The sequence below is a fragment of the Mytilus galloprovincialis genome, chromosome 10, assembly GCF_965363235.1.
Source record: "Mytilus galloprovincialis chromosome 10, xbMytGall1.hap1.1, whole genome shotgun sequence".
Lineage (NCBI taxonomy): Eukaryota > Metazoa > Mollusca > Bivalvia > Mytilida > Mytilidae > Mytilus > Mytilus galloprovincialis.
Window position 1 is genome coordinate 61725538 of NC_134847.1, and position 72089 is coordinate 61797626.

The 72089-nt window shown below is 31.5% G+C and overlaps 3 protein-coding genes and 4 long non-coding RNA genes across 7 annotated transcripts in view; 3 read left to right on the top strand and 4 right to left on the bottom strand.

Annotated features, from left to right (window-relative positions):
* Positions 1-2658, bottom strand: part of LOC143049271 (uncharacterized) — a 3094-nt gene extending 436 nt beyond the window's left edge. Inside the window, exons 1-4 of the mRNA XM_076222966.1 lie at positions 2632-2658; positions 2256-2413; positions 1065-1163; positions 433-621 (exon numbers count right to left, since the gene is read on the bottom strand). Coding sequence (XP_076079081.1) covers positions 433-621; positions 1065-1163; positions 2256-2413; positions 2632-2634 — 449 coding nt within the window. The 5' untranslated portion in view covers positions 2635-2658. The remainder of the gene's footprint in view (positions 1-432; positions 622-1064; positions 1164-2255; positions 2414-2631) is intronic.
* Positions 2659-3536: 878 nt separating this feature from the next.
* Positions 3537-6069, top strand: LOC143049274 (uncharacterized). Its single transcript, XR_012970155.1, has 4 exons — positions 3537-3711; positions 4071-4196; positions 4625-4804; positions 5714-6069. It is a non-coding gene; the product is annotated as an uncharacterized LOC143049274 (long non-coding RNA).
* An 11415-nt stretch (positions 6070-17484) lies between these two features.
* On the bottom strand, positions 17485-19609 carry LOC143049272 (uncharacterized). The gene is made up of 4 exons (XM_076222967.1): positions 19460-19609; positions 19065-19163; positions 18467-18655; positions 17485-17963 (listed from the first exon to the last, which is right to left on the bottom strand). The coding sequence occupies exons 1-4, from the start codon at positions 19561-19563 to the stop codon at positions 17735-17737; spliced, it is 621 nt and encodes a 206-aa protein (XP_076079082.1). The 5' UTR covers positions 19564-19609; the 3' UTR covers positions 17485-17734.
* A 1854-nt stretch (positions 19610-21463) lies between these two features.
* On the top strand, positions 21464-24401 carry LOC143049275 (uncharacterized). The gene is made up of 4 exons (XR_012970156.1): positions 21464-21626; positions 21992-22117; positions 22927-23106; positions 24105-24401. It is a non-coding gene; the product is annotated as an uncharacterized LOC143049275 (long non-coding RNA).
* Positions 24402-33772: 9371 nt separating this feature from the next.
* Positions 33773-36330, bottom strand: LOC143048058 (uncharacterized). Its single transcript, XM_076221492.1, has 5 exons — positions 36218-36330; positions 35830-35966; positions 35230-35331; positions 34620-34796; positions 33773-34136 (listed from the first exon to the last, which is right to left on the bottom strand). Exons 2-5 carry the CDS (start codon positions 35964-35966, stop codon positions 33911-33913), a joined length of 642 nt encoding a protein of 213 aa, XP_076077607.1. The 5' UTR covers positions 36218-36330; the 3' UTR covers positions 33773-33910.
* Positions 36331-36409: 79 nt separating this feature from the next.
* Positions 36410-43142, top strand: LOC143048059 (uncharacterized). The gene is made up of 5 exons (XR_012969730.1): positions 36410-36511; positions 36819-36967; positions 37439-37534; positions 38610-38792; positions 42735-43142. It is a non-coding gene; the product is annotated as an uncharacterized LOC143048059 (long non-coding RNA).
* Positions 43143-44644: 1502 nt separating this feature from the next.
* Positions 44645-48209, bottom strand: LOC143048061 (uncharacterized). Its single transcript, XR_012969731.1, has 5 exons — positions 48137-48209; positions 47420-47604; positions 46742-46867; positions 45935-46111; positions 44645-44993 (listed from the first exon to the last, which is right to left on the bottom strand). It is a non-coding gene; the product is annotated as an uncharacterized LOC143048061 (long non-coding RNA).
* Positions 48210-72089: the final 23880 nt, after the last annotated feature.

Genomic DNA, 72089 nt, shown 5'->3' on the forward strand with positions numbered 1-72089 from the left:
ATAAAAAAAAACATCAATAGCTTTTGTTGGATTTTAATAAGCAAGCTTTTAATCATAAATTTTTATCATACATACAATCAAATTTAAAAAAGATGAGCCTGAACCTCTTCATTTATCTTTAAGTTAATTTGAAAAGTAAATTAGGATAAAGGTTTATAAAATAACAAATAAAGTATAGACACTGTACACTAGCTGTTCGGTGTGAGCCAAGGCTCCGTGTTCACGACCGTACTTTTACCAATAATGGTTGACTTTTATAAATTGTGACTTGGATGGAGAGTTGTCTCATTGGCACTCATCTAACAACTTCTTATATCTATGTGAACAAGTTTGTCTTTTGGTACTACCACTACTACATTGTTGATAATAATGGAAAAAAATTTTAAAAGGCGCATGAGAAAGAAAACAGATGTGTGAAACATAACTACTTACTTGCAGTTCATGTAGTAAACTTTCTGTTCCCATGGACGTATAACATAACACTTGCTCCAACGTGACACCCTAGTTCTTTCGTCTACCATTTGCACATTTACAGCTGTAACATTAACATATTCGCCATCACAAACCTTCTCACATCTCCCTAATGTTTTTCCAAGCTCACCGCCATCGATTGGACATTGTCTTTAAATAAAGGAGAGCAATAATATAAATTTTATTTAAAGGAAACGAATAAACTGAAATGTAACCTCATAGCAGTATTAATTACTTTGCTGCATTAAACACATTGCGGTTAATGTTATGACACAATGTGGTCGAATATTCGGACCTTTTTGTATTAACATTAAGTTGTTGAATATTCGGACTTTGGTGTAACAACACTTCGTGGATTAATACTTGGACTGATTTCTAATGACACACTGATGATTGATGCTTTGACGTTGATGCAATGACACATTAAATAAAATTGAAGTTTAAACTTTTAAAAAAAAATGTAATTAAAAGACAACCAGATAGTAATAAATACATCCAGTGTCTTCTAAAACATACCCGTTTAGAAAAGCTTTTATCCCCTCGATAGTGACGGAGGTAATAACAATTATTTTCTAATTTATACATAAACTTACTCATATTCAAGGGGAAGTTCTGGAGAGTATATTTTACATGAATCCTCAACGAAGGATAGGAGGTCTCTGTCAGCTTGAAGGGCGCTTTCTATATGATCACTAGAATAAAAATTACAATACAATGAAAAAAGATATACATTTTACTGATAACAATATTCATCAAAGTATAATACTCCAGTAATTTGAAATATAAAAATAAAGTCGTGGTGTGATTGCCAGAAAGACGACTCTTCATAAGAGAAATTGCACAGAAATTAGCATTTATAGGTGAAAAATGATTTTATAACTACACATTTAATGTTCTAGATTTTTGTATGGGTAACGTATGCTCAATAGAATATGTGTCAATCAATCTTTAACAAATCTGTTCTCTGGAGTGAGTTGCTTACTTTACAATCACAGAGGCCGTTGTGTTAAAATGTTATTTCAATAAAATTATTCGGTGTATAAATAACAACATAGATGCCATAGATCAGTAAAAAGCTATCATCTATATGTTAAGGATGTACTTAGGTAAGGTTTTAGAATTTGTGTCAAATGTTCGTACTCCTTGGTGTTTTCCATACATTACAATTTAAATAGTTTGCTCCATAACACCCATTTATTTTTTCATATAAGACTTAATAGTTCATGAAATGTCATTTACCAAAATTTTAGAAGATTCTTGATTTTCTTTCTTTTGTTTTGAGACTTAAATAATACCAAAGCAAATATAAGGTAAAAGTCTGAGTCAGCCTTTTCCCGCCACATTTTAAATCTCAAATATCTCGAAAAAGAGGTCCATGACCTATCAATATTTTGAGCTTATCTTTATCCTTAATTGATGCTCTACCAGCAATATTAATTTTAATTTACTTAATTTTTACCTAACCTCACCTAAGTACTTCCTTTATATGTCTATAATAATATTTCCTAGAATTTCTTTTCCATGAGAAATTCTCGTCGTGTAATTGTTTGAGAATATCCTTAATCTTGACAAGTACGTGTATACAATGTAATGCTCAATCATCGTTTGAAACACATATACAATGCCAGTTGACAATTAACGAGAAAAAAAGTTGAATAGCAAAATGACCGATTTCTTAATATCTCAATTAGAAATTCAATCAGGAACAATTTTTAAATAAATTTGATGATTTAGAAAGATGTTTAGAACTCGCCAGAACAAAACTGGTTAAAGAATGTACTTACTGGTTATACGGAAATCTTTTATCATCACATCCAAGATTATTTTTAAAGTTTCCGTCACATATTCTGACCCTATCAGGCCAATGCATTTCTGGAGGATCCATACATTTGTAAGCGCAAGATACTCCTAACATCGCAAACCAAACAACAAAAATATGCATCTAGATAAAAGAAATGTTTAGAATTACAGTAACAACAAATTGACTATATTTGTGGGTACAATCTTCGGATATAAAAGTCATTATATTAATAACTAGATATTTATACTGTATTTATATATAACCAATCATCAAAGATTGATTTCAATTCAACTTATTGTCATACTTTGTGCAGCTTTACTGAACTAAGATATAATAAGTGAATGATAGTCTTTGCTTACCATGTTTAAATCGTTAGAACAACTGTATATTCTGAATACCTCACAATTTTGTTTCTTTTATGTATTTTAATGCCATGAGGAAAAGAATTTAAGAGCCAATCGCAGCTCGTTAGACACTATTACGTCAAATAGTCAAAACCATAAACATGCACTTTCGTAGAAAACAAAAGATTATTTTGCAATTCGAATGTTGTCAAAACATTTATATGATAATCATTGTTGTGACGTAACTTTTATTTAGTTAACATAGCCTTCAGACTTTTAAGTAATACATCAGTGTATAACGTACAAATAAAAGGACGAATCAAAAAACGATGTAACAAAACCGAAGAAGTTAATTTCCTCGTTTATTCATATAAATATCTGTATTTTCTATTTGAGAAATCAGATTTAATTTTGACTCAGAACAAGAATTAACAATGGTAAGACTAAATCGTAATTAATTTAAAAAGAAATTCTTAAAATGAGTAAAAGTTTTTGAACAACATTTACAATATGACCAATTTGTCTGAATCTAAAGATAAGGTCGCAAAACAAATTTCATATTTGGATACAACTATTTTCTAAGGAAATATTATGAATGTATTGCTTTTTCAAAAGAAATCTATATGAAAGTCTACAAGTAGTAAGATTATTTAGATTTTTTAAGAAGAACTTATATTTAGTAGACATTTGTGAACACGTTTTAAAATTTAAAGTTTTCTACTTTTCAATTCAAGATCACAGTCTTAAGAAACTCATATTTTCATTTTTGGAAATATTATTAGAACAATATTAGAAGTAATGCATGATAATCTTTACGCATATTATTCCTGTGACGATAAATTATCATTAATTAGATAAAACCAAAGATAGCTGTAAGACATTCATTCAAAAACACGTATCAATTTTCTCTCAGGTTTCACTTCAACTTTATATTGCTGTCATAGCTGTGACGCTTGCTACTGCTCTCCCTAATCCGAAGAGTAACAAATGGCAGCTCTGTCAGAAATACGACTTGTTGTATAGACAATGTCTACCACCACAGGAATGGATTTGTGATAAGAGTCAGGTTCCAGAAAACTACGTTAGATATAACATGTAAGTACTCTTACCATACAAAATGTTATTAATAAGTAAGCTCATCATATATACCATGATTATGCAATAATTAAAAATATAATAGCAGCACTTCTGAGAAAATAAATAAGATTTCGAGGTAATCGTTGAGGTTTATCCAATTACATCTTTGGTGATATGTTACAACATCAAATGGCAAAATGTAAAGATCAAGGATCATAATTCACACTCACTCTTCTCTTAATAAAGAAACAAATACAAATTTAAAAAAAAAACAACTGCTATCTCTTATATTTCATAATTTTTGTATATTGAACCGCCTTAAAATTAAAGATATGATTGACTATTTGATAAAATGTGAATAAAACTCTCTCCCACAGCCGTCAAGCAATGACAGACTCGGATGGAAGTTTTGTGAATTACTTAAAGCACAGCCAAGAATGCGATGGTATCTCTAAACACGTTTTCTCTAAACAAAATGCAGTAGAGGATATAACAGGAACTGGGTAAATAAATTTTAAAAATAGAAAATTTCAAGAAAGCACTGACGACTTTATTATGTTGTCTGCAGGAATGTCTTTAGACGGAACGGTTAGAGAGCATATTATTTGTTTTTGTTTCATTCTAAACCTAAAGCATCTAAATGAGTTGTCTTTTTTGGAAAAATTAACTCTTATTTAAGTTGGAGCTGAAACGAAACTATTATGTTTGCTATCTGGTTGTTTTTAGAATGAAATAAATGCTAACAATCACAAAAGAGAGCTCAATCACTGAGTTCAACTGTTTACAGTAATATAAGTAACATTTCACAGTGATTTAAAATTGACTATCTTTTAAGACGTATTAAAATACTTTTCTAACTCGTGATAAAAACTACAGTAGAATAACGTCACATTGTCACAAAATGAGATAAATATTTCCATGCTTTTTTCAGAATGACTAAGATGGCAAAAATCCATAAATTTCCTATGTGCAGAGAAGTGCGTACACCTGTGACCCATATTTACAGATCCATCAACCAAATAATGACTGGTAAAAAACTGGGCGATGAAATTTGTGAGGTCGTTTTAAGCGAACAAGGAGTCCAAACTATTCATAAAGTAGAGTGTATAGGGTGAGTTCATTTTTAGTCTCAAATATTTCATTTAGTTATGAAAAATGAATATTATGATCAACCACAAATGAAGTAAAAATAGAAGAAAAGTTTGTCTTGTTTCGAGTTCGGTTGCTGTCGTTTGGAGGTATAAGCAGTGATATTGTTGGCTTTTTTTTAAACTACCTCTACCCTTTTTTATTTGGAAAATATGCGTCATTTTTATCAAATTGGGAAATTGATAATAAAGCATAAATTTGACTGGAACTTCAATTTGCAGACCCCATTTCAAGAGGTAAACCCTCATTTGAAATAAGACCCCTTATTGTCAGTGGTGATACATAAATACATTTGTAGACCCTCAAATCTGCACATATAGTCCTTTTAGGCATGAAAAATGTTTAAATGAAGGTTTTTCAGTTTGAATTCATGCACAATTACTACTGATACTGCACTGTTTGGGGGAAAAAAATGTCTTTTTGCGAATAATTTTAAGCCATTTGTTTTTCAAATTGGGATTCTTCTCCAGGGGAAAAGCCTTTATTCTCCGGTTATTTAAGGCAAACAATATCACTGATAAGCCACACCTCCTCTTATCTCTTCAAGATTTAAAATAAATTATAAGGTTTGATAGGATGTTGAAAAATTAGGATGAATGAATAATGGACACATACCAGATAGAATAGGGAAAAGTGACTTCGAATTAAAAAAAAAATACAGACATAAAGGACCCCCATCTAGACGATCACACGATCTGTCTTTAAAGACTTTTGTTTACTTTCATTATATGTCTTAGTTTATTAGTGTTATTTGTAGACTGTTCATTGATGTGTACTCCACATCTTGTTTAATTCATTCCAAGCGGAATACATAATGTCTAATATGACGTTATTTTTCTTTTTTAATGTGTTGTTTTTATTTATTTTACAGTCATAAGAAAACAACAAAATGCAAATTTCATTATGCACCACAAAAAGATTATTACTGTCGACCAACCAATTACGTCACCAGAACCATGGCAGTGTTATGCCCCAGTGATAATGGAAGACTAACTCTGCATGCCGAAAAAATTCCAACAGCCTGTAGTTGTGTAAAGGTTGGATGTGACGATATGTTCACATCAAAAAAACTTCTCTAAAGTGAAAGAACAGTATTAAGTCACTTACAAGGGCATGTGCAATATATTTCATCTTCATCATTTATGTGTATTGTCTTTAATGTTTATGTCTACTTACAAATCCTAACAGAAGTATTTGATAAAAATGGTATTAAAGTTTGTACTTCTATTATTTATTATAAATGACAACAACTTATTTATAAAAATTATTTTTATTGATGATCCGCAATGCCCTTCATTTTTGTACGTGTTTGACTTTATAAATATTTTGATATGAGCGTCACAGACGAGTCTTATGAGGACGAAACGCGCGTCTATCGTACTCAATTATAATCCTGAGACCTTTGAAAACTATTATGATAATGTAGTAAAATAGATTTTACGAATCTTGTAGGTTTTTTCATTGTTCAGGGGTGTATCGGCATTAATAAACATTCACGGGTGCCACATGGGGAGCAGACTATGCCTACCGTTCTGGAGCACAAACGATCACATCCAGTTTGTACCCGTCACCTCTTTTGTACATACAACCTATTATACTGTTAGTATATTACACCTCTGTCCTACATACAATTATAATAGTTATATAACACCAATCAAATGAATGTTTGTTCTATTTTTGTCAAATAGACAGGGCTTATATAACAATTATAGAATTTGCATGAGGTCGATATGAGAATATTTTTCCTAAAAAAGTACATGAAAAACAGACTTTGTCATCATCCGATTATAACGTATATAGTGATATTATATATTATTATATTAGTATCTGACACCCTGTTCTACATACATTTTTCAGTTTTAGAATGAACTGCCTTCTTTCTTATCAGTCATTTTTATACATTTCGTACTTGTCAATATACATGTGAAAATTTGAATACAAAATATGAAAATCTCCTACATCTCAACAATGAACAGTTGCTCCTTTTCATTATGTTCCTGGTTTGGAACTCAACTGCAGTACAGGCTGCTTATTTGAACAGGTGCATACATAATGTAGTGTGGTTTAACATGAATGTGAGCGCGCAACCCTCCCCTAACCTGGGACAGTGATGTTACAGCAAACCACTAGAATCAAACTATGCGCTAGGACTTAAGATTTTCAACACTCAACGCGGAATTCAATAGACTAGTTTCATAATGATATGAAATAAGTATTTTTAGTAAACAGAACTTCGAAAATATCTCAATACTATGTATGAACAGTTGTGACTGATTAAATCTGGAGTAGACTTTAAAATTTAAGAGACAAAATAATTTGTTTTCAAATTTTCTTCTGTAGATATTGTTTCGTCAGTTAAAGTAGTCGCATGTAGAAAATTTTTTAATGTGTTTTTATCTTTGAAAGGTGTTTCACGTTATGGCTGTTGATTAGTTTGTTTGAATTGTTTCATATTGGAGCCTTATAAATATAGTACGGTATAGGGTTTGATCAATATTGACAGCGTAATGGTCACCTTAAATTATAGAAATCCACGTCATTTTGGTTATACAAAACGTTTTCTCATTGTCAATAATACCAAACCCTTGGATCGTTTTGGACATACACAGCTGCCCTCGGTTTTTTCAAATTCATACGATTTTTTAGTCTTTTTTTTTGTTTCCTGCTTTTTTGTCTTCTTAATCGGTATATTTTGAGGTGTTTTAATAACTACTAGAACACACCCGTGATATCGCGGGTCCGTGCCTGAGTTAAAATATATAACCATGTCTCTTTTTAGTCTGGATTTTTAGTATTGTTATTGTGATCTTATAACATGCACAGTCTTCTCTGCTTTTAAAATCTTTTCTTGAACCCGTCGAACTTATTAATTATTTGGAAAACAAAAGAGTCTGGAATGGAGTGATTTTTAATCAACAGCATTATCCTATATTATATATATATTATATTAGTAAATAAAATTCTTTGATTCGCTGTTTTACGTCATGCTAGCTAACAAATTGGAAACTGTACATATACGCCATTATCTATAATCTAGATTTTTGGTATTCGAATTGTCATCTTATAAAGTCATACTGATTAAAATATTACAATATGAAACAATGTGACAATGATTGAATTTAGTAGTGTTAACCCTGTGATTATGACCCGTATATTTAGCAATTCCTACTTGCACCGTTTGTTGGTGCGCCTGTCAGACGTAGAACGTTCATATAAGGTAATAACATCTTATAAAGTCATACTGATTAAAATACTACAAAAAGAAACAATGTGGCAATGATTGAATCTAGTAGGGTCAACCCTGTGATAATGACCCGTGTATATAGCAAATCCTAAATACACCGTTTGGAGGTGCGTCTGTCAGATGCGGAACGTACAGATAAGGTAATATGTAACAGGTGAATAAACTTTTGATATCGGTATCCGATTCGACCCGGAACTTGTTAATATTAATTATGTGGTAAACAAAAGGGTCTTGAAGTGATGTTATTTATAAATATCTTGGAATGGTGTAATTTTTAATCAACATCATTGTCCTATATAAGCTACAAATGTATATTTAAAGTTGAATTCTTTGATTTGCCGTTTTTACCCCATGACTGCTAACACATTGGACCTCGTTCTTTTAGTATTAAAGAAATGTAGTTATCTACACGACGTGGCTTATGCCTTGGGTTGACTTTTCTTTTTTCAAACAATTTGTTTGCGAGTTATCCAATCAACCAATTAGATTTTATCCTAAACTGTTCCGTTACTTTTCTCTTACTTTTGGCGGGTATCGTTCGGGTTTAGTTTGTTATCCATATTTGTTTTTGCTAAATCGATTTATGACTTTTGATCAGACGCTTACTACTGTTGCCTTTATTCATCACAGTGTAAAACACAGAACGTAAAACAAAAGTATCGTATATAATGAAATGTTCTAAACCATAAAAATATTACAGTTAAAACTATCTTGCAGTTTGCATGATAGGATACCTTACTCTCCTTTCATAATGAATAATGATTTCAACTCACATATCAATGTATGTTAAATATTAAGGACAGAATGTCACTATGAATACATGGGATCCATGAAAAGTACAATAGTAAGACGATTCTCAGGTTTGACTTCGTTAAACTTATTATATTGAATGATTAATTATAGAGATTTATAAATATCTTGAATTGTTAATACTGTAAAGTGATATTATGCTTTCGTATATAATCACATCATCAGTATTCCTGTTCTTGGTTAATTTACATTGCAGGATTTTTTTGTATAATGACCCAATTCACCAAACTTTAGAACATAAGCACAGCTGATATATTTTCCCATTCAATTTGAAATTAAACTCATCTTGCATTTTACATGACAGGTCACCTTACTCTCCTTTCACAAAAGATTATAATTTCAACTACCCTATCAACTAACCTATCAAAGTATGTTACATAATAAGGACAGAATGTCACTATGAATACATGGGATCCATAAAAGTACAATAGTAAGACGATTCTCAGGTTTGACTTTGTTAAACTTATGATATTGAATGATCAGTTTTATGGTGATTCATGGTTCTTTTGTTGTCCATTTGTATAGATATTTATAAATATATTAATACTGTAAAGTGATATTAAGTTTTCTTATAATCACACGATCAGTTTCATATACTAGTCCTTGGATAATGACATGGCATAATTTTTTCTTGTACAATGAACCACTTTTAAATGACATTTGAAATGGAAAATCTGTGTTTTATTCAGTTGCACTTTGTTCAATGAAATTGCTATGTACGATAACGTTCTTTAAACGAGATTTGGTGCGATTACCGATCAGACTCTTATGCAAGTGTGTTTTAAACTCAAAGTTTTAAATTCCAGTACACACTTTTTAACATGCATTCAGGTACCATGTCAAAACATAATTTTCTTTGATTGAAATATACTTTGGGTATTTAGAAAAAACATAACAGTCATCTTGGAAAGATATGTTTCATAATATATTCTGAGATTTTATATGTACCTTTTTATGTTTTTAATTGCTCTCAGTTGTCAATGTTCTCATTGCTGACATCCTTCGCTAGATCCTGGTTATGAGCTTCTAAAAATAAATTTGCAGTCATTTGCAGTTGATGGAGATTAAACGTGTAGTCCATGTTTTGTAATATGTTTGGTAATAGTCTATTGGCGTGTCTATGTACTTATACATTTTGCCATTGTGTTATTGTCGAATGGTCATTTGTTGTCTTCTTGTCTGTCATTTTAGATTAACTTTTTATGTTGAATCAGAATGTATCATGAGATATTCCATAGAATTATGATTTTGTCTTCATGATAGATACTTGTTTAAAAAAACAAACTCTTTTTATATCTAATGTGTTCGAAGAGCTTTTTACCTTAACCAGTAATGCTCAAAGTCACAAATCCAGAAGGAAATGATGTTATCGCAAAATAAGACCAACGTTATCACCAATATATTCAAAATACACTTAATAATTACTAGTATGATTTGTTCACGATTTGCTTTTAATATTTTGTACTTTTAATTAATGATTACACCTCTGCAATCATAAATACTTCACACATACTGCATAGTAAAATCACCAACAAAAATATTATAGATAATACTCAACCACAAAATATGCAATAACATTAATAAAAGTAGATTTCATAATGTGGTATATATTTGTACAATACATATTATGTTCATGAAAACTTCACTTAAACAGCTTTGTAGACAATTATAAGCCAATAAGCTTTTTTAATAGCGTGAGCTCCAGGATGTTCAACATAAAAAGTTAATCCACAATGAAAAACAAGAATACAAAAAAAGACCATTGCAAAATAACACAACGACAAAATTTATAAGTACAGAGCAACGTCAAATAAACTATTACAAAACATGTTATACACGTAAAATCTCCATTTACTGCAAACGACAGCATATCTAAGTTAGGAAGCTCATAATTAGGGTCCTGATAGGAATTACCACAGTGAGAACTTATAAAAAGTACATATAACATCTCAGAAAAAATCACTAAATATATTATAAAACAAATTATTTCACAGATAATTGTTATGTTATTTTAAATTTTACCCAAACTATGTTTCAATATTGTTGATTCATTTATTTTCGTTGTCACAATTTTCGTAAATGAGTAAAAACTTGCACGTTCGTGGAAATTTAATTTCGTTGTTCTGCCGAAGTCTTTATACAAGCCTTACGAAAATTTGTCATTCGTTCAATATTTAATTTCGTGGTTACACTATACCACCGATATCCACGAAAATTGGTTTCAAACGAATAAACAGTAAAAGAAAATTGTTTTCAGAAATTGCACATTAAGACATGTTAACGAATGGGTACTGGAAAGTCAAAACTTCGAGATCAAACACACTTCTATATGTGTCTGGTCGGTAATTTCACCAAATTGTTTTGTAATAATGAAATTGAAAGATTGCAAATTGTAGTGTTAGTTTGAGTTTTGTTTAAGGGGGAGGGGGAGAATGTAATGCAAGAAAACAAGAAGTAGAATCACAAAAATAATGAACTCCGATGAAAATTGCAAACGGAAAGTCCTTAATCAAATAGCAAAATCAAAACACCTCGCACGAAGCTTATATAACAGTCAAATTTCATTTAACATAGTGCAGCTGCATTAATTACGGATTTTCCATTTCAAATGAATGTGAAAATATATCAGTTGTGCTTAGGTTCAAAATTGTGTCCAAAATATTTGTCAAGTGGGTCATTATACAAAATAATCCTGCAAGGTACATTATCCAAGGACGAGTATATGATACTGATGGTGTGATTATTCACAAAATCATAATAACAATAATAAACGTTACATTGGCACTCACAGCATATTTTCCTATATCTATTTATAGTATTACCAATTCAATATATTTATAAATCTCTATAAATGGACAAATAAACCATGAATCACCATAAAACTGATCATTCAATATCACAAGTTTAACAAAGTCAAACCTGAAAATCGTCTTACTATTGTACTTTCAAGGATCCCAAGCATTCAAAGTGACATTCTGATCTTATAAGGTAACATACTTTGATAAGTTAGTTGAAATTATCATTCATTGTGAAAGGAGAGTAAGGTAGTCTGTCATGCAAAATTCAAGATAATTTTAATTATAATATTCTTCTGGTTTAAACACCTTTTATTATATACTAAGTATGCTCTTTTAGCTAATACATTATGAAACTTCTGTTTAGCCGTCTGATTCAGGTTTTGTTTTTCTACATAATGACAAATAAAGGCAAGAGTAGTTAATGTGTGTTCACAAGTCATAAATCGATTCTGCGAAAACAAATATGGATAACAGACTAAACCCGATGGAAACACACAAAAAGTATGAAAAAAAACAACGGAATAATATGGGATAAAATCTTATCGTTCGCATTGTTGGGTAGCTCGTGAGTTACTGGTAGTTGGATCAAAATTATTCCATATTTTCACAATATATAGTATGAATTACTTCTCAGTTATTCGTAGTTTACATCTAGAGAGAGTAAGTATCTTAATTGCATATGCTGTATCCACTAATATTATATGTAATGTGAGGTAGACATCATAAGAATAGTACGTCTATTCTGGCTTTCTCATGAAGTTTACCGTTCATTTCTTTTCTAAAATTGAGAATGGAAATGGGGAATATGCCAAAGAGACAACAACCCGACCATAGAAAAAAACAACATCAGAAGGTCACCAACAGGTCTTCAATGTAGCGAGAAATTCCCGCACCCGGAGGCGTCCTTCAGCTGGCCCCTAAACAAATATATGCTAGTTCAGTGATAATGAACGCCATACTAATTTCCAAATAGTACACAAGAAACTAAAATTAAAAATAATACAAGACTAACAAAGGCCAGAGGCTCCTGACTTGGGACAGGCGCAAAAATGCGGCGGGGTTAAACATGTTTGTGAGATCTCAACCCTCCCCCTATACCTCTAGCCAATGTAGAAAAGTAAACGCATAACAATACGCACATTAAAATTCAGTTCAAGAGAAGTCCGAGTCTGATGTCAGAAGATGTAACCAAAGAAAATAAACAAAATGACAATAATACATAAATAACAACAGACTACTAGCAGTTAACTGACATGCCAGCTCCAGACTTCAATTAAACTGACTGAAAGATTATGATTTCATCATATGAACATCAGGCACAATCCTTCCCTAGCATTTTAGTTTAAATAACTAGTATAAATGAATACATTTTATAAATGCCTAGGAAAAAAGTAAAATCACAAAAATACTGAACTTAGAGGAAAATCAATTCGGAAAGTCCTTAATCACATGGCAAAATAAAATAACAAAACGCATCAAAAACGAATGGACAAGAACTGTCATATTCCTGACTTGGTACAGGCATTTTCAAATGCAGAAAATGGTGGATTAAACCTAGTTTTATAGCGCTAACCCTCTCACTTTGATGACAGTCTCATAAAATTCCGTTATATTTACATTTCTGCGTTAATTTAACAGACACAATAAATAAAATAGTCAAATTATGGGTACATCAGTCATCATCGTAGCATTTTTAACAATTTACAATTTTAAAAGGAACAATTTAACAGAACACAAAAACACCTATCTACAAACACATTCATTGATACAAACAATTTCAAAACTTACATAGGCAATGTTAGCGTATAGGGTTAAAAAATCAAAAGTATTTAAGAATAAATTTCAGAAATAGACCGAGATTGAAAATAGTCCAAAAGTTATATATAGAATTTATAAGAATCCACAAATAGTTAATTCCACTACGCGATTGAATGATTTTGACGTTTATGGTTCAACGTATTTTGTACAAATGTTGTAATTCATAATAGAAATATATCATAATGACATAAACTAGAACAATATCATATTGACGGGATCTTTTAAAGTACAGAGTCACGTTATAACAACCAAAGAAATACAAAAAGTCGCACATATAAAGCACGCCACCAAAAAATGAAAGATAATACAAACACATGGACGAGATGTATAAGTACCGAGCCACGTCAAACGGATATAACATAAAATCATTCAACAGTAAAAGTAATATTAATAATAGAACAAAAACAAATGAAAAAAAACTATAAAACACGTTGTTAAGATGATAAACAACATCAGTACGCAGAATCCATACATCAAGACCATCGTGTATTATTTGTGAAGTTGATACGGAATATTTATCAACAAGGTCTTGGTACCTTCCGATGAACTTTTTTTAGAAAAAGGACAAGAGACGTTCTTTGACATACCCCTGGTTCATCAACTTTCTACTCAGACACTGATGACGTTTTACAAAGTCTGAGTAGGAGCTGCAAGCTCTTGAATATCGAATAAGTTGGGAAATATATATCCCATATGCAGGTGAAGTTGGTATATTGCTACTAAGGGGGAAATTGAAAATTAGGTCAAGGTCAGGTGAACCATGCCTGGCAGGCATGTACAGCTAACAGGTTTTCCATACAACAATATAGTTGACCTATTGCTTTTAGTTTAAGAAATACAGACCAAAACACAAACATAATACTGAGCAATGAACCGTGAAAAGGAGGGCAAGGTCAAATAAAACCTGCGCACCTGACATATAGATCATAAAGTATTTTCATACACCAAATATAGTTGACCTATTGCATATAGTATTAGAACAAAAAGACCGAAACTCAAAAACTTAACTATAACCACTGAACCATGAAAATGAGGTCAAGGTCAGATGACACCTGCCAGTTGTACATGTACACCTTACAGTGCTTCCATACACTGAATATACAAGACCTATTGCTTATAGTATCTCAGATATGGACTTGACCACCAAAACTTAACCTTGTTCACTGATCCATGAAATGAGGTCGAGGTCAAGTGAAAATTGCCTGACCATTATGAGGACCTTGCAAGGTACGCACATACCAAATATAGTTATCCTATTACTTATAATGAGAGAGACATTAACATTACAAAAAATCTTAACTTTTTTCAAGTAGTCAATGAACCATGAAAATGAGGTCAAGGACATTGGAGAGGTGACTGACGGAAACTTCGTAACATGAGGCATCCATATACAAGGTATGAAGCATCCAGGTCTTCCACCTTCTAAAATATAAAGCTTTTAAAAATTAGCTAACGCCACCGCCGCCGCCGCCACCGGATCACTATCCCTTTGTCAAGCTTTCTGCGACAAAAGTCGCAGGCTTGACAAAAACTAGAGTACACCTCCACATATAGATGCAGGATATGTTTTTAAAGGGACATGATAACTCATGAACGGTAAAAGTGACGCTACCAAATTTCGAATTTGATTTTGTCCGTTTCTTTTCTCGTTTAAATTGTTTTATACTGTTATTTCGGTGTCTTTTTATAGCTGACTTTGCGGTATGAACTTTGCTAATTGTTGAATGCCGTATGGTGACCTATAGTTGTTAATTTCTGTGTCATCTGGTCTCTTGTGGAGAGTTGTCTCATTGGCACTCATGTCACATTATGTGGAGGGTGGGTATCCCGCTAACATGTTTAACCCCGCTTAATTTTGTATGTATGTGCCTGTCTCAAGTCAGTAGCCTGTAATTCAGTGATTGTCGTTTGTTTATGTGTTACACGTTTGTTTTTCGTTAATGTTTTGTACATAAAATAGCCAGTTAGTTTTCTCGGTTGAAGTGTTTTACATTGTCATTTCGGCCTTTTATAGCTGACTATACGGTATGGACTTTGCTCATTGTTCAAGGCCGTATGGTGACCTATAGTTGTTAATTTCTGTTTTTGATGTCTTGTGGAGAGTTCTCATTGACACTCATGCCACATCTTCTTTTTTATATTGTGTATAAGTTTTGTAGTATGTGGTTGAGGCAAACTAAAGTTAGGAGAACGGAACCCATATTTGGGATGTTCAGGACGGACGGACTAGGGTAACACTTTATGTCCCTCCACTATGGCGTCAATACAGAAGTTCTGAATGTTTAGGCCGAATGATTATAGGCATGCCCTTCACAAGGAGTATCAAATTTGACAAATTTATTGTACATACTTTTTTGTAATATGTTTTTTGCTTATTTTTCAACTAATTTAAGCTTACAAACTTAAATTGATGATCTCTTTCTTTTATATGTCTTTTAACATTCTGTTTTGAACTAAACGATTTGTTACATATACTCCACATGTATTTCCATCAAATATGACATTATTATAAATTTTAAGCCAATTAAATAAAATTCAGTCGCACTTGAAAATCAATGTGCAATCAAATATAGTTGCAAGTCGTCAACTGGTCAAGTGGCTAGATGCACATATCGTTGGCCAATTGAACGACATGTCCTAATTGGGTGGTTTTAGAACTTCTAGAAATATTAACGGAAATAAGGGGCGAGTAAAAGAAGATAAATGAAAACAGAACGACTGAATTAAATAATAGGATGTTCGATATACTGTATATTTCGGTTTATTTTTAACATCTATACGATGCTTTATTTTTAACTATTTTCCTTATCAAAATAATTAAAATGAGAAGATAATTACCTTACAACTTCCTTTACCGTCGATGCTGTAATGCAGTGCATCATAAACCTGTTTGGCTGGATGAAAATTACTTGTATATATGAATGTCTTCGTTTGTTATTATTCAGTTTGCACTTTAATTTTTAAATATTTCAGATACGAAAAGGATAGCGCACAAGAACCCCAGCAGCACCCCTTCTGTTGATAAATTCAGTCATCTTGAAAGCGATTCCCTAAGGCCCGCAAATTAGATTTCCTTCATGGACTTTTTTTCATTACAATCGATGTTGCGGATGAATTTCGCGGGAAAATCGCCGTTATTTATAGATTTGTCTTATGGTATGATGAAATGGTCTCGTGATATGGTGAAATGGTATTATGACATGATAAAATGGCCTTATGATATGCATGGTGAAATGGTATTATGGTATTATGAAATGGTCTTCTGAAATGGTGAAATGGTATTATGGTATGATGAAATGGTCTAATAGTGTAATCAAATAGTCTACTGGTATGTAGACGACACCTCGTGATATAAGAACTGTTAGCTTGATATTAAAATATGTCTTTATAAGATAATTATATGACATAATAGTATGACAAAATTGTTCCATGTTGTATCGAGATGATTGTATAGTATACAAATTTATCGTTATAATATACTGTGGTGACAAAATAGTATGAACATGTTGCTTCATGTTATATAAGAATATCTTTATAGTATAAAATGTATCTTTATGATATAGCAATATCACGTAATAGTTTAGATAAATGACAAATCAGTATGAAAATGTAGCTCCGTGTTATATTTAGATGTCGTCATAGTATGAAATATTATCTGTAAAACAAAGTGAAGGAACAGAATAGTATGAATGGTAGCTAGATGTTGTATCAAAGTGTCTTTATAGTATATAAATGCATCTTAGTGATATAGCTAATTGACAGAGTATTATAGTCAAATGTCGTTATAGTATAGAACATTTTCTTCATGATATATTTTTACCCGTAATCATATGGGCATTGTTATCATAAGGCAGCTGTGGCGTTCCATAGTGCTTAGTATTTTCACTTTAACTCATGCCAATTATTGCTTAGTTTACACTAAACAAAATTTAAATAAAAAGAAATTAAAAAGCACAGAAATATAAAGTAAGTGTTTTATTTAAACATAAGTCACTATTACAAGAACATGGCATAATGTATGATGAAATGAACAATATTACAAAAAAACAACAAAATATCACAGTCTGCATGGATTTAAAATAAGGAAATCAAAACTTTCCAAATCTGTGAGGTTCACATTTAAAGCATGTTATCTATTTCTTCCTGCCTTGTTGCCTCTGCTGATAACATTAAATTGAGCCACATCACATCGTCTGGATACATTTCTGTAGTTTAGAGAAAACTACAAAAACAATGAATCTAAAAAGCTGTCTACTTGTTGCTTCCTTGTTTCCTTTGGTTTGACACATTCAAATCGGCTTGCAGCACAGTTAGTGGGTAATTCAATGTCCACTTTTTGACATTGATGCTCTTTAAATTCTGGACAGAATACGGCAACCCTACGTCTGATAAAGTTGTCTGGAACACACTTAAATGAACTAGTACTGCTTGCAAAAGTAGGTTTATCATTTCTGCAATAAGAAAATAAATCATAAGTTATTTGGTGTATTTAAATAAGCAAGCTTTTAATCTTCAATTTTGATCAGATATACAAAAGAATTGAAGAAGATGAGCATGATAGTTATCAAAGGTACCAGGATTATAATTTAGTACGCCAGACGCGCGTTTCGTCTACATAAGACTCATCAGTGACGCTCATATCAAAATATTTATAAAGCCTCTTCATTTGCCAATAAGTAAATTGGGATAAACGTTTATAAAATAACAACTAAAGTAGTAGAAACTATTTCTCGTTGTAAGCTAATGTGTTCAAGACCGTACTTTGACCACTAATGGTTGACTTTTATAAATTGTGACTTGGATGGAGAGTTGTCTCATTGGCACTCATACAACAACTTCTTATATCTATGTGAACAAGTTTGTCTTTTGGTACTACCACTACTACAATGATGATAATTGAAAATTTTGAAAAACATATGAGAACAAATCAGCTTTGTGAAACATTATTACTTACTTGCACTTCATGTAGTAAACTTTCTGTTCCCATGGACGTATAACATAGCATTTGCTCCATCTAAAGTTTTTTGTTTTTTCGTCCAACATTTGCACGTTCACGGCTGTTACATTAACATAATTGCCATCACAAACCTTTTCACATCTGCCAAGCGTTTTTCCAAGATCACCGCCATCAATTGGACATTGTCTAAAAAGGGAGGGAAATCATATAAATTTTGCTCAAAGGAAAACTTAAAGACTATATTTTTCTTAAGAATTATAATACCCAGGCCGTCCAGGTCATTTCTCAACCTGACTGTTGAAATAATACACGTAGCGATAAAATGTTGTAACTTTATCTATACATTTTTGGTTTTCAATATATTGTTTGTGCACTCTCAATGAAATTAAAGCAAGGTGATCGATTCGGACGGATGAAATTGATAAATACATTCCATTGATGATTTGTTAAATCTTAAGAAAGTTGGTTATCCTTTTTTAAGAATTTGGAACATTCAGATAGCAACACATAACACACGACCTCATTACACCATATTTATCCCTTCAATAATGGCAGATGTCATTATAATTACTTGTAGGTATTAATAAATACCTACTCATATTCAAGGGGAAGTTCTGGAGAGTATATTTTACAAGAATCCTCAACGAAGGATAGAAGATCTCTGTCAGCTTGAAGTGCGCTTTCTATATGATTACTGAAAATAGACACAAATGAAAATTAAATGCATACGATGCGATTAATAAAATAAAAGGTTGAGCAAATTCTTTATTACAAACAATTAGACAATAAACCTCATCGAAATTGATGTAAAAATCTAATATTCGTATAGTCATATAAATTAGAAAGCGACTGTTGCTACATAAATTTACTGTGCTAACTCATTATATCTTGTAAAAATCATTCAAGGGCAATTTTCAAATTTTGACTTAAGGACGATGCATAATACTTGTCAGAAAACCTAGAACATTTCTGATTCAAGAATGTACCTACTGGTTATATGGGATTGTATAGTCATCATTACATCCAGGACTATTTCCAAATTCCCCATCACATATTCTGACCTTATCAGGCCAATGCATTTCTGGGGGATCCATACACTTGTAAGCTCCAGTGACTCCTAGTACCGCAAACCAAACAATAAACATAGTCATCTAGATAAAAGAAAAGTTTACAACTGTTATAACACGATTTAATAAATATTTGTAAATAAAATGTCTCGATATATAAAAAGAACTAATGTTAAATATTACAGTTCTATACTTTACTTTTATATTATCAATCATCTAAAAATGATTTTTATATAAAATGTGTAAACTTATAATATAATAGTTTATCTTACCTCCTATACATTTCTAGGAATATGATTGGTTAAAAGCGTCCTCGTGGAAACCGTTTATATTCAATATTAGATTAGATTGGAGGCGGGGCTTATTTCATACACGGTTAGTAGTGGAGTTACGTCCCTTTATATTCCATATAAGTTAATAAGGAGGCGGGGCGTATGTCATACACGGCTAGTAGTGGTGTTTCGTCCCTTTCGAAAAACAAAACAGTACTGAGAAAAAAGTCTGAAAGGTTTCAACAGACGAAGAAAGTGATGATAAAGTGAAATAAATTCATAAAACACATTTAAATCTAAGAAGTTGTCATTGTTGGCATCTGTTTTTGTAGGATCAAAGGAAGTAGTTTCTTAATCATGTTAATGCTAAATGTATTGAAGACTTGCTCATTTTGATAGGTCACTAGTCTAAATTGTATACGTTAAGATAGTCAGTAAGATAAATTTGTTACATAGTGTTCTAATGACGTAATACGGTATATAAGGGGTCAGTAAATTCCATATGAGGATTTGAGCTTCGCTCTCACCCCATATATACCGTATCCGGTCACTAGCACTCTATGTAACTAATAGTATGCAGCTTTACTCAACTAAAATATCATTAATTAAAGAATACTTCTCTTACCGTCTTAATATCTGTCGAACAACTGTACTTTCTAAATACTAAAAAATTCGTTTCTTTTATGTATTCTAGTACCATGAGGAAAACGATTTTAAAGCCAATCACAGCTCGTTATGACACTATTACGTCAAATAGTCAAAACCATAATTAGCCACTTTAGTAGAAAACAAAAGATTAGTTTGCAATTCGAATGTTGTCAAAACATTTATATGATAATCATTGTTGTGACGTAACTTTTATTTAGTTAACATAGCCTTCAGACTTTTAAGTAATACATCAGTTTATAACGTACAAATAACAGGACGAATCAAAAAACGATGTTACAAAACCGTAGTAGTTAATTTCCTCATTTATGCATATAAATATCTGTATTTTTTAGTTTAGAAATCAGATTTAATTTTGGCTCGGAACAAGAAATAATAATGGTAAGATGTAATCTAAATTAATTCAAAAAGATATACTTATAATTGGATGAAAATGTTTGAACACCTCCAAAGATATTCTAAGTTTTAAATTAATGTTTACTGTAAAAGCAGTTATGAAAAAGAAACAGAATAATCTATTTGGATAAACAATTCTTTGCCTGGGAAATATTCTGTATACATTTCTCTATTCTGAATTTATTTATATATCAAAGTCTACAAATGGTTAATATTACAGGAACTACTTATATTTATGTAACTTTTGTTAGCACCTTATAAAATATGAAAAAAAAATTCTACCTTTTGAAAAGGATCGTAGTGAAATTAAAAACATTTTTTTTTTATATGAACAAAAATTTTTGTAAAGTAAATGTTTCGGAAATATTTCTTCATTTTAAAGAAATCTTTGTATCAAAGTCTACGAATGTTTTCAATATTCATCATCAACTTTTTATACTTGAAACATATATGCATGTATATGACCTCCAATGGCTTACTTTTATAAATTTTGACTTTTAACCAAAATTTATATTGATAAAATAGATATATAAGAGACAATTATTTAGAAAAATATGTATTTATTTTCTATCAGGTTCCACTTCAACTTTATATTGCTGTCATAGCTGTAACGCTTGCCATTGCTCTCCCTAATCCGAAGCGTAATAAATGGCAGCTCTGTCAGAAATACGACTTGTTGTATAGACAATGTCTACCACCACAGGAATGGATATGTGATAAGAGTAAGGTTCCAGAAACCTACATTAGATATAACATGTAAGTACTCTTATCATACAAAATCTTATTAATAAGTCAACTCATCATAGATGTTATGATTATACAATAATTAAAAATAAAATGGCAGCACTTCTGAGAAAATATATGAGATTCTCGAGGTAATCGTTCAGGTTTATCCAAAGTCCATTAAAACGTTGGTGATATGTTACAGCATAAAAGGTTAAAAAGTAAAGATTAAAGATCAGAATTCCCACACACGCTTCACTTAAGAAAAAAACAAATACAAATTTAAAAAAAAAACAATGGCTATCTCTGATATTTCATAATTTTGTATATTGAACAGCCTTGAAATTAAAGATGTGATTGACTATTTGATGAGATATAAATAAAACTCTCTCTTACAGACGTCAAGCAATGAAAGACTCAGACGGAAGTTTTGTGAATTACTTAAAACACAGCCAAGAATGCGATGGTGTCTCAAAACACGTATTCTCTAAACAAAATGCAGTAGATGATAACAGAGGAACTGGGTAAATATATTTTACAAATAGAAAATTTCAATTAAGAACTGACGACTTTATAATGTTGTCTTCAGAAATGTCTTTAGACGGAATGGTCAGAGTGCATGTTTTTTTTTTTTTTTTATTTTTTTATTCTAAACACATAGCACCTAAAAGAGTTGTGTTTTGAAAGTTGAACTCTTGTTAAATTTGGAGCTGGTACGTATCTTTCACATTAACACATTTCAATGTTTGCTATCTGGTTAGTTCTTTTGTATGAAATAAATGCTCACAATCCCAAAAAAAAGAGCTCAGATTTGGTCTAAAATGAATAATTAAACAATCAATACTTAGTTATGTTAAAGAAAAAAGTTATGAATAGTTATGACCAATAATGAACATATATAACCAGGAATGACTTTAAATTTGACATGAAAGTATGACATTATAAGTTCATTGATATGAGTTTATACTTTATAGTTTATGTTTGTTTTTCTACCTTGCTTTATGTTGATTTAGATCAAAGCAAATGAAAGGCGTATATCGTAAGACACTTTACTCTGACCAACTAATGTGTTTCTTCTAATCAATCCACTTTATATTTTCTTTTCTATAATCTTTTTCTTAAATTCTTATTATTTTAATCTATTTTGAAAAAAACCATAATCACTCAGTTCGACTTTTTGCGGTACTACTAGTAACATTTCACAGTAATTTAAACTTTACCACCTGCTAATATGTCTTACAATATTCTTCTGTTTCGGGATAAAAACTAAATTAGAATAAAGTCACATTGTCACATAATGGTTTAGATAAATATTTCCATGTTTTTATTTTAGAATGACGAAAATGGCAAAGATCCATAAATTTCCTATGTGCAGAGAAGTGCGCACACCTGTGACCTATATTTATAGATCCGTCAACCAAATAATAACTGGTAAAAAACTGGGCGATGAAATTTGTGAAGTTGTTTTAAGCGAACAAGGAGTCCAAACTATTAATAAAGTGGAATGTATAGGGTGAGTCAAACATATCATTTAAAATAGAAGAAAAGTTTGCCCTGTTTAGAATTTGGTTGACATCTTTCTGAAATATAAGTAACACTTCATCTTATTCATGTTTTAATAGTGAACGAGTGAATACAGAAAATGAGAGAAAAAAACGCTAAATATTTCTGAATTAAATTGCAACCAATCCAAGAAAAAAAGACATGCTACTGTAGTTAGGCCAGATAGAAATATAGGCCAAACGTAACTATGTACGAGTAACTGATTCTCATGATTCATATTTTGGAAATCCCCTAGAATGTAATGTGTTTGTTGGTCCAGTTAATGAGTTTCTTATTTTCTTATTCTAAACATACATATTTGCGCATGTTAAACTGCGATGGCCCAAAAATAGTGTGCCAGATTCATGTTAGTCTGTATCAACCATATTCCTGGTTTTTTGTCTATTATACTTTATTAATAGGAGACGGATGAAAATTATTGTCTATTACTTTCGACAATTCCCGATATCTTTTTTAACGAATAATTAGAGATCCCTCTATTCCCATACTTACCAATCTTGTCCCTTATAGCTAGTAATCAGTCTGCGTTTTTTTTTTTTTCTAATCTACATGTATTGTTTTGGCCCATCGTAAATGTATGATGCACATTAAGGTATGGGTGGGGTTTACAGGATAGATGATAAAGGGCCACAAATGCAGAAAATCAGGGAAAAAGAAGAGAAAAATAGTCCAAAAAATAAGGAATAGATAATAATGAGGAAACACAATTGAATAGGGGTGGGGAATTATCAAAAAAATAAAACTACGGAAATGAAAGTCTCCCATTCAGACATTAACACATGTCTAGCGTTGAATTTCATTATATACCTTGGGTTATTTGTATCATTTGGTATTTATATCATTGGGGTGTAGCCTGCATCTCATTGGACGCATTCCTAGCAAAATAGTATCATGTTTAATCTGACCTTATTTTGTTAATTTAATTATTTGTCACTTTTAAATTTACAGCCATAAGAAAACAACAAAATGCAAATTTCATTATGCACCACAAAAGGATTATTACTGCCGACCAACCAATTACGTCACCAGAACGATGGCAGTGATATGCCCCAGTGACAATGGAAGAATAACACTCCATGCCGAGAAGATCCCAACAGCATGTAGTTGTGTAAAGGTTGGATGTGACGATACATTCCCCCTCAAACAAATACTATAAAATGAAAAAAAACAGTATTGAGTCACTTACAAGGGCATGTGCAATATATTTCATCCTCATCATTTATGTGTATTGTTTTAACTTTTATGTCTTTTTACAAACAACAAAGGAAATATTGAATAAAATGTATATTTAAAATTTGTATTACTTGTGCTTCTGTATTAACGTTTACGGGTACCACGTATGGAGCACGAGCTGTGTAGCAGTTTCTGCTTACCCTTCCGGAGCACATGAGATCATCCCCAGTTTTTGGTGGGGTTTGTGTTGTTTTTTCTTTAGTTTTCTATGTTGTGTCATGTGTACTATTGTTCGTCTATTTGTCTTTTTATTTTAAGCCATGGTGTTGTCAGTTTATTTTCGATTGATGAGTTTGACTGTCCCTCTGGTATCTTTCGTCCCTCTTTTTTAGTAATCAAATGTACCAAGATTATAACTTAATACGCCAGACGCGCGTTTCGTCTACATATGACTCATCAGTGATGCTCAGATCAAAATAGTAATAAAGCCAAACAAGTACAAAGTTGAAGAGCATTGAGAACCCGAAATTCCAAAAAGTTGTGCCATCCTCGGTTGTGCTATCCTCCGTTTTTATTAGGATTTGTGATGCTTACCCTCTTTGGTTCGTCTTTTCGTGGTTTTTCTATCTTTTTGCCATGATAATTTCTGTCCTTGTTCTGAATCAGGCCGTTCTATTATATGAGGTGGCTCAGCTGGAAGTGTAAAGAACAGTTCTATCACAAATCATTCCGACAGTTTTATAGGGTTTACAAAGGGCTGATATGAGATAATTTGATATGCACTTCTCTATGGTACAAAGACAGGGTTTAGATTTATGTGCAAATTGTTGATTTTTCAACTAACAAATCAATGATGATTATTATTATGTAAATGTAATCGGAGTACTTTATTTGGTAAAATATACCGTAGGTAAAAGAAACATGCCCCTTCCCGTGTTAAACTTCTAAGCGATTCTTGTTGAGAAGATAACAACATGTGTTTGTGTAATTGCAATGCATAAATTTAATTAATGGCACAAAATGGCTGAAATAGCGGACGAAATGTTTCTGCATATATAATTTTAAAATATTTCTTTAGCGAAGCAAATTTATTTACCTTATTTACTTTTTTACAAAGTTTTGATCTCAATCTATGACCACGCCTATTTTATGCTCATAATTACGTCTTATGAAGAAATGTGTGTAAAAAAATCTCACAAATGTTTGTTTGGTACACAAATGTGCTTTCATTTTCTGACTGGAATTACAAGGGATATGTGTCATTTATTTTTCTATCTGTTCAAAGTCATTTTGCAATGTATCATTATCTCTTTCAATATTTTAGTTTCATTAGCAAATGTGTACGCATCTTAATTAACATATTCTGGTAGATTATTAATATAAATTACAAATAAAGGACAATGCAACATACATAGAAACAAACTATAAGATAACAACTGCCATGTTCTTGACTTAGTACAGGTCAGTTTAAGAATTAGCATGGTGGTTTGAACCTGGTTTTGTGGCTAGCCAAACCTCGCGCTTTATGTCAATGTTAAATACACCGCTAAATTAACAACATTGCATGACAGCATTACAGTACAAATAAATAAAGAATACTCAGGACAGAGAAATACATAAATGAATAGTATAATAGTACATTTCGACATGGTAACCACAGAATAACAAGGAATACCTAAAATGATTTCGGAGAACACAAAACAGCAAAATAAATTTACAAACTGTGCGTCACACGATTGTATCAACGCCACAAAATGTGTAAATTTCTAAACAAAATTGGATGTAAATCGAGATTAGGTTTGTAATTATGTTATTTACAATTACAAGAATATCAATATAGGATTGTGTTAATAATAGTGCAATTAATTGTAGTGTCGAACCAAAATATTTTATAGATTCTTGTACAACACAGTTTGACCTCCACAGCCATGTTTCAGATTTGTCCTATTGTATTTCACTCTCTCATAAACCTTCAATGAAGTTTGAAACATCAATTGATAAAAGATCACTGAATTTGATTGGGTATACAATTTGTTCTATTGATGATTTATTAAATCTGAGACACGCTTTTGACGGTAAAGCTATGTTGTACAAGAATCTATAAAATATTTTGGGATGCTATGAATAACAAAGAAGCTAAATTCATTCAGGTGTTGACATCACAATATAGCAACTAATTACATAGCAATTAATTATGTGATAGTTATTTCATAATGAAATTATCACAATTTGAAAGATTAATCTTTCTTCTTTTTAAGGGTCCTTATTTATAAAATTCAAAGAAGAATGGAATGAATTACATCAGTTTAAAGTTGTCTGACTAGGATTGAAAAAATCTTTGTATTTACGGTACTTTATAAAAGGCTTTCATTTAGACTGTGTAAATATAGTTGATCAGGTATCCTTCATCTTATTTAGCGTTTTCTGTCCATTTGTCTATACTCTAATATTTCTACATTTGAAAATTCCTGTACCAGGTCAGGTTGGTTTTCCATTCGTTTGATGAGTTTTATCATTTGATTTTGCCATTTTATTTTGAACTTTCCGTTTTGAATTTTCCTCGGAGTTTAGTATTTTTGTGATTTTACTTTTTTCTTTCTAAGAGGTTTTAATTCAGTTTATCTGGTATCCCTCATCTTATTTTCTCAGCGATTGAACAGCTTATTCTTTTTTCTAATCAAATCGCTTGTTTTCATTTATTTGTGATTAGTTTTTATTGGTACGTATCTGAAGTCAACATCATACAGAACTGTAAAAAAAATAGTTCCATCTTTTTGGCGTTTAGTAATGAGTGCCAAATTGTGTTGCTTTATTCTTGATAAATATATTTATGATATAGACAGCACCTGTCCTAAGTCATAAATTTGATGAACAGTAGTTTTCGTCTGTTTATGTAGTTCATACGTGTTTCTCGTTCCTCAGTTTTATATAGATTAGATCGTCGGTTTTCCCGTTTGAATGGTTTTGCACTGTCTAGTTATTTTTGGGGCCTTTTATAGCTTGATGTTCGGGGTGAGCCAAGGCTCCGTGTTGAAGGCCGTACCTTGACCTATAAAGGTTTACTTTCATAAATTCTTACTTGGATGGAGAGTTGTCTCATTGGCACTCATACACATCTTACTATATCTATCCTCTCTTTGATTGGCCTTTATGGTCAGTATTTTTGTTATAATTTTCTATTTTAGGTATGTATTTATGTTTCGCATCGCGAAAAAAGTTGTTTTGATACTGTTCACATGATGATAATTTATTTCCTGTTTTATTTCACTCATTTCAGTTGTACCAAATATGATTAAATAGTTTACCGTTATTACACTTTCATGTACTTCTTCTTTATCTGTGGTTGCTGTTTTCTTTCTAATGCCATTCTCTTTCGCTTGTTTTGTCTATTGCTTTTTGTGCTGTACTTGCAATAATGTTTGAAACTTCATCGTTTGACATCCACCTTACCCTATCATTACAGCTGTATTTTGTTACTTCTTCGTTGAAAATTACTTAAACTCTGGGCTCGTAACATTATGTATCTATTGATTTTTAATGTTGCTGATTCTTTGTTAATATAGTTCCCTTCACTTTTACGTAATGTTCATATCATTAACTATGTGTTGCTTTCTGATTTGTATACAATGGGCGCACAATCACATTGTGTCAGCATTGCTTAAAATTTCATATTCTGCTTTTGTTGTATTAAAACACTTGATGTAAAAATGGTATTTGCATCTCTAGCATTTCAAAACTGTGGCTTCTCGTATTTACATGAAGAGGTTGATTGATTTTCACTAGACATTGTTTTGAAGGTATTTTTTGTTACAACAAGGCTTTCCTATCACTCCATTATGCCTCTAGTTTAACTTTTCTTTCATTATGTCGTCCCTACTTTACTATACTCGTTCAATTTATATGAAGATGTGTGACAGCACTTCTTCATGTCTACATTTATCGCTAAATATATTTGTAGATTCCTAGAATTCACAAAAAAAATACTCGCAATTTCGATTTCTCTTTAGATGGATTATACATCTTCTCTGTATACATAACTTTCTACCTATATTTCTAGTTGCTAGGGCTTCCCTAAAATTTGCTCGGTAGAGAAATCGGACTTCCTATCAATTCGCAGCGGTAGGTCGGACGACACACTGAACAACAGGTGTATATTTATTTTGATACAGAATTACGAAATTGTAATGATTGTTTTCGCTGTGACGTAGATATGTTTGATAGAAAAGACCAAGTATTATAGTACGGTGACCAAGTAAGGAAAAGTCGCTTATTAAAGGAGTTTACTCGTCATTTGGACTATACGGCTAGAAAGCACAGTATTGGTAGTTCAAAGGTTATACTTCACATTTTGACTTGTCGTCAAAAAAATCGTACGGTGCAATTTTTGTAAAATGGGCTTTAAAGTTTGTTCCCTTACTTTAAAGGAAACAATTACTTTCAAAAGATTTTAGACCTACATTCTAAAAGAACATTCGTGATATGCTTTTTGTTATTATATACATTGTCATAAAACCTGATTTTAACAATTTCAAACAAGGTTTAGCATAAATTAATCCGTTATTGAAGAGTTTTTGTAAAATTTTAACACTACGAATATTTTGCATTTAATAGAGTACGTTTCAATTCATTTTCTTCATTTATTTTTATGCAAAATGTAAAATAATCAACATTCATATAATATTTCAAACTTTTATTAAACAACAATTTCAAAATCATTTATCTCAGAAGCATTATTTCGACTTGTGCATTGAAACAAAATATACACTACAAAATGAAGATACAGGTTTTCCTCTAGAAATTCGATTTGTACAAAAATATTGAACCGGACCGATACTATTATTGTAATCTATAAATGATATTTCGTATCACGTATTTTTCATTGCATAAATTTGTTCAACTCGATCTTTTTTGTTAGTTCATGGTCCCATTTCGTGTTGGTTATCGAGTCTTTTTATGTATTTTAAAAAGATTTCTTATTTTCGTATGCTTATTTGATATGTTTTTTTTTTCTTTTTGATACATTTTAAAAATTAAGAACCAAATCTGAATTTGGAAATGTATTTATCTGGAAAATGATTGAATTATGAAGTCCTTTACGATTAGGTCCTAGCAGTTAAAAAGGCAACACCTGTGTTTTAATTTTGAAAATTGTATCGTCTGCCAGAGAAGAAGTACTGATTCACTTCCTTTACTGTAAAGAGTAAAAATTACTTCTTAAGTACTGTTGAAAGACTTAATGATGGAATCTACCAGCAATGTGTCGAAGAGTAGGGGTCGTTTGTTGGAATTCCTGATTTGGTGAACCAATTTGAGAGAAGGTATGGCATTGGTTCAATGTATTGAAGATAACAGAAAAGTAAAACATTTTGTGACATGGCAGCTGATTATTATAAAAATATGTCCCAATGATTTTCTCTAGCACACACAGTAGCAGACATTCTTTTACCGCTACGACATGAAAAACTCAATAAAGTTGTCTGCTGAAAAAGAAAGCCCCACAAAGACTACAGCTTCCACCAAAGTGTATCAGATTATTGAAGGGAGAAGGATTCCTGACTGGAAGAAGTTTCTTTCTGTCGAAGAAAACCTCTCCCAAATTTCTTTGGTAGTTTTTCCTCTTCAAAACTATGACAAATCCCCTATGATTCCACCTTATTGTGAGCTTTACTTAGCTGTAACGTTTGTAAATCCTAAATTATCGAAGTTATTTCAGACAATAGTGTTAATGATTGTCGTAACTTGGTAAGCACTCAACAAGGGCCAATATTCGTATAATAGTTAATGTCTTATACCTTGACATGAAGTTAACAGAATAGAAACAGGAAAGAGCGACAGAATAATCATACTAACCTCTGATACGGGTGTGATTGTTCTGTGTGTTCACTACTACAAACAGATGACACATGCATGCGAATTGAAGGTGCAGATTGGGAACATAAGCAGTGTAAGGAATAGTTAAAGATTTTTACCAATTCACCAACGATGTGCTTGCTTTTTCCCCAACACTTTATAACTTGCTGCCTTCTGCTGTACACACTCTTACCGGATATCAACTTCGTCTCTGTTTGGAGTAGTGAGAAAATAGTATACGTCAAGTCTTTGAAGGACACGCACGACTGTTGTAGTTACGGAGCTTTGGGAGTACTGACGAAGATGAAGCCCTTGTTTGTGCAAGAATTTAGTTTCGAAGATGCATGATCTGAAGAATGTCTTTAAATCATTCCAACATGATATGAATTAAATGCGCGCCAAGCTTGCCAACACATTGCTAAACCCCCTGTTCCGTCATCTTTAGAATACGGTAGGCGAAAATTAATTAATTCTGTTATTTCACACCGTTTATTTTGAAGGGCATATTTCAGCAGAATGCTTGCAGGATCTTGTGTGTTCATGTTAGTGAAAATCTCCATGTGAAAAGTGTTTGTTCACAACAAAAAACGTACATGTACGGAGCTTTGTTCCTGTCAAGGGTCAGAATTATGTAAAAATTCCTTGACAGATGAATCAGAAGATATTCTTGGAAGAAATCTGTTTTGTGGATCATTTTAATTGGATTTTTTTCATTGTATTAACTGTTTTCGAGGTAATAAGTGGTTTTTGGTTGCAATGAATTACATACATGAGCCTTTTGTAAAATAAAGTTCGGGATAGAAGGCTTTAATCAAAAACAACATGTATCATATATTGCTAAGATTGAATGTCACCCGGCAAGGTAACTACTGTAACTTTAACGGAATTTGTATGGATCTTGTATAATAGAGGGGGCTCATAGAACAAGTGTTTGAAAATTTTCAGAAATAATCGATTACGAAGAAATAAGATCCTTTTTTTTTTACATTTTAGAGATAATTCATTGTCAATTGATTTGAAATTTAATACAAAATGCTGCAGATATCTTTCAATTTTGAAAATATAAAAAGAAAAAAAGAAAACGGTATGTTGATCTTTGACCTTAATTTATGCAAAACTGTTACCACATTTCTTTTTGACGACATCGATATTCCAAAAGTATTCATTTTTTCGAATCCAAATATATATAATATAGCCATATAGTAATAGTATGTTTGACGATTAAAATTTTAAAAATATTGGGTCTGGTCACCGTACTATTACTAGACATACAATTACTACATATAAATATGTCACATAGTTAACCTTGGTTATTTTTTTATTTTTGGAACAAAGGTAGAACTGTGTTGTGACAATGTGTTACATTATAAAAAACGATTAATGTTAGACCGTAAAGCGAAAGGTACTAAATTTGTTTACGGTGATGAATTATTCATTTATACAATAACAAATTTGAAATGTACGTCAAATAATACATGAAAAAATGATGTTTCAGCAAAGAGTGAAGAGTAAAGATTGTAGTCCAAGATGTTAAATGAGATATTAAATATATAAGCTTAGTCTTGTAAAATGCCCGAAAAGTGTTCACGCTAGAATGAATACCTTTCTGTTCAAATTCGTGTATTATATATGTACCATGTTAGCATGCACTCATGGTGATTTTCTTTTGCAAAAATAATTTATTATAACGCATCACCTAATAGTACGGAAGCGTATTAGCGCCACACATTTTTTTTTATTATTTTTATGCCCCACCTACGATAGTAGAGGGGCATTATGTTTTCTGGTCTGTGCCTCCGTTCGTCCGTCCGTCCGTCCGTCCGTCCATCCGTCTGTCTGTGCCTCCGTTCGTCCGTCCGCTTCAGGTTAAAGTTTTTGGTCAAGGTAGTTTTTGAAGAAGTTGAAGTCCAATCAACTTGAAACTTAGTACACTTGTTCCCCATGATATGATCTTTCTAATTTTAATGCCAAATTATAGTTTTGACCCCAATTTCATGGTCCACTGAACATAGAAAATGATAGTGCGAAGTTACGGTTAAAGTTTTTGGTCAAGGTAGTTTTTGATGAAGTTAAAGTTACATCAACTTGAAACTTAGTACACATGTTCCCTATGATATGATCTTTCTAATTTTAATTCCAAATTAAAGTTTTGACCCCAATTTCACGGTCCACTGAACATAGAAAATGATAGTGCGAGTGGGGCATTCGTGTACTATGGACACATTCTTGTTCTTCCTATGTTTGCGTTAAAACGCAAACCTTTGCGTTATAACGCAATACAACGCGAACCTTTGCGATATAACGCAAATATCTTGATTTCAATTATTCATTAAGTTTTGTATATATGTCCGTCTGTCATTCATTTCGGATGTGATTTACTAGTAGATAAGAAAAGAAACATACATACAAGGCCAAATCATTATAATAAATATGCATAGGAATAATGGAATAATTGAAGTGCAATTATACATAAATTAAGACTGATTTGTGCATCAGAAAAGTATATAATTTAACAAGAAAATAGATATAGTTTAGTATATAGTCATATTAAAATTGAAAGATCAAAAATAATGTCATACAATTGTGAAACCAACCTCCAAGTCAAATAGACAAAATGATCTTTCTACTTTAAAATGAATTATTAATAAGGAAACATTTTTTTTAAATCTCAGAATATGATCAAGATTCTTTGATAGAGAGTCATTGAATTTTCATTTCAATATAATGAAGTATTTTTAAGATGCTTGGGTAGCGATTTGAATAGAGAGAACATAATTTTATTAATAAAACATCTTCATTCTATACATTTATTGTCAAAGGGTAGCTTGTTTGAATCTAACCTACTTTACACAGTTCTCAAACGAGAGCTTACTTTGGAAGTATATTTATATTCGGTTATAGCTATATTACCAGGGTTGATTTTTTTCTTAGGTATAACCTCAATTTACTCAATTTTCTTTGTAATATATATACTAGTAGAAACATGGATATATTTTTTGGGGACCTTTATAGTTTGTTGTTCAGTGTGAGCCAATGCTCCGTGTTGAAGACCGTAATTCGGCCTATGATGGTTTACTTTTACGAATAGTGACATTTGTCTAGATTGGCAAACTGTAAATAGAAAGCAAATAAATTATTTTTTTTCAAATGAATATAGCTCCTATTAAGAATTTTAACAATTACATGTATTAAAGAAACATCACATTTAAATAATGTATATGTACTGTCACTAATTAATAAGTAGTTATTCAGATTAGAACACAGATTTGTTTATTTTGTGTTAAAATAAGCTTAAAAAATCATATTGCCCAGTAATGCCCACTATTACCCATTTCTGGGAGTATTGCCCAGCCCGGGAAAACCCGGGGAATTCCCGGGTGGGTAATACTTTGCCAACCCTGATATACATTCGTCAGCGTTAATGTGAGAGAAAAAAAGTAGAAATTATATCAGAGCTTCTTATTTTTATATTTTTTAAAAGTTTCCATAGTAGTTTTTTTTTTTTTAATCTTGAATGTGTTTTTACAGCACTTGCATATCTCATTAAAAAGTCTGATTACAAAAATAAATATTAATTATAAAAGACTACGACATTACTTTTTAAAACATTTTATTATTAAATATTGGTACCAACAAATAATTAAACAAAAATCTTTAACACATATTAAATAATCACAGATAACTTAAAGTCACATTGGTGTGTCTAGTAAAACGATTTTTCGTCGTCGATGTTACCAACCAAAAGAAGCAAACAGATTGTCTAATTTTGATTGTTGTGAAACCTTTTTCTGTCGACATTGGAACTTGCTGGCAGCACAGTGTTGTGGTAGGTCAATATCCATTTTTCTACATTGTGGTACAATATTTGGACAATACACAGCTATTTTACGTCTGATGAGATCTTCTGGTACACACTGGAACGAGTTATCCATTCCATCAACCAGTGGATATTTGGTTCTAAAATTGAATATAAATAGAATAATTGTCTGGAAGTGAATAATGTATATGTACGCATTAATGCCAAGAACTTTGATTTCTTGAAATAGAGAATTATATAAATTAGTTATTTATATTAAAATCAAGATGTATTTAAAATTTGCAAAAGCGCATTCTACACTATTCATTTTTAAATTTTCATTAGCGAACATATTAAATTTGAAATATTGGACATTTTAGCAAATCAATTTTGATTTACATTATATTTATACCTTTGCCTGCCATGTATATATATTTCGTTGTATTAAACTTATTTGCTGTAATAATTGGTATTTCCTTTTTCATATTTTGTTGTAAAAACTAAATTAAATTGAAAATGGAAATGGAGATAAAGAGCAAAGCCGAAGGCCACCAATTGGTCTTAAATACAGCAAAAAAATCCCGCACCCGGAGGAGTGCTTCCACTAGCCCTTAACAAAAATGTGTCATTCATAGAACACTTACCCGCATTGCATATAATAAACAATTTGCTGCCATGGTCTCATAACATTACACATTGTTGTCCTTCCTGGTTCGTACTCATACCAAACTGTTGTCAGGTTAGTGTAAGAGCTGGGACATATACTGCCACATTCTACAATCTGTGGTCCGCTGGGATTTCCAATATCAAGGGGGCAAATACTATATAAGACAAGAATTTATCAATTTCTCATTCATATATGACCTGCATTGATGTAGCATTGCTTACAAGGGTTCTACAGTTATCTAGTATTTCATTGTTGTTTTCTGACTGAAAATATTTTTGTGAATATTTATATTTATTTTTTTGACGCTATCAATCAAATATTTTTTTTCAAGAATAAACAACTTAGAATGTGCGGAAAATCCTGATTCAGAATATTTGTATGCCATTTGATTTACCGCAATTTTTTTTTTTCTTTTTTTTTTGACGAATTGGGGCTCAGAAATTGTTTTTAGGAAAAAAACATTTCCCCCTCCCTTTTCCTTGAAGTTTAAAGTTGGTTCCCAAATGGGTTATGGTGAAAATTATTGTTTGTCTTTGATATTTGAAAAAAATCTGATGGTATGCAAAATTGAATAAGAATGTACTTACTGTGGGTCATCATAAGGAACAGCTGGTTGGTATATTTTACTGGCGTCTTGTAAATACATTTGGATTTCTGGATCATCTATTATAGCCTGTTCTATAGCAATACTGAATAGAGAGAAAAGGGGCATTTAATCACTGTGCTATTTAACAAATAAGACAATATTCCGATATATATATATATAAAAAAAATGTTTTGTTTCGTTCAATAATTGTGCTTATGTGTTTGAAGTGTAAAATTCACATTAGCATAACATATTCGTTCTGAATATGCATCAAATATTTGACACTTGACATTAAGCAAACAAACAATCAAAATATCACGTAATATAATCCACATGCGTAAGTCGGGCAAGAGCAGGCAGGTCAAATTAATCGTTGACCAATAGATGGCATTATATTGTTCAATTTATTCAAGCTATAATTAATACAGTAAGGTGGAGGTTGATCTCGGATAGAAACTGGTAAATAAAATTGCAGCCGTTTCTTAATAATAGCGTAATTCGAATAAACAATGTCCAACTGTAACCAGTTACAGAGATTTTGCTAGAATTTTGAATTCATACATTTTACAATATAAACAACTAATTAAAAATGTATACTTACTGATTATATTCTAATGGATCATGACATATCTTTCCCATGTCCGGCCATCTGTTTTCTATTGGGTCAACAACACATTTTTTTCCAAATATTCCAAACACACATGGCAATACAACAAGGAAAAATAGACTTTGCCTCATCTACAAACAATGAATACATTATTTACAAAACGTTGGTTTTACGGCAATCTGAAGTCGCAGGTTTGAAATAGAAATAAAAAGAAAAAAAAACCGCTTATTTTGCTTAAAGATATTTTGCAATATTTGATATCAATTGAATAATATATAGCATCACTAGCAAAAGCGTTAAAGTAAAACGTTTAAATCTTATTTTTGAAACTCTTTATAATGTTTGCCCTATGCTGAAAATGAAGTAGAATAGAATAGTATACCTTATTTCTTGTGTCTCTTCTACGTTCTGCTAACCACCAGTAACTTGTGTCTATATATACACAAATCTAAGCGACAAGGATATATACAGACTGACCAATCGCTGACCAGTATGTTATAGTTTGACCTAAGGACCTACGTCAGTATGGCCATTGTCCATGATGTACGTAAGCTAATTCATCATCATTGTCAAAAGAAAGACACCATTTGTCAACCAAAATGATATATAAAGACTTAACTTGACCATTTATATCATATCGTCTTAAATTTGCTTAAAGTGACCACTGTTAAAAATGGTAAGTGAACGAATTTCGTTATATTTGAATTCATTTATTTTAAAGATTCTGTGATCCATAAAAATCTCAAATCTTACAAAGTTTTGAATAATTGATATTTAATAATAATTCCTCTGTATAGTGAGAACTGTTACAATAATTATTTCAAAAAAATGTTTTTGTGCAACTTCTTCAAAAGTTTTTTTTTTTATATTTTATTATCATTTCTTAGTTCAAACCTTATACCGTACGTGTATTTCACACATTCAAGTTTTGAATGTCTTTATAAAAAGATCAGCATAAGAAATAATCATTTAATATTTTTTAGTTGAAACTACTACTGACTTGTGCCATCATTGCCTATGTTTCGTGTGTACCTATGGACGTATGTAACAACTACAAGTATTTGTATGACCAGTGTCTGCCACACAGGAGTTGGATCTGTGATAAACCAGCTGGTTATTCACCACTAGATATGTAAGTAGTTCTTTTGGATATTACCTGTTTTATCACACACACGAAGATATGCACCTTATGATAGGTTATTTGGTAAAACATTTTTTGGTACTCAATGCTTTTCAACTTCGTACTTTATTTGGCCTTTTTTAATTTTTTTTTTTTTTTTTTTTTTTTTTTAATTCGAGCGTCATTGATGAGTCTTTTGTAGACAAACCGCGCGTCTGGCGTAAACACAAATTTTAATCCTGGTATTCATGATGAGTTTACTTACAAAATTTAAATGTAAAGTTCTATATTTCTTTTATATATATTTCAAATTTGATTGTTTTTTCGCTATTTATATTATGTCAGTAAGTTACACATTTTATGGAGAAAGCGATTATCAAAATTCAAAACTTTTATGTAAGTTTAATAAAAGGAAGAGGTGAGACTCAAAATAAAATATTGTCTTGTCTATCTAATCTTTTTAATTTATTCTCTGTGTTATAGGCGTGGATTGAGGCAAAAGTTGTCCCAGAGCGATGGATCATTTATTCACTATATAAAGTCATGCAGTGAGTGTTTAGGAGATCCTGCTCCATATGGGTAATTATCATTTAAACTTTATTTGATAAACTTATTTCATTATTTTTAAGTATCACATTTACTTAACAAATTTTAAAACAAATTACATGATAGACATCGTACATTAATAAAATTATACAAATATCCAACAAAGTTGACTAACAACACATTTATTTTTACTTACAAACTAAAATACAAATTGTGGAACCAAGAAATCATAAAAGATGTTGCTTATACGCTTAGATTTTCTGCATGATTGTACAAATAATTCAGAGTTACGATGGTTTAAAGAAAAAACACTAAAAAAAACTTTTTAAAAAAATTATCATTTATAATAGATAGGGATTGATGTGTAAAACTTGGCGGATTGATGTGTAAAACTTGACGGATTGATGTGTAAAACTTGGCGGATTGATTGGTGTTTTAATATCCATTGGATTGGAAAATATTACACGTATTTCAGGATGAGAATATGTCGCTTAAGATTTAATAAAATTGACGTTTTTCTCCTCTTTAGAGTTTTATTATCGATGAAAAAGTGCAAAATTTTCTTTTTTGTGCCATTTATAAATCAATAAGCTTGCACGAATTGAATCGCTTTTGTACAAAACTTCGTGTATATTTGTACAACTTATATAATCCCCTCCCCTTTTATCCCCTTCAGTTTGAATTAATAATAAACGTTAAACTATGCCTCCAGTAGAGTATCAAGCTCTCTGCACGTTAAGAAACCCTTTTAGGGGGTTTGTAGGTTGACTGTTCCAAGGCTAAAATTCTAACCTTATCCGATATATCCTCATTTTTTAGTGGTAACCTAAATTTCACCGTACGGCAACTATAATAGGACCTATTGTATATATTGTTAGTTTGTTCTCGTCCTGAACATGAACGCAATATTTGCCACTGGACCTTAGGCAATTATAAATTAATCAATATGTTGAACGAAGACTAAATTAATTTTCTGTCTTTATTTTCATATATTTACGGAAATGTATTTTAAAATATATATATATATATTATCGTTGAATAGCAATTTAAAAAGTCAGTTGGCAATAGATATACATTGTTTCAATGTGAATATATATTTATATTTCAGGGAAAAAATAGATTATGTAAAGAAACCAGTTTGTCGTGAAGTCAAGGTACCAATTGAATACATTAACAAAACTGTATATCACGAGCTAACTGGATTACCCGAAGGCTTTGAAGTGTGCCAGGTCATATTGAATGGCCCCGACAGAAACGTACAGAAAATATACAGGACGGACTGTTACAATGGGTAAGATAGTAAACTGTATTTCATTATTTAATATAGAAACTTCATAATTCTTATTTAACATGAAGCGCATGGCGCGAAAAGCAACTAAGCAATACTGATCGTATTTGATTGCTGATATAAAACATCACCACTTGAACTTCACCGGGCAATTTGACTGCAAAGTTAACCAGCCAAATATAATACGTCGATTGGTTCTTTAGTCATTTACATATAAAATCGAATATAAACTAAAATGTATAATATCTTGACTAAGGCCGTGTTCACACCAAACTCCATGTACAGTAAACTTGTTTACAATTAGTTTAATGTACTGGACATTGGTTTCACATTGTTCACATCTATACGCCTTGTTTAATTACCTGTACATAAGATTCGTTCACACTTGTAAATGTAAAGCAAAATTATATCCGGGTGAAATTTGATCCGGAGGAAAAAATGTCACAGTAGTTGTTGTTATTTTTTTTATCCGGAGGAAAATATTTCACTGGGATATATTTTCCTTTGCCGTGAAATTCTATCTGGGTAGTTAACTTATTGAATTAAAATATCCTTTACAAATACTATGAAATAATAATAGTGTATTTGAATTAAACCTATTTGTAAAAAAAATGTATTATAATGGGAATTATTTCACAAATTATCATTGAAAAAAATTCCTGAAAAAAATCAAGTAAATATCATTCTTTTAAAAAGAAAATTATCATTAAACATAAGAAAGAAAACCAGAAATAATTTCAAAGATGGTAATTGTGAAATAATATCATGATTAAATAAGGTAAGTGAAATACATGTAAAAGTGAGTTGTTTTCAGATCTCAGTACAAATATAAATTAAAACGTAAAGGTAGAAATATAGTTGCATAACTATAAAAAAGTCTTGGGACAAAGATGTTGTTGTTGATTATATGGAAATCAGATAAATTATAGCATAACAATATATTGGAACAAAAGCAATTTTAACAGCTGGATAGTATATACCTGTGAAATGTTATCTGTCTTATTAAAAATTCATGTTGTAAGTCATCTTGTTATATAAATGAATATATAAAAAATAAGATTCAAGGAAAAATGCCACTATGAAATAGATTCAGGAATATATTATATTAATATCTTTAAAATATAAATTGCTCATAATTACCTCCCTTTGATAAATTATGCAAATTTGTTCTACCTTTGTGAAACATTTATAAAGTCAGGTATATATTGATTGCGAGTTACTTACATCCTAGTCAATGGGACTATATTTCACAAGGTTCTGTGAAATATGATACGTCAAATATATACCGGTACATACTAACCGCATAACACAGATAGATTTTCACTTCTGTGGAAAAATTCTACCTGTGAAATACCATGCCTGGAAAAAATTACCGTGACAAATTATCCTCCGGATAAAATATCACAGAGGAAGAAATAAACCGTTACATAAACTCTATTTAAATGTTCATTACGTAGAATCGAATGAAAAGTTTTCGGACAACTTTTCTAGCAGTAAGGGAACGACCATTTGACTCTGAATAGGGGGGATGAAAATATTCCAAACCCCAATTGGATAAAGAAAACAATTCTGGTTCTATAGATGATAAAAAATATTCTGAATCAAGAGTTTCCCCATACATTATAGTGTTAAATGTGGAAGAAAAAAAATTTGATTACGAGCATAAAAAAAAAAAAAAAAAAAAAAAAAAAAAAAAAAAAAAAAAAACCGTAAAACGTTTGCTCGGAAATAATTCTGACTCAGATAAATAAAAAAAATACCCCCCCCTTTTTTTGAAGTTAAGTGGTAGCTTCTTTATGAAAGCCATTTTGATGATTTGCAATAGTTTAAAGATACTAAAGATGTCTCAATTACGCATTAGAAAACGTAGGCTGCAACAGCGTGCTTACAGACGAGGAAAAAGGATTGAGATGTTAAGGATCGCAGCATTTCTATCTTTTCTGTTTGTTCAAATGGTACTCTTCTCCAAGAAGTATTTGGCAAAGGGGAGGGGGAGGGGGGTAATGTTGTTTTTTTTTTTTTTTTTGACTTTTTAAGTGTAATTTCACGGATCCGAGATACTGCACAAACAATACATTTACCTCACACTTTTTTAGTAATGCATTTATGAGTGAATCGTTGTTTGAGTAAAGACCAGTGGCAAATATGTCTGTGTAAGTCAAGTTTATTCGGAAATACCTTAATTTTCAAATGAATTATGTGTTCGGCAATGATGCTGCTTTGAGTCTTGATAAGGGCTTAATAAAGCTACGTTAAGTTTTATTTCTAAACAAAACAAATAAATATATCAAGTTTAGACAAATATTTCTGTAAAGAACTTTTATTATAATAATTGCTATAAATATCAATTTTATTCAAAAATCGTTTCTTCTTTAAATATGCACGGTGAAACTAATGTTTTAAATGCCTAGTTTTATGTACACTGAATCTACACAAGGCCTACATCGAGTATCGACTGCATGTAGACAAAACATGATTTACACTACATGTAAACATTGAGTTTTATCAATGGGAACGTAATTTTGTTTAGTTTACGTGTGAGTTACACTTACACAACACCGAGTTTAGGTCAATGGGAACACGGCCTAAGTCTTTCATAATTCTGTTTTGTCTGTAGATATTATGGTATTTCGGTGTCTCTCTTTTCTGACTGACCTGTCGGCTTCAGACCTTAAGATCATTAACAGATCTATTTTAAAAGTTGTCTCTCTTTTCTGACTGACCTGTCGGCTTCAGACCTTAAGATCATTAACAGATCTATTTTAAAAGTTGTCTCTCTTTTCTGACTGACCTGTCGGCTTCAGACCTTAAGATCATTAACAGATCTATTTTAAAAGTTGTCTCTCTTTTCTGACTGACCTGTCGGCTTCAGACCTTAAGATCATTAACAGATCTATTTTAAAAGTTGTCTCTCTTTTCTGACTGACCTGTCGGCTTCAGACCTTAAGATCATTAACAGATCTATTTTAAAAGTTGTCTCTCTTTTCTGACTGACCTGTCGGCTTCAGACCTTAAGATCATTAACAGATCTATTTTAAAAGTTGTCTCTCTTTTCTGACTGACCTGTCGGCTTCAGACCTTAAGATCATTAACAGATCTATTTTAAAAGTTACCAAATTATTTAGAATGTTGGTTTGATGGCCTGTTTACTTTTTCGGGTTTTATCCTTGTCATTGGAAAGTAATATCACTCTTATTTTTGTAATATATGTGCCTTCATTAACTCAAGTACAATTAAATTGAGTAATATATTTCAAGCTATCCAAACAACTTACGGATGTTAGTGTTTGGGTCTATATACTTTTGACAATTCGCCGTTTCAGAATCTAATGCATCCTGGGTAATATTTTCAAATGTGTACACCACAACGTCCTGATTGGTTAAAAATGTCATAAACAATGGAAATTTAACCAATGACGTGGCGTTATTTTCATTTTGGGGTACGAACAATGAAATTACCCATGATTCTTTAGATTCTGAAACTGCTAATTGTCCCTTCTGTTTTTCAAGATTTCACGTTGCTGGAATTGTTTAAATTGTGGATTTTTGACAATAATTTTTCATTTCGAAAATTAGCTGAAGTATTTATCTTTTGTTGGTTAAAACCAAGTGGGTTTTTTGTCAAATGTTCGCAATGCCTTTTATAACAATTGGTGGCGACATGTCTATCCAGCGTTCCTGGGATTATTTTTATTTGTATTAATATTTTAATTTTCTTAATGTTTTATTTATAACTGTGTTGTTCTCGTGTTTATATTCCTATAAACTTTGAAGTTAAATGATGTAAATCAATAAAAAGTCCTGAAAATTTGGCATAAATTTAAAATATATAAGATTTTTATTATAACGATCTAGCACACGATACATAAACTAAAAGAGCATTTTACGGTAAATGTTTTGTTTTTCATTATTTCCTAATTGATAGTTAACATTTGGGTTTTTTCAGAGATGAGAGAAAACAGAACAACTACTGTAGATTCGACTATGGGGTGTTCAAGCAATATTTTTGTAGACCAACAAATTTTGTGTACAGAACCATGCTAATCGACTGTCCATTAACTGGATTGCAGTATTACAAAGAAAAAGTATCAACCGCCTGTAGCTGTGTTAAAGTCAAATGTTTAACAGGAGAAGTTGCTGGACCCTTTAACAATCGTGGTATTAGACAGGGACCCGTACACGTCCAAGAAATAAGACAAAAAACAATAGTTAGAAAAAATCCAGGCTTGTTTTGAAAATCAGAAGAAAATATAACTGACTGTGATATTTATGTTTTACAAAGTTTCGCTATGTGCTTTTTAATTTTATGTTATTGTTAAGGTATTGGTTAGTTAATAAAATTGTATTAAAGCTATTATAGTCATGTATTCTTTGAAGTGTTAAGTTAAAGATACATATGGTAATTTTTATCACCATAAAAAAATACTAATGATAATTAATGACATATGTAAAGGACGACAGTGACATCCCATAACTCACACGTCTACATCAGGGTTTTAACAGACTTCGAGTGTGTTAGGGGCAGTCATTTCTTTAATAGTTCACTGACATGGTATACCTCTAATATAAAAAAAAAAAAAAGCAAAAAAGCAATAAAGAAAATCATACATTGAAAAAATTCGCACAATACCGAGGCAAAAATAATTTAGACGACAAAAAAGATAAACAAACGGAAAGCCTTGCATAGATCAGTCAATATTTAACAACACGAACCCATTAAATGCGATTGTGAAAGTAGGGAACTCCCGAATCGTATGCAGTTCATGTTTTAAAACTTATTTCTCTACTTGCGTAAAATGACGTTTGACGTAACTATAACCGATACAAGTGACCCTATAGTAATCAAATCGAAATGTTCTTGTTTTAGTCTCATGTTGTAGTAGACTCAATTTCTATACTAGCGTCTGATAATTTGCATTTGATCGACAGACTGATATATACTAGATTAGTTAATAAAAATCCACGTATTTGTCAAATAGCTGATGTACGTAAAAGCCACTTCTAAATGTAATACTATAAGATGTTTTAAAAGTATTCTTAATGCAAACAGTATTCACAAATTTGATGGATTAGTTATGTTACTATTCATTCGATCACAGTTGCCTAGTATATTTTATGTTATTGTCAACTAAAATTTAACAACACATTATCCATGTTTCTAAAATAATGCAAACAAGCTCATTCACATCGAGTCTTTTTTGCTCTGTGGATGTATATATATCCTGCCACGTGTTCATGTGCTATGTAGCCCTTTTCAATTGATTGTTATAGTATATCACTCATACGCTGTGTTGTTTAAAAATGTTCCTGGATCGGATAGGGTTTGGTGCCCGAAAACATGTATTACCCCTTCTATTTTCTGTCTCAAATAATGAGACTGTAATTCAGTTATTGTTATTTGTTGTTGTATATTATATTTGTATTTTGGTTCATTATTTTGTACATACGTTAATTTTCTTGTTTGAATTGATTTAAATTTGTCATTTCGGTGGCTTTTATAGCTGGCTTTGTTGCATCGGTTTTGCTTGTTATTTAAGTTCGTACTATGACCTCTAGTTGTTAATTTCTATGTCATTTGCTCTCTGAATGAGAGTTATTTCATTGTCCACACGACGAAACACAATCAACAAACACAAAACACAACATAGAAAATAAAGACTAACTGAACATCACGAAACCAATAAAAACCGGAGGTGGTTGACGGTTTTATAGAAACGTATGCACATCCTGATCCGCAACTGGCATTTGTAAATGTTACGTAATGCCAATGCAAGTTTTAGCAACATACAATGAAAAAACCAACCTACATAACACATATTACCTAGTCTTTGTTATTTATAACCAATAATAGAAGTACACATTTTAAATCTAATTTTTATTCAATATTATTGTTGTTGTTTGTAAGTAGACATAAACATTAAAGACAATACACATAAATGATGAGGATGAAATATATTGCACATGCCCTTGTAAGTGACTTAATGCTGTTCCTTCACTTTAGAGAAGTTTTTTTGTTGTGAACATATCATCACATCCAACCTTTACGCAGCTACAGGCTGTTGGAATTTTCTCGACATGGTAAGTTAATATTCCATTGTCGCTGGGGCATAAAATTACCATGGTTCTAGTGACGTAATTGGTTGGTCGGCAGTAATAATCTTCTTGTGGTGCATAATGGAATCTACATTGTGATGTTTTCTTATGACTGTAAAATAAATAATAAAAACACATTAAATAATCAAAATAACTTCATGTGAAGCAGAAGATATAATCCGCTTGGAATTGGACTGAATAAAACCAGAAGTGGGGTATACCCTAATGAGACAAAAACCCAAATAACACAAAAAGCGACAAGCATATATTGAAAGTCTACAATGACAAACATGAAAGAGGGTCCTTCATTACTATATTCATTAATTCTTACGTTTTTGTTTTTCTCTATTCTATGTAATGGGTGTTCATTATTCTCTATTCTTGGTATTTCACAACTCATTTCTATTTATTTTTACTTTTTTGGCCTATTTTGCTCTATCCTAATTTTGGGCCTATTTCTGTAGTATTGGCCCATTCTCTTTTCTGTTAACCCCATTCAGACCCTTATGTGTCTCCAACATTTACACTGCGGTAATTCAATTCATGTAGTATTGTGTAAAAAAAAAAAGTCTAATACCAAGCTATAAAGTAGAAGATTAGAATGTATTGGAAGCGAGAAAACGTTACTTATACGTTAAAAGAATATCGGGAAATGTCGAAAATATTAGACAGTACAACATAAAATCTCCAGCCACTTCCATCCGACTCATCTAAATAAAGTACAATAGACAAACAACAAGGATTATAGTTCGTATAGACTAACATGATACAGACACACTATGTTAGAGAATTGAGAGTTGCATGTCATTTTTGTTGGGTTAGTTACATTATATTTCAGAAATGTTTAGCGTTTTTTACTCTTATTTTCTGTATTTTATCGTTTACTGATAAAAAAAAATGAATAAAAAATGGTGTGGTTTATACGTCCGTAAGACAGCAACCAAACACACATCCAAAGCACAAACGTTTCTTATATTCTTAACCTGATTGTTGGATCATAGTGCTCTCTTTGTATAACAGAATGATATAGTTGAGACTAAGAAATTAACTCACCCTACACACTCCACTTTAAAAACAATTTGGGCTACGCCGCTTAAAACGACTTCACAAATTTCAGAGCCTGTTTTGACATCAGTCATTGCGTCATAGAATGGTCTATAAACATGGGTAACAAGCGTCTTAACTTCTCTGCACATAGGAAATTTATGGACTCTTGCCATTTTTGTCATTCTGAAAAAAACAACATATGAAAATATTAATCTAAAACAACTTGTGACAATTTGATACAAGTGTAATGTAGGTTTTATAATGATTGAGAAGTAAATGTTGATATGTGTGAACAGATGTTGAAGGTTATTTTTTGATATCATATAAAATAAGAAAAAAGATTAAAAGATTAAAAGAACTTGGATTAACAAATTGGTTGGTCAGAGTTGTATACTCTTTGGTTGGACAGAGTTGTCTGCTCTTTGGTTGGAAAAGAGTTGGCTGCTCTTTGGTTGATTTACAATAAAGTGTGGTTCAAGTTTTTTTGATTTTTTGATTTTTTTTTGTCAAAGGGTCATTTTAAAGTGAATATTTGCGCCAAAAAAATGAAAATTACACAGCCAAATTAATTTTAGTGAAGGTGTTTCAATGTCAAATATTTAATGCATATTCATAATAATGAATCTACCATATAACAATTAACTCAAACCAAACTTAGGAATGACTAAAGACTCAATGCATCCTAGCAAAAAATAGATAAAGAACAAAAACAAATATGCACTCTGACCGGTCCGTTTGAAGATAACATTATAAAGTTGTCAGTGGTGACTTAATCGCTAAGAAAGCAAATTCTCTATTTTTAAATTTATTTACCCAGCTCCTCTGATATCCTCCAAGTTATCTTGTTTAGAGAATACGTGTTTTGAGACACCATTGCATTCTCTGCTGTGTCTTAAGTAATTCACAAAACCTCCATCTGAGAGGTCCATTGCTTTACGGCTGTAAGAGAGAGAGAGAGATGGATGTAAATTATTTGTTTACAAATACACATGCATTTATTTTATCTCATGAAATAGTATGATGCAATCATATTTGAAATTGTATGACTTGTCCTATAATCTTTTATTGTATAAAGCGTTATTAAAATGATCTATTTGGTGTAAAACGGAAACATAATTTAACACATCTACTACATATTCTGCTTTTTAAAAATATAAAAAATTGTAATTTTAATTGGTATTTGTGTCCTAAGTGAAGCAATTGTGTGAATTCTGATCCTTGACCTCCATTTTTTGTCTTTTTTGTTGTAAAGCTCACTGACGTTTTCATGGGCTTTGTATTAACCTCGACGATTGCATCGAGAATAACCGATTCGACATAAATAATCGAAATGTGAATTTGGAGTACTTATCAAAATTATCAAAAATACCCCACCTCCGAACACTAAAAATTTTGTGAAGTCAATCCTTTGTTATTTTCTCAGAAGTACTGCCATTATATTATATTTTTAATTATCGCAATAGCATTGTTTTTATAAGAGTATATACTTACATGTTGAATGAAACGTAGGTTTCTGGAATCTGACTCGCATCACAAATCCAGTCCGATGGTGGTAGACATTGTCTATACAACAAGTCGTATTTCTGACAGAGCTCCCATTTCTTACCCTTACCCGGACTAGGGAGAGCAGTAGCAAGCGTTGCAACTATAACAGCAATATACAGTTGAAGTGGAACCTGAGAGCAAATAAATACATTTTACTAAATGATTATCTTCAGCTATTCGTTTTATTGATCTATTTAATAATAAGTTTATGTCACAGGGATAAAATGCTTTGAAAATCAAATGCATTGATTTTTAAATTACTTATATACTCTAAGATTATTATTTCTTTTTTTTTTTTGTATCTTCATAAAAATGATTAGATATCGTGTTTTAATTTCACGATCCCCAATTAATGAAAAAGTGAAAACAAATATATATAAATGTGTAATTCTTTTAAAATCAACTAAAATCTTACCATTCGTAGACTCTTATATATATATAATTTAAGATTAATTTAGAATAAATGAATTTCTCCAAAATTTTCATTTGCAAAAGTTTTGTTTTCCAAATCATATTTCTTTCATTATGATCATTGCATTATGTGCATTACGTAGAGAAGAAGATAAACTTAGGACATCTTAAGAGATGTTCAGTATACATTTTCACTATAAAAATATAAGTATTGTTTTTGTTCAACAAAAATTGATTTAAATTAACGCTTACCATTGTTAATATCTTTTATCAAGTCAAGATTAAATCTGATTTCTAAACTAGTAAATATGGATATTTATATGCATAAACGAGGAAATTAACTACTACGGATTTGTAACAACGTTTTTGATTCGTTCTTCTATTTGTACGTTGTACACTGATGTATTACTACAAAGTGTTAAGGCCATGTTAAAAAATAAAAGTTACGTCACAAAAACGATTATTTGTTCAATGCCTTGACATCATGCAAAGTACATATAGTTGAACTTTGCATTATAATATGCAAAAACAAAAAACAATAATACATATACAAAGTAATTAATTAATTTCAGAATTGAAAAAAAATGAAAATGGGTGCATGAGGAAACTATGTTTTTTTTCAATTGATAACTGGGAGCGCAACAACTCTTAAATGCAGTGGTATGCAGTTACTTGGACGTTAAAACCACACTGACCACAAAGTATAACCCAGAGTTTCCACTAACCAGGAAATAAATTGTCAATTCCAAGAAAAAAATAATAACAAATGATAACTTTAAATATAAAACATTCTGTCTGCGTGCTGACTCTTAACATTTAGTTACTTAGGAACGATCTATCTAGTTGCACCTAGTCACCTAATCAGTTGACAGTTATCATTTCTTTTATTGCAAAATAATGACTTTAGTCAGATAATCAGAAAAGGAGAATTTTAAAAATTCAAAAAGTTTGGATATTAAAAAAAAAAATGATGAGGTTAAATTGAATCATATAATATCATGTTTAGAAGAAAAAAAAAAGATATATGAAAATACTTTTTAACGAGACAGCAATCTATAAACGCAAACAACACATTACATGTGTTAGTGTTGCAAGTAACAGCCATATTAATCTTATTTTAATTTTTTCTATAAAAAAAAAAAATATCACACGTTTTTATTGAATTTTAATATATAAAAAAATAACAAACGATTTTGTGTAAATAATATTTGTAATTTTGTGAACGATGAGCTCAATATTATCAATAATATATGAATGATACAACTGATTAATGATGCAATTTTACATGAAGTAGCCTTTTATAGTGAACTATGCGGTATTGGCTTTGCTCATTATTGAAGGCCGTAAGGTAACCTATAGTTGTTAATTTCTGTGTTCGTTGATCTCTTTTTTAGAGTTGTTTCATTGTGAATAATACTTCATCTTCTTTTTTTATATTCGAATGGTTATAATGAATATAAAGATGCGAAGGAAAACATACTAGTATTAACTATAATTTACAGCACTTTATTGTAAATTAGGTGTACATGTAGTTTCATATGTATACAAACATACAACACATTAAGCACATATATATAAGAATTTCTATTGGAGATTTGATGATTTTAAATTCAGTCATTGCATACTTTTACAAAAATCTGTGACATAGTCAACTTAATAATTCCAATAAGAAGTCGTCTGATTTAGAAAAGCAGAAGGTAAAGCTCATTGAAAATTTTTGCCAGTATCGTATCTGTTCTATCAATAGCGGTTTTCAAAATAAAATTCAAATCTTGCATTTTATTCTTATGTGCTATTGTAAGTCATGTCGGCCATGTGAATTTAAAAATCCGAATCATCGGACTTTGGGTACCTAATGATGAGATTGGCCAATGTAGATTCCAATTGGTCCGGTAATTAAATAGAAGGTTTTTGTAAAATTTAAGCATCGGACGATGGACGCTAAGTGCTAATAAAATCCTTGAGGGATAAGGAGGTTTCCTTTAAAAGGCACTGAAAAAGCTCGTTCCTTATATTGACAATTAACGGAACTTTAATTGATGACTTTAAATTAATTACACGTTAAAAGAATTTGTGTGTTTTAATTTTAATATAGGGTCAAGAAATTGAGACCATCGATTGTAGATTTTATCCTTGGTCAGCTTGAGGCATTAACTAACCTTCCTCACACACCTATAAATGGTTCGCATTTAACTTTGCAAATTCGTTTAATTATTTGCATATTAATATATACAATTTTGTTAACATTTTGACCTTACTGAAAAAATGACATAACTGTCAAGAAAATTGGTTATGTACAGCGGAAACAATTAAACATCCTTCATAGATATGACTATAAAGGTCATAAACTTGTTGTTTTTCTTATGTTATATGAATAAAGAAAAGTGTTTTGATCTTTGGAAATCTGGTAGCTGAGAAGGCGGAATATACCTGTTTTCTTTCCAATACGTCTGATTATTAATCCTTATAAAGCGCCACTTCGAGAAAGCACTATCTCATGAAAACTGGGCCTCTTCAGATAACTCAAACATTTTGTTTTCTTTACTAGTTTTGCCATTTAACGGTCTTTAACCAACCAAAAAAAATACAAATTTGATAAAATTTCATTGAAGTTCTCTAACTGAATTCTCATTATTATGTTTTTCATCTTTAAAAGGTCATCTGCGTGAGAGTTTACAATCGGAAAACAAGGGTCTATTTTCTATTACAATTCAGTTCATAACCGGCCGAAGAGTTCAATTTCATTGTGCCAGATAAAGCATTCATATGTCTGTTGTATGATTTAATACAAATTAATTTCGATAGATGCAATCAGCAAAGACAAGAAAGGTACTTAAGGGACATTCAAACTTTATTCGAAAACAAAAAATAAACTGACAACGCCATGGCAAAAAAAAAACAAAGACAAACATCAAAGTACGAAGCACCATATACAAAACTAAAGACTGGGCAACATGAACCCTACAAAAAAGGATAATATCAGGTGCTCCGGAAGTTTAAGCATATCCGGCTTCCCACGCTTGACTATTTATAATAATGAACTAAAATTGTATGCAAAGAGAGTTGTAAACATTGTTGTTTTATAAGAAAAGTATATAAAGTCTGTCTGGTGCAAAAATAGGAAAGCGTTTTTAAAAATGTGTTAATTAGCAGATTTAAATTTAAATTCAATTGTTTATGAGAGTTTTCCCTTGTTCAGATGATAATCATGTTCCCTTTACAACACATACACCAGATAAATCTGCAGCCATTATTTTTGAAGAATATACTACCAGTTTGAGGAGCCATCTTGAAATTGCATTGAGATATGACTTGATTCCTTGTTGAAGGCTTCACATATTGAAGAGTAGCTATTCAAGCGCTGTTCCTTTGCTTTAGATGTTTACATGAACCTGCAGTGGTCTTGTGTCTTGAGCAATGATAAACACATAAGTTCATTCCCCCATTAGAATATAACAAACAACCTGGCGTTGAAGAATCCTTGAATGGTCATTTTGGTGATCCCTGAGTCCTTTTTAAATATTCAATAAACGAAAGATCATTAATATCAGTTGTTTGAGGTTTTGGTGTCATTCCCAATAGCATTTCAACATTGTCAATAGCATTTCAACATTTTCAATAGCATTTCAACATTGTCAATAGCATTTCAACATTGCCAATAGCATTTCAACATTGTCAATAGCATTTCAACATTGTCAATAGCATTTCAACATTGCCAATAGCATTTCAACATTGTCAATAGCATTTCAACATTTTCAAAAGCATTTCAACATTGTCAATAGCATTTCAACATTGCCAATAGCATTTCGACATTTTGTGTTTTGGAAATTAGATAGGCCGTTTCTGCATGTTTAGATCTTATTGCACGGACTGGTACAGTAGCTTAATTTTCATATAAATATAGGATGATATAGTATAATTGCAAATGACACAACGAGACAACTATCTTCCTAGTAAGTTCAAATGAAGTGGGTGTGATTAATTAAAGGCACCCGTACGACCTTCAACAATGAGAAAAACACACTGTGTAGCGGGCTATAAATGGCCTCGACATTAAACAACGACAATCATTGAACTACATGCTCCTGACTAAGGACTAAAACATAAAGAATGTGTCGTGATTAACCATGCTTGAAGTCGCTAGTCCTCCAATAACCTGGGACGACAATGAATGTGTCGTGGTTAACCATGCTTGAAGTCGCTAGCCCTCCAATAACCTGGGACGACAATGAATGTGTCGTGGTTAACCATGCTTGAAGTCGCTAGCCCTCCAATAACCTGGGACGACAATGAATGTGTCGTGGTTAACCATGCTTGAAGTCGCTAGCCCTCCAATAACCTGGGACAATGAATGTGTCGTGGTTAACCATGCTTGAAGTCGCTAGCCCTCCAATAACTTGGACAATGAATGTGTCGTGGTTAACCATGCTTGAAGTCGCTAGCCCTCCAATAACCTGGGACAATGGTGCACCCCTAAAACACAAGAACAAAACAAAAACAGTTGCTAGTATCTGAAACAAAAATCAAATATGAGAAACAGCAATAAACGACAACCTCTCAATTACAGGCTCCCAAATTGAGACAATCACATAAAGAATATGCCGGATATACCACGTTCGCTGGCGCCAAACCCATCTTTTGCCAGGGACAGTGGCATAACAATACAGCAGAAGAATAAACTAATAAAGTCAGAGGAAACTCTTCGTATCAATACAAAGCAAAAAGACATTTATTTAACAAAAAAGAAAAATAGACGGGACGTGGCAGGGTATTTATACATCCCCAGAACAAAAAACACACGAAGTACAGATCTTATAGTACTCGCAGTTACTAACAGCTCTGTAGTTCAAAATTAAATCTAGAGCTTACTTTTGAAGGTGCATTGAATAAAAAGACTGATGTATGTTTTAACATGAAAACTACATTTAAGACGACAAAAGAAAGACAACTGAGGGATAGAAATATCGTTAAGAGGAGATTATGATCGGGACATGTATTTATGTTTTCAAACGCAATCGACATAGACTGACTTTAATATAAAATTCGAAAATGTGGTTTGATTGATCGGCGATGAGACATTTATCCAAATATTTGTCCAAAATGAAAACTCGCAGTTACTGACTAGTAACTAGTAACTAGTTCAAAGCCAATAACAACTCATTATTGTAAATTTAGCTTACACTCCGTCCAGTGATTCAGAAAGTAGCAGTAAATTGAGTTCGTTTGCTCAGCTGCACAGCGCGAGGAAATGTCCTCCCTGTCGTTAGTTTAGTTATTTTGTATAATATTACTTTGGTATTGAATGAAGCAGGAAATGTTGTAAACTGCCTAGTTCACAATATCAATACCATAACTCTATAATATTTATGAATGGCAATATTCGTATCCAAAGAGAGATAACCCCAACATTCTCCACTTCCTTTCTCTATTCAGAATTACAAGCCAGAACAAACACAACACATGTATCAACATATTTGATATAGTTTTTTTTTTTTTAACATTTTCTTAGAACTTTGCTGGAGATATTTAAAAGTTTTCGAGTGTAATTGCATTCATTGGTACAAGACGAGATCTTATATATTTTAGAATACTGAATCGTGGAGTGATTGTTAAAATAATTATAAAAGGTGCCAGTCTTTGCTGGAAAATCAGACATCATTTGTTCCAACAACCCTTGCAATAGTCCATAGAGACGTGGGAGAAGATATATTTTACAACGATAATATTTGTCGAGTATCTATTTTTAAATTCTGTTAAAAATGTATCAATTGAAAGTGTATACCAATAGTTTCTGTTTGGATTATTTATAGAGTTTTTGATAGAGTCCTAGCGATTTAGGTATAGAGATGTGTGTTTTATTGACGACTATATATTGACCTCAGATAGCGTGCATGAGAGTGTGGATGTGGTGGTCCTTCTTTCTGTAGGTAATTTTTCTATTCTCTATTCTTTATATTTTAGCACCTCATTAATCCTATTATAGGTCAAAGTACGGTCTTCAATACGGATCCTTGGCTCATGCACACAGAACAGCAAGCTATAATGGGCCCTAAAAATGAATAATGTAAAACGGGAAAACCAGCGGGTTACTCTATATATAAAAACAGAAACACTTATGAACTACATCAACAAACGACAATTATTGAACATCAGATTCCTGACTTAGGACAGGTGCAAACAAATGCAGCGGATCACATTATTACTGATTAAGAAAGGAGCAGGAAATTGAGGTCGTATACCCAGCTGAACAATCAGAGGAAAAAATCATGTCGTTAGTTATTTATCTTGTACATCATTTCAATGGTATTAATTTCAGGAAATGTTCAAAACTATCTATTAATGATGATATTCAAGAGTGGCAATATTTGCATCCATACAAAGATAGATACATCGTTTCCATCAGAATAACAAGCTATTTGATATACTTACTCATGTTACTAGTTTCTTTTTCATTTTTAACATTTTCCACCTACTGGAAATATTAAGATCTTGAGTGTATTTGCATTCAAAGGTAAAAGATGAAATACGTTTGTTGTTCATAGTACGAGTAAGTTAAAAAGAGCAAACATTTATTAAAGCTGATATGTAGACGAGATATAAGCCTGAATATAAGTAAACATTAAATAACAAAAAAGCATTACAAATAGTATCAACAGGTCAAATTAACAAGAAAGTACGATTTGAGAGTACTCGCAGTTACTGACAGCTAGTTAAAAGCCAAAACAACTAAAAATAAAAAAAATCTTTGTATATGTACTTGTATCTATGAAAGAATTTAGTAAAAGTTTTAAGTAATGTATGGTAACGAAATGATAACTTGATAATTTACCAGTGATACATTGATTACGTTCATTTAAAAAATCTATGACATCACTACACACACGGGCATAATAACGAAGGAGTTGTGAAATATAACTACCGTATGATAGATCCATAGGAACATTGCCGTCTAAAAAATGAAAATTAACAAAAGTGAATAGAAAATTACATTTGCCTTTCTCTTTGTGAAATACAGTTTACATTTTTTCAATCAGTCTTTTGATTAAGATGAATCATTATTGTGTAAGAGGGATTTTATAAACAAATATATATATTTATTTTTCAGACAGAAATCTGTCTTTCCTTTGTTTTATTTAACAAACTCTCTTTTAAACACTTTTAAAAGATTATCCCGATTGTATCATATTAAAGATAGCCATATGTTTAAAAATAAAGTGTATTACATTTTCGTTAATGGACATGGAGATGGGGTCGTGTAATAATTACACATGGTCTCTGATCTTTAATTTGTAATTCTATTGAAAATTGTATTTAATTCTATCCGCCTTTTTGTACATCTGTTAAACCATAATTATCTGGGTGGTTAAAGAGCAACGTTCATTCGGGTGTAAATGAAGGGTGATGACATTCGGCAACATATCGTCTGCTCTTGTTTGTTAATCTCGTGGACTGTAAACGTCTGACGAGATGAAGATGACAGGCGAGTTGAATACGTGATGGCACAAATCCCATATTTGATCAAATAGCAAAACTGTCAATTTGTATTGAATAATGCTTCGTTGATTTGTAATGTCAAAACAAAGATTTGTATTGAAGCAATTGTAATAGAACCTGTGAAAAGTTAGTCGCGTATTTATCTTCTAAACAAGCGGGTTACTTTGTAATTATATAGTCCCCAAATACCGAAGACCTCCAAATATACTTTATTTAAACCATCGAATGATAATGCTACTACTACTGACATATTCGGCTGAAGTTTTCTGGAAAAAATTGTTAATCTCATGGTCGATGCAAAAATCTTTAAAAGCAAAATTTCTGTGCCATTTAAAATCATTCAAACTAAAAGTTCATAACAATAATTATGACATATAAAATGTTATAAATATTTTAAAGTGTACTGTATACGTCCAATTTTTTGTAAACAAAAATAACGACTTTTTTTAATTACTATGCTTGGAAAATATTTAATATTATGAATATGTTCCGGACCATATGAGTATTTGGAACATACGCGTATGGTCATGACCATAAAGGTATATACTAATATGGTCGGGGTAATTAACACACTGTTACAGTTTACCTTTAATACTAAGTCTTCTAAACTTTTCATATGGTATGACCGTTCATTAAAAAGACGCTATCATATAGGTAATTTTATTATTATATTATAATAAAAAGATAATCTAAATAAAAATTAGAAGTTTCACATAGTTAATTTTACTTACTTGTCAAAACAATAAACATATTTTTTACCGATGGTCATTTCCGATTTGTTATTACGCGTGAATGGCAATATGTCGACTTAAAACAATAAATTCCAAAAAAAGATTTAATGAACTGTTACACAAGAAGTCACTGGAAAGTAACATAGTTTATTTAAGTTGTCTTGTGAATATGGTGTATTTCAGTCATGTTACGATATTTGAGATCTAGAGCTTCTTAAAAACACCGAAGACATATAGGAATGGCCCAAGACCTCTACTCGGTATCACTGTACACAGCTATAAAAAGGCTAGCTTTTCACTCGCAAACAAAAGGTGTAAATGAAAAGGATCATGCACAACAAAGACTTGCTAATGCAAAAAAGCTATGATACCGCATGGAAGTAAATGTCACCCAAGCCTACATGCAAGAATGTAATTAGCGATGAAAACTAACTATGGCATCAATATTTAATTTTTACGTAGTATTCGAATTATAAAATAATACATTGTCATGTGATTGGTTTGTTAGATAAAGTTTTTGTATTATTGAAACTTTTATAATGTAATTTTTAAAAAATACCTATACGGTCCAAATACTCATATGGTACGGCCCGTTAACAACCAAACGAGTTTTATACTCATATATGAGTATTTGGACCATATGCGTATGGTCCAAATACTCATATGGTCCGGAACAAATACAATATTTGGCTTATCGCTAATACTTCTTCGATTTTTAATTTATTGTCCAACTCAAGATTTTTTTTAAGTCACAAACAATTATTTTTATTTTTTTTTAAATCTAATACCTACCGATTTTTTTCTGAACATGTGTCGAAGTGTTGAGTTCATCTTGTTACAGATGCCCTTTGAGATTTGTTTGTCAGTAAAGATTGACTGTAAATTGTTATCTTTTGACACATACTAATTTCTTTTAACGGTGGTTTAGAATAGTTCAAATTATAGTTGATTGTTTAAAATATTTTGCGCATAAGTTGAAACATCTGTTTTCCCATAAAATGCATATGTTTTAGCTGGGCTTTTTTAAAGAAAAATATTTACTGCTCAGGTTAAAATGATTGATATACATCCAGAAAAAAACTTTACGATTATAATACCCCAAAAAAAACACATTAAACATATATACTTATTAGAGTCAGTTTCAGAGTGTAAAAAGAAGATGATTTTTTGTTACTTTGCTATAATGTCGTATTTATCAAGGCGCATTCTGGCAAGCCGAACGACCACTTTTTGAACGCACCTGTGTTGAAGATCATATATATATAGAAATATCTTATAAAACATAATTTCAGTTTGAATAGGTATACAGAGAAATACATATGTATCATATATACAATATTCATTCCTCAAATAGTACAAGACACTGTACACATACAGCGGTTCAAAGGGAAGTTTGTCCCCGGGCTTGTTTTCGAGACAATTAACCTGGCGTATACATTTTACATTGTATAAGAATTATGAATTACCATAAGACGAACTGACATTACGAGAATAAATAGAGAAGAAGGATATACGTCAGTGTGATAGCAGCTGTCTTTATTTAAAATAAACTAAAGAGAGCCGCCAAACACTGAGTTTCCTAGTTTCAGAGACTTAATTTTCGGCTCTCCCTTGACACCATTTGCGAGTATGGTCTTAAGCAACGATGATAGTCCGTAGGAAGGGGACGATAAATGGCTGTCCCGTGTTAAGAGAGAGCAATACATCTTGCTCGCTAAAGACACCCTTGTAGATTTTGCAAAAGAGCAGGCTAATGCCGCTACAAGCAGCACTCGCATCTGCAAATTGGAAAGGGATTAATATAAGTTTTAAAAACTTGTTTCCCAATCCACTTGAACTAAATATGTTATAATTGAAATCAAATTAATGCTGATTAAGTGCATGTTAATATCAAATTTGATATTTCCACTAGATGCTACATTTCAGATCTATTTTGAAACTCCAATTCTAGCTTTAACAAAAATAAAGAAAAGTAATAAAGATTTTGAACTGGCTGAGATAGCTTTAAATTAAATATCAATATGTATATTGGGTTTTTACGGATATGATATCAACCGTGCCCGGAAATTTAGAAATGATCCTTGTAAACTTATTGCTCCTTTAAAAAAAAATTAGTAGGGGTGTGATAAAGGGTGCGATAAAGGGCAGGGGTGTGAAAAAGGGTGTGATTAAGGGTATGATAAAAGGTGCACATAAAAGTTGTGCGATATGGATTAAACAGCAGGCTATTTGTAAAATATTCAGAAATTCTGTATATACTACTAAATGTATGATAAATACATATACACATTCATGGATCTACAATCTGTCGATACCTGTAAATTGGCATTGCACAAGGTCATATTTTTCTCGTACTATTTATGACATCTTTACACTAACTCCATTGGATGTTGGATGTGTACGGATTGATAATTTAGTCTTAGATGCATGCATGAGGTTTTTATTAGTTGTTAGTGGCATTAAACTAGCTGTCAGATAACTGCGAGTATTCTCAGATCTGTTCCTAGTGTCTTTTTGTTGTCGGGATATACAAGTACACGGCCACGTCCACTTGTATTTTGGTCCATCTGATGAGTTAAGCCTTTTTCAACTGATTTTTATAGTTCGTTCTTATGTTGTACTGTTATACCACTGTACAAGGTTAGGGGAGGGTTGGGATCCCCACATTATGAATGTATGTGTCTGTCCCAAGTCATGAGCCTGTAATTCAGTGGTTGTCGTTTGTTCATGTGTTACATACACTGAAAAAAATACCTAGTAAATATTACTAGTTTGGCTAGTACTTCATTAAAAGTCCCTAGTAGATTATCAAACAACTAATTAGACTAGTATGTTTACTATCGTGGATGCATCGTATTACCAGGAACCAGCTGTGTAACTGATAACAGGATTTCCCGCCGGACGATATCATATTCGCGTGGCCAAGTTCTGTTGTACATGAAGTGATGGCCGCAATCAAACGAATAAAGAACCTGAGTGATTTTTGGCCTAATTCATTGAAAAGCTGTAAGTATTTTAACTAATTTGTGTTTTATTTTATCGTCTTAACTTGTTTTCACAAAAAAAGAACCACATCATCTCGCCTTTCACGTAAAATAAAATGTACTACAGAAGATGGTCAAGATAACCTTGTGACACGTGCAGCAAACTTTATCTATCTAAGTTAAAATATACAAGATCCAGATTTTGTTATTCTAATATAAACACCTTTTCTTCTTTTTTAATACAAAAACTAATTAATAATCCTTCTATTTCACCACAGAAAACCGTAACTTAAATCCGAAACGTTTTATTATTAATTAAAGTGCGCCTCGTTATGAAATTAATATGGCTGCGCCCATGTAGTGAAAAAATATGAACCTGCCAAAACTAACACAGTCAATACATGGTATATCTTCAATATTTTCACATCAAATCTGAAATTGCGAAACATTTGAAAGCACCACAGAATGTACTTGATGACATACATGCACCATGTAGGTGTACACTTGCATTTTGACTCTGAGTGCACAAATGCATTCTAATTTCAAACAAGTAATAGCTTTTCTAAAAAGCTAGCCGTCTTTTAGCTTCAGGATGAAAGTAGAAAGTGTTAAAATTCATAAAGGCTAATACAATTTTTCCTAATTTACTAATGTTTTTTTTTTGGATAATTTACCAACACTGGATTAGAAAGGGTGTAACTTAACTGTTTTTTAAATTAAATATGAAAATATTTATAAAAGTATATTTTAACCATGGCTCTGGGATAATTATTGTTTTTGCCAGTATTTTAACTCTCTGTATAGCAGTATAATTGTAGATTTAATATTAATGCATACATATTACACATACTTGTATGCAATTGCATAAAAAAGCTATAACAAAAAAAGCACATAAATGTTCAGTGTGTACCTATATATGTCTGACTCACCTATCACACATAAGAAACAAAGAGAAATATAGTTTGTTAAATACAATGTATTAGTAGAAATTGACAGTAGAGTTCTAGTTAATCTATATTAATTAATATTGACAACACTACATGTAGTTTTATTATGGATTTTTGTATAATTTCAGGTTCTGAAAAAATCACAGGGGATGATAAATTTAGACAAAAAGGATCGTCCACCAACATGCTACACTTACTGGAACTTGAAAAACCTGCAATTCACAAGAACAAGCCAAAGACTAGTATTACCGTACAAAGTGGTTGAGGGTATGGTCCCAGCTATCCAAACCTGACAAATTATTGGTAACAAGCAATCTTTACCAAAAAGGAACATCAAGCCGACATATATACGCTTTGCTGACTTTGAAAGTGATAATTTATAAATTTGGTTAAGGCTATTGAAACAACAAACTGTGAAAACGAGCAATTTAAAAACACATTCTTCGTAAAAACTGTAATTCATTGAAAGAAGACATAGTGTGCGCCAAGTCAGTTGAGAGCTTCAAAACAGCTCACCAAGGCCTTCAATAGGAGTCCGCTCTCCCGTCAAGTTCAAGCCAGAATTGGGACCTTCGATGTAACAATGCAGATACATATAGCATGAAAAGTTTTATATAATGAACATTTATATTTATATCTATTGATGTTTCAGTACAAGTATGATTATTTATTTTTGTTGTGATCTATGACATACATGTATAGTATAAACAATTTAAAGAAAGTGTTATCTGTATACATGACAGTTCCGTGAAAATGTTAACCAACTTTTGTGTCAATTTATTCATTCATCTAAAAACTGATACAAGCCAATATTAGAATTCAATAGATTAAGTCTATAAAATCAGTTTTGACCTAGGCCTGTTCAAGTTTATTAAGGTCAAAATAAGATAAAACAAAGTTTCATAATATAAAATATCAATGTAGGAGCAAACGGTGAACATGATTTAGATCCTAGTGCAATATGAGATGGGTGACATGTATTTAGATCCTGGTGCTCTAGAGGGGTGACATTGAGTTGGATCTGTTTGCTCAAACTAAAATTAACAGTGCTTTAAAAAATGATAAGTGATCATGCTTTATAAAGTTATAAACTGTTATGTACAATCTGTATACTTACTTCCTGACAATTTTATTTTTACTTCTAGGTGTTTTAAAATGTAAACTTTGAAGTAGGAAGACATAAAATAACTGATAAGTCTTACTTTGTTCTTTTTTTTAAAATAACTATTCGTCGGAGACTTTATTCATTTTGGTTTTGCAGGGAGAGCTGATTGATTTAAACAGGGGCCGTGCAATAACTAGATGGGTTATAATTTATTACATAAACTGACATTTTAAATTTTTTTCATCGAAATAACTTTAGAATTGTAAACTGAATATTCTAAATACATGTAGGAAATATTGTTAATATTGATTAGAGTACAGCTTATTAGTGGTTTTGAAACATGAATTTAAATGGTTACTTTGAAGTAAATTGAGAACATGTTACCTATTTCATTGTATTTGTTTGTTGTTGGTTGGACACCTTTTTCTATACTTGAAATTAACTACTTTGTATTGTCTTCTCAAATGTATTTTACAGTTCTGATGTTATGCATCTTATGTAAATAAAATATGTAGGATTTATCTTTAAAATTAATTTGCTGAACCTCACACACTGACAAATTTAGTTAGGTAACTGTAAAGCTTTCAGGCCTAACATGGCGAAATTTAAGTGAGAATGTGTTTAAGAAAAAACAACAAGAACAAGGAGTGAAAAGAAATAGTTTTGTCTTTATTGACATTGAAGGTCAATTATCACTATAGATGCAACAAATTTTTCTCTGCATTCATTGGCAACCAAAGTATACATTGAAAGTCAATTCATATTAAGGATATTGTGACCTCTTGCTGATGTTTTTGCTAGTCTTTTCAGGTCATTGTTGTATATGTATCTTTCACAATTATTGCTATTGTCATTGTGTTTCCTGAATTGAAAGATCACAAACACATATAACTACCTAGAAGCTTCCTGTTGATTTTACTGAGTGATGGATTTAGGGGTCCTACGGCCCCTTTCATGGGAAAAATTTAATTGATTATACAGTGAAAAATTTAACTATGACTTGAGTGAGCCCCCTTTTATGGCAGTCTCCCTTATTGAAAAAATTGGATTTATCATTTTGAACTTTGTACCAGTACAATAGAGAAATAGCTATATTAAAGAAATTGCACTGCTATGAAACTATGCATACAAATCAAAATAAAAAAGAATCCTTAATCGAGTAACATTGCTACATGTACATGTAGGTACGAAAAAGTACCACACGAGGGTGACCTGGTACAAGAACTTATAGCTAGTAAAGTTACTAGCTGAAGGAGGTATTCCTACTAGGAAATGTTTGTAGAGTTACTTGAAGCTAGTAGAATCACTAGTCTTACCATGTATTTGCCACTAGGAGGACCTAGTTATGTTACTAAAAGGTAGTAAAATTACTTATTCAGACTAGTAAAGTCACCAAGCAGTCTAGCAAAATTACTAGGGACTCCTAGTGTAATTACTAAGTAGCCTAGTAAATTTACTTTGATGGCCTAGTATAGTTACTAAGTAGGCTAGTAAATATACTTCTGGCCTAGTAATCTCATGGACAGTAAGTTTACTAGTTTACCTAGTAGAGATTACTAGGTATTTTTTTCAGTGTATTTGTTTTTCGTTATTTTTTTTTATATATGAATAATGCCGTTAGTTTTATCGTTTGAATTGTTTTACATTGTCATTTCGGGGTCTCTTATAGCTGACTATACGGTATGGGCTTTGCTCATTGTTGAAGGCCGTACGGTGACCTACAGTTTTTAATTTCTGTGTCATTTTGGTCTCCTGTGGACGGTTGTCTCATTGGCAATCATAACACATCTTCTTTTTTATATAAAACCATTAAAGATAACGATTTTCTATGGATATTAGACCGTGAAACAGCAATGACGGATCGTTTCATACATCTGAGAAACAGCAATGACAGTTCTGTTTCTGCATTCTGTGAAGATGAAAAACACCTATAACGGGTCGTTTCATACACAGGAGAAGCTGAAAAAACACTGCCGATCCTGTTTCTTCGACACTGGATTGCTGTCTCACACGAAACGTTGTCTTCCATGTACATGTCATTTCAATACTTGTATAATCTTGCATTTTTTACCAGTTTATATCATAACCACTATCAATTCGGCGCCCGCTTACAGGTTTATCACCGCCTATTTCCGTATGTGGTTTTTCCAAGTCCGGAGCCAGTAATTCAGTGGTTGTGGTTGGTTGTTGTATATCATATACAGTTGTATTTTTTTATTATTACATAACTCAGTTGTTTGAATTGTATTACCTTCGTTATCTCGGGGCTTGTATATAGCTTGTTATGCACTATGGGTTTTGATCATTTGTGAAGGTCATACGGGGATCTAATTTGAAATTTGTTCATTTCTACGTCACTTGATCTCTGGTGGAGAGTTGTCTTATGGAAATCATACAATATTTTCTTGTAAAAATTGCATGCGTGGATGAGTTATTTTTCTGATCTTAATATGACGATATTTGGACTAAAGGTTTCCTTATTGACAAGACTTATGTTTTCGTTAAGCAGTGTGTTGCATTTATCGACAGTTGCACTGTCTTCTAGGTTAAAAAAATATCTGCTAATACCTCATCTGGTCGACTGGAACCAGTTTGTTAATATTTTAGTTTAGTTCGATTAAAGGGATTTATAGGGTAGGTGTGTGTATATTGCTTCCAAGAAATGAACTTGTTGGAACGGCATCATGAATGGACTAATTAATGCCTTCGATAACATAAACAAACACTTTTCTGGCACAAATAAATAAATCAAAACTGTTAGTAGATATACGTCAACAAGACAGCAGCCAAACAATATGCAGCGCCTGTTATTGTGGGTTACATGGGTGTCAGAAAATGATGTAAATAGTTATCAGAGGTACCAGGATTATAATTTAGTACGCCAGACGCTCGTTTGGTCTACATAAGACTCACCAGTAACGCTCTGGTCAAAATAGTTATAAAGCAAAACAAGAACAAAGTTGAAGAGCATTGAAGACCAAAAATTCCAAAAAGTTGTGCCAATTAGTTCGTAATCCGTAATATGTTTTTCTGTGTTAGATAAAATGTTGTTTTGATACAGTTTTTGCTCTTGCGCTTCGTTGGCAGTTTGACATTCTTGGTTGCAGTTTGCAAGCCTACAGAGTAAGTATGGATATCATCCTCACTTGTATACCATATAACAATTGCCTGAAAAGGGTGTTATGACAGACCAGTAAATTGAGATGTACTCTAGTTATAGCTAACATAGAAATGTTTACCAACTCTATAATGTTTCAACAAGTGTGATGATTAGATCAATCAAATAAGCTTGGGTAGAAGAACACATACTATGAAGAATAAATAATTCATCTTTATACAAAAACTCGAACTAATATTTCGAGCAACATAAAGGGCAGGTTAACAATTAGAAAGTCCATAGTTTTCTCAATGGAACAAAGGGTTGTAATTTCTTCAGGATACAAGAAAAACTAAATTGTGTCAAAACCGTTTACCCTGCAATATCAAAATTGCTTGTTCTATATCAAATTAAAACTAAACAATATAACTTAGCACAACATTTAATGCTCACATAAAGCAGGCGAATGCACATTGGTATATACAATTATATGTTACAATTATCACAGATAAAATATGAAGTTCAAGATTGTACTTTACTGTTCAGAATAGTGCCTTCCATTCACGTTTGGAATATATTTGTGGTAACACACAAGCTTCACAAGAGCAAGGGGTTGATAGTGAATGTTCAATATGGCTCCTACTCAAACTTGAGGAAATCTTCGGTGAAAATGTTGTTGAGGTCGAGCAGATAGATGGTGATTCCGATTTTGAGTCTGAAGAATGGTCTAGTAACGATGAAACAGAAAATTTATGTGGAACACTTGCCGGTGTTCTAGTGTTTGTTTTATCTGCTAGTGGTGTTGATGTCTGTAGTCTTGGAAACAATATATTTTTGTCAGAATGCACGAAGCTATCAGCGCTAAGTCCACGGTTATTATTTGTGACATCTGCGTAGGGTGGTACGAACGAAGATTTGTACGGAGAGTACCGACTATTTCCAACATTACTGTACATAGAGGCCCGATGACTATTCTTCAGAGAAAGGTCCTGCACAATTTTCTTCATTTCTTCAATCGACTGTGTTAGCATTACAATATAATTTCTTGCCAGTAGTAAGGTAGACATTTTAGACAGTTTCTTCACAGTGGGTGCATTAGAATACGGCATCACTTGCCTAAGTCCATCTAACGCCGAATTCAAATCATGCATCCTTTGTCTTTCTCTGCTATTAACTTTCAAGCGAATGTCTTCAGGTACACGAGATTTCGTTGAGGAATATTCTGAGTTGTAGGATTGGTTGCTGGAACTACTACTGCTTTCAAAAGAGTCTACATTGTCATGAACATCACTAACATCATCTTCAATAGCTTCTATGTCGACGTATATTTCTTTTTCCATTTTTGAAATGATTGTTTCACTTTCAAGTAAATTTCTTGAAATCTAATTATTTTATAATATTAATAAATTTTCATCAATCATATATAGTGCCATTGGACTTACATTCGTTATTCGATTGGTTAATCCGTGTTTTAAGTCCCCGCCTATAATAACAAGCGCTCGTGTGTGATAATCACCGATGATGTCTTACCCCGAGGCAATTTTCTCACTAACCAGGGACAAACAATGAAATTTTATCCATGGATTGTTTAGATGAACATTTTCATGGGGAGATTAAGCGATTTTGTAAAAAAAATATAACAAATAGATTTATAATTTTACACAACTTATTTTCTTTTTAAAGACACAACACAGCAGTAAAATATGTATCTTCGGAAATTAACTTTTTTTTATAATTTTTCCCAGAATTTCGTGAATATCAAATATTTAGTACACGTTTTGATTGATTAAATGTTTATTGGAAGTTGAAGAATTTTCGTAGATTTTGAATGCCGAAAAAAATATAAAATTAAATATAGACGATATCAAGAAGAAAGTGTTTTGAACACACAACATTGAAAAAATAAAACATTATATTCATTTTAAACATATTTCTGATATAAGAAAACATATATATTAAATATACGAAGGTGCTTAAGATTAAAACCTCAATCTTTTGTTTATAGTATTTTTTTCTAATTTATTCTATTTCTTTGGATTTCGAACATGGACATTTAAATTCCTTCATTATAATAGTTAAATCAGCTTTAGTGCAGATATATATCATTGTTATATCGAACTCGTGTGTAAAAGGACAGTTTCTTCAATAGACAAATACATAATTATCATCGTTATGTGATGAATAAACACCAAAATCACTCAAGTGTAAGCAAGATGCTAAACCACCTAGAATGGGGATCACTCGAACAAAGACGAAAAGATGCAAGACTAACCATGCTCTTTAAAATAGTAAACGAGAAAGTTGCTGTGACAAAGGAAGATCGTTTGATTCCACCTAAACGATTGTCAAGAAATATGCATGACAGAAGCTTCCAAATTCCAGCAGCATCAAATGATTACCGGAAATTTTCTTTCTTTCCACGAACCATCAAAGATTGGAACAGTCTCCCTCCTGTGGTAGTGTCAGCGCCGTCCCTCCTGGGGTAGTGTCAGCGCCGTCAGTCGAGGCTTTTAAAGCCTCGGTGACAAAGTTGAACTAAATTCAAACAATATGGGGGGAGGGGGAGGGGTCCGTATGCGCACCGAAGTCATGGGAAAATATTCAATTAGTTGATTGTGGCCATTATCCGGTAGAAGTAGAAGTAGAATTAATATAGACGAAATTAAGCAGAAAAGAAACCCTGGTCAACCAGGGAAAAAGTTACCCACTACACATTTCTTCTCTAATTTATTGATAAAAGAAAAAAATATTTGTATCTTTTAATTCCTTCTGAAAAAGTAATTTTACAGATTTAATTAATTTTGTTTTAAAACAATTTCTATCTAGTTTATTTTGTATATTTTTAAAAGATACAGTGAAAACTGCTTAAGCTTTATTTTAAATACAACGGTCAGTTTTATAATATACTTTATATGGATTATCGTCTTATGGTGATATTTCTAAAACAGTGAGACCCGTATTCCGGAGAAATTACCATGTTAAAAATTTCGCAATTTGTAAATGACAAAATAACAGAAAAAAAGTGTAAAAAAAGTAAAATCACAAAAATACTGAACTCCGAGGAAACAGAGATTGTTTGGAATATATTTGCTTGTTTTTTTCTTCTGCAGATCATTAATTAGATAGAAATAAACACATGTTCGATCGTTCTTTGGGTATGGATGGTTCAGATACTTGTCATTTTACACTTTTTACTCTGTATACATGTACTTTTTCTAATTATATTTGAGTAGAACAGAAAAATAAAAATAATTTTATTTATTTCAACAGATTACATACATGTATTAAGTTCTTATATGTTAATTTGCGCTTTTTCATACGTGTTTCTCGTTTCTCGTTTTTATATAGATTAGACCGTTGTTTTCCCGTTTGAATGGTTTTACATTCTTCTTTTGTAGGTTTTTTAAGGACTGCTTTCCATATGGAAATTGCGCCCTATATGTTCCTAATGGTTTTTTTAAGTAAAAAAAAAAAGAATCTACTTAATGGTTTTACATTACTAATTTTGGGGCCTTTTATAGCTTGCTGTTCGGTGTGAGCCAAGGCTCCGTTTTGAAGGCCGTACCTTGACCTATAATGGTTTACTTTTACGAATTGTGACTAAGATGAGAGAGTTGTCTCATTGGCACATCTTTTTATATCTACATACTGCAACACAACGATTTATCAAATTCATTTTTTATAAGTTTTGTTATTATTATCTTCATCATTTAAGATTATTATTGATATATTTTATTTTTTCCTTTATTGTTATTTTTAATTAAAATCGTTTTGGATATGAAAATAAATAAAATATCTCCACCGATCGGACGAGCACCATTATATTAAATTGGATGGTTTTATATCGTTTTGGAAAAAGTATAGACACAAAACCAGTCTCTATCAAAATGATAATGTCTGAAATCATTTTTGTTTTTAATCTGGAACTTGGAATTGTTTCAGTGTTTCAATCTAAAATGTAATATGACAGAACTAATGCTGTAGCAGTGTATATAGACCCCCCTTCCCGTTACAGATCTTTTTTGTTTTTTGTTATTTTTTGTCATATTCTTTTAGTTTTTATAATTTTTAAAATAATTCTGCAAATACTTCCCTTGCTATTATTTACAACAAAGTAGTTTACAGAACCGATCAAACAAATTTAATACGTTTTAACTGAGAAAAGTATGATAAATGATACCATTGTCCATCCAAGTCACTATTTGTAAAAAAAAAAGAAAAAGTAAACCATTATAGGTCGAATTATACGACCTTCAATACGGAGCCTTGCCTCACAACAAAAAGCAAGCTATAAAGGGCCCCAAAAATTAATATTGTAAAACCAATATATTATGTGGAAGGTTTATGCAATATTAGGAATAAAAGAAATATTTACAAAAAAACATGTGTGCGGGATCTTCAAATTTCATATACAAAAACATTTATTTTTCTTCTTGAATTTGAAAACGATTTATAAATATCTGTTGGGTCTAATTTCACACCTTTTATTATTGTAAACCTATATCAAATCTGGCGACGGAGTAGGTTGGTAAACCACATCAGAACAGAAACATCTTGCAAGAATCATAACATAGGCTGACATTTTAATTTAAAAATATAGAATTAAATATTGGCAATAATATTTCCGTTCTTTTTTCTCAAAACAAATCCGTACATTATCGTGGCGGACAATCTGAACAAAGTGTTGATCCTTTTGTTCCTCGACAGGAAACTGTTTGTCTCCAAGGAACGACTATTACAAAGTGTAGATTTCTATCATAGATTTCATCTTAAATAATTATTTATTTTAATTACTTCAGATACATGACTCTTGCGGTCTATTTTCCCTGAAGGAGGACAGAACGATTGGGTGTGAAAACATGTCCATGATTACAATGACAGTTATCTGGTCATTTTAAGTTACCATAAGAGGTTTTACCATCACCTATCAATTAGGTAAATTACATGACAGACACGGGTGATGATGTCCCTTGTTACATTGTAATCAAAGCGTGAAAATAAACAAGTTGTTTTGTAAGGAATACATGATATCTTTTTGGAACCAGTCCCGTCAGTTCATCCCCACACATATGTCATATAATCTTAAACATTTTTTTTTATTATTGGGACATATTATTATAGAATCTAGTTAAGAATCTATCAAAATCTAAATCAGTTAATTTTTGAAAATCAGGAAAATTCACAATTGTTTAATATGCATAAACAACACTGCCAATAAAAGTTATTTTTCAGTATAAAAATAAAAATCTTATACACTTGTGTAAATTCAAATTTTGTCTTTGGCAAAATTATGAATTGACAAAATTTTAATATAACTCTTGTATGATAAACAGTTTACATTGAAATATTTTGTACTGTAACAGTTTATCAGTATTTTGTCACAACCTCCATTCTATTAAACATTCAACAGTTTGGTGTTTTACTCGCAAATTTATGTAAAGTTCAATCTTAAATTTAACACTGTCTTCTTATACAAAATATATATACTTGTTATGAAACCCGATTAGTTTTGTTTTTATTCTAAATTTTAAGTTTTTATGCTTGTTGTATTATATATATATATCTATTATTGAATTTTTTTTATTAAAAAGAAATCAAGAAAACAATAAACAAAAAAATATTGTTATCTCCCTTTTGCCATTAAAAAACGCGACATTATAAATATAATTTATACGACTTTAAAAATATCGTTTTTCTGTATATTTTAATTATCATTTAAAATGCATAGCTGTTAAAATTTAATATAACTGTTTTGTATTTCGTTTTTTATGTCTCAAGCCCTCCTCTATAAAGTATCTTCCAGAGATCGAATACTGACTGTCGATGTAAGCTATTACATATGTGACTCTGTGGCCTTCAACAATAGGATAAAAGTTATTCAACATATGATCAGTCTTAATCAGTATTTACTAGAAGAAGGATAAGAAACCTTTTTTATATAACTCGAATCAAAACCACTAATGTTGGCCAAATAGACTGTAAATTTCCCCTTTTCCCAAGTTAACATTGTTAGCTCTTTCTTAGCAATGAAAAACACATTTTCTATTATGCAGCCCAGAAATCATCTAGTGATACGGAAAAAAACAACATTAAAAAACGTTAACACAATACTTTATAACTAGTACACTGCGGCAAAAAATAACATTTTCAGAATGTTATTTGTCAGTTCGTCCGGTTTTTTTTTCTCTTTGATATGATGTTATTTTTTTTTTCTTCGACATATATATTTTTTCCCTTTTGTTTCATAACTTGAATGAACAAAATTGGAGTTCCAATTCTACTAATATTTGGAATATTTTTTAAACGGCTGTTCTTTATGAGTCCAAAAGAATTATAGATTTATTAGATTTATTTCTGAGTCATTTTGGACACTTATGAAGAGATGTCTCATTGACAATCATACCAAACCTTTTTTATTTTTTTTATATATGTATACATATAGAAATTGATGATGAAATACGCACGTATATAAACATAATTCATTTAGAGAAATGTTGAAAATTTCTAATGTATATATAAATCCAGAGCTTAACTTGAAAAACCCGATCCCGGAGTCCCGATAAAGGTCCCCCCTATATATATAAATATTATTAATTCGTATATTTTAACAAATTTGATTCGTTTAGGGATAGTCACATGTTAAACTTTATTTTCGAAGGTAGAGAGAAAACGGCGGATAGCAAAAAGCATATTGACCTGCAAAAAGCATATTGCACGGTTATTTTTAGAAAATCAATATACTTTGTGACGTCATGTAATGAATTTCAGGGTATTGTTTAACGTTTGAAACATATGATATCTGTGATCGATTATTTGACGAAAAAAATCTTCAAATACGTAAGATGTCCAAAAAAAAAGGTAAATGAAATAACAACTAATATGTTGTTAATGTCAAGGAGACAATGTAATATCTATAAAATTCCAACAAACCTAAATGACGATTTTTATACACATATGGTCAGAAATTAATAATATAACAAATATAGCCTTTGTATGAGGTCAATACAGGATATATCGACCCAAAGAAGTATATCGACCACGGACTTCGTCCTCAGTCAATATACTTCTTTCAGGTCAATATATCCTTGTATGATATATATCAACTTTGTGACGTCAAATTTCGCGGGATATGCATGTATATTGCGGTGGGATTCATTGCCTTAGCTGCTCTCTAGGGTCGTAAATTGTGTAGATGCTAGGCAGTTGTCCCCCATTTTTAAGCCACCTTTTTGTATACATTTTGCACATTATTCCCCTCTTTCTAGTTTTCTGATCTTCAATGGCACTCCATTTGTTTATATTCTCTCTCAAAAAAAATTAACCTATATTCTTATTCGACCTTATCTCTTTTAAGAGCCTCCTCATGGGGATTATGATCTTGTGATTACTTGGTAGTTTTAATAGTGATGACTCGATTATCAGATCAAATATTATTTGATTACTTGATAATTTAGGACTGTATTTACGATTATTTTATCATATTTAAAAAAAAAAAATAATACATGATTAATGCACGATTATGTGATTATATTTACAAAAAATATGATTATGCATTTACTGTGGACACTCCCATGATAGGCCTCTTTTATCTTCTTGTGCTCTTGAACTATTATATAATAGTCTAGTTGTTCTTTCGATTCTGCACTATAGACTATAAACTATATATAAGCCCGGCAGTATTGGACTTCGTTCAACCAGGCAAACACTATTAGTAATCATACCGGCATCGCTCAACTTTAGCATGCTAATATAAATTGTTTAAAGGGGCATATACGTACAGATATAAATAGATAGCCAACACGTGCAATTAGATTTTTCTTGGGTCTGTTTGATTTCATATTATAGGT

Bases quoted from the DNA above. Each gene is read 5' to 3' on its own strand.
- LOC143049272 (XM_076222967.1), bottom strand. From the start codon at position 19,563: ATGGATCCCCCAGAAATGCATTGGCCTGATAAGGTCAGAATATGTGAT. The intron at 18,656-19,064 runs GTAGGTATTTAT...CTCCCTTTTTAG, and splicing joins GAACTTCCCCTTGAATATGA to ACAATGTCCAATTGATGGCG. The intron at 17,964-18,466 runs GTAAGTAATAAT...TTCTTATTGCAG, and splicing joins GTTTACTACATGAAGTGCAA to AAATGATAAACCTACTTTTG.
- LOC143048058 (XM_076221492.1), bottom strand. From the start codon at position 35,966: ATGAGGCAAAGTCTATTTTTCCTTGTTGTATTGCCATGTGTGTTTGGA. The intron at 34,797-35,229 runs GTAAGTACATTC...TGTCTTATATAG, and splicing joins GTTCCTTATGATGACCCACA to TATTTGCCCCCTTGATATTG. The intron at 34,137-34,619 runs GTAAGTGTTCTA...ATTCAATTTTAG, and splicing joins GTTTATTATATGCAATGCGG to AACCAAATATCCACTGGTTG.